Source organism: Quercus lobata, chromosome 8 (assembly GCF_001633185.2).
Source record: "Quercus lobata isolate SW786 chromosome 8, ValleyOak3.0 Primary Assembly, whole genome shotgun sequence".
NCBI classification, from domain to species: Eukaryota; Viridiplantae; Streptophyta; class Magnoliopsida; order Fagales; family Fagaceae; genus Quercus; species Quercus lobata.
Window position 1 is genome coordinate 56536764 of NC_044911.1, and position 60948 is coordinate 56597711.

General features: G+C 34.6%; 5 protein-coding genes across 9 annotated transcripts; 1 reads left to right on the forward strand and 4 right to left on the reverse strand.

Annotated features, from left to right (window-relative positions):
- The first annotated feature begins 8844 nt into the window (after positions 1-8844).
- LOC115955322 lies at positions 8845-20748 on the forward strand. Of its 4 annotated transcripts, none has more exons than XM_031073411.1 (5): positions 8845-9010; positions 9176-9548; positions 9997-10854; positions 12497-13657; positions 17423-20748. In XM_031073411.1, the coding sequence occupies exons 2-5, from the start codon at positions 9392-9394 to the stop codon at positions 20467-20469; spliced, it is 5223 nt and encodes a 1740-aa protein (XP_030929271.1). In that variant the 5' UTR covers positions 8845-9010; positions 9176-9391; the 3' UTR covers positions 20470-20748. The 4 variants fall into 4 exon arrangements, with proteins under 4 accessions (XP_030929271.1, XP_030929273.1, XP_030929270.1 ...); XM_031073413.1 differs by having other exon boundaries at positions 8845-9548; positions 17423-19861; positions 19983-20107; XM_031073410.1 differs by having other exon boundaries at positions 8845-9548.
- Positions 20749-21137: 389 nt separating this feature from the next.
- On the reverse strand, positions 21138-31090 carry LOC115955323 (RNA pseudouridine synthase 5). The gene is made up of 14 exons (XM_031073414.1): positions 30898-31090; positions 30541-30598; positions 30059-30086; positions 29916-29962; positions 29706-29796; positions 29322-29469; positions 28691-28778; positions 27102-27186; positions 26844-26919; positions 26581-26648; positions 24721-24790; positions 23160-23238; positions 22313-22406; positions 21138-21537 (listed from the first exon to the last, which is right to left on the reverse strand). The coding sequence occupies exons 1-14, from the start codon at positions 31007-31009 to the stop codon at positions 21463-21465; spliced, it is 1119 nt and encodes a 372-aa protein (XP_030929274.1). The 5' UTR covers positions 31010-31090; the 3' UTR covers positions 21138-21462.
- Positions 31091-32856: 1766 nt separating this feature from the next.
- On the reverse strand, positions 32857-36002 carry LOC115957471. Its single transcript, XM_031075717.1, has 4 exons — positions 35751-36002; positions 34554-34710; positions 33983-34276; positions 32857-33716 (listed from the first exon to the last, which is right to left on the reverse strand). The coding sequence occupies exons 2-4, from the start codon at positions 34686-34688 to the stop codon at positions 33096-33098; spliced, it is 1050 nt and encodes a 349-aa protein (XP_030931577.1). The 5' UTR covers positions 34689-34710; positions 35751-36002; the 3' UTR covers positions 32857-33095.
- Positions 36003-38909: 2907 nt separating this feature from the next.
- Positions 38910-45420, reverse strand: LOC115956619 (general transcription factor IIF subunit 2). The gene is made up of 6 exons (XM_031074940.1): positions 44949-45420; positions 43304-43412; positions 40478-40608; positions 40293-40367; positions 39968-40114; positions 38910-39380 (listed from the first exon to the last, which is right to left on the reverse strand). The coding sequence occupies exons 1-6, from the start codon at positions 45222-45224 to the stop codon at positions 39261-39263; spliced, it is 858 nt and encodes a 285-aa protein (XP_030930800.1). The 5' UTR covers positions 45225-45420; the 3' UTR covers positions 38910-39260.
- Positions 45421-47881: 2461 nt separating this feature from the next.
- LOC115955718 (alpha-taxilin) lies at positions 47882-60258 on the reverse strand. 2 transcript variants are annotated; one of them, XM_031073988.1, is made up of 12 exons: positions 60095-60258; positions 58920-59357; positions 58458-58543; positions 56522-56627; positions 52678-52745; positions 52307-52384; positions 51667-51731; positions 50430-50496; positions 50145-50327; positions 49553-49609; positions 49328-49423; positions 47882-48208 (listed from the first exon to the last, which is right to left on the reverse strand). In XM_031073988.1, exons 2-12 carry the CDS (start codon positions 59350-59352, stop codon positions 48086-48088), a joined length of 1362 nt encoding a protein of 453 aa, XP_030929848.1. In that variant the 5' UTR covers positions 59353-59357; positions 60095-60258; the 3' UTR covers positions 47882-48085. The 2 variants fall into 2 exon arrangements, with proteins under 2 accessions (XP_030929848.1, XP_030929847.1); XM_031073987.1 differs by having other exon boundaries at positions 58455-58543; positions 60095-60257.
- Positions 60259-60948: the final 690 nt, after the last annotated feature.

Sequence of the window (60948 nt, forward strand, 5' to 3'; positions counted from 1 at the left end):
AGTGGTGAGAGACTTTTTAATTTATTTAGTGTGATTTTATTTTGTTGACAAAATAAAAAATTGATACCAAAGGCCTCTTTTCTAATTATACATACAGAATATAAGAAGGTGCTTGATGAGTATGAATAGTGCACTCATCTGAATAATTTAATCAAACAAGAGACAACCAAAAAATAAGAAAAAATATGGTAGATTTAATTTACACCTACAAATTAATGAGAACGCCATGTTTTAGTCTTAAAGCATCATTAATTTGTTGGTGCGTGTTCTTCAAACACTTTTTTTTTTTTTTGAGTGTACTCTTAATCTTGAGTGTACATACACTGATACACGTACAGACATACCATTGTGGACTTTTTATAGTACATTTAGAAATAGGGCATAGTTTGTCCATGGGTCTAATCTATCTCACACGCACGTCTCACTTTGATTTGGTTTGACCAAATAAGAATAACTATTGGGCTAAGCTTGTGGGTTTTTGTAGTCATATGGTATTGTTGGGTATTTTGACATGGTGGTTATCTTAATTAACTTGCTCAAAATACACTTTCAAAGTGTCATTAGATATTTTATTCTCATTCTCTCTCACATAAATTGATCTCCCACAAGCAAAAAACAAAATCATTTGGTTATCTTTCAATCGAAGGAAAGGTAAGATTGTGTGTGGAAGTGTCACCAACACAAATTAAATATGCTATGTAGTTTAATCTTGGTGATTTTCAGTGAAACACTATATTCTAATCTTGGGGTTGCCAAGAAACAATTCTCATTGAGCTGTAGTGTTGCACTCCAACTAACATGAATCAAGTAACCGTTAAAGATAATATTTATGCTGTTATGCATGATTATGTATTTTGGTAAGAATATTCCCAAACTTGATTTTTTTTCTATAATTTTTCGAATTTAACCTCGTTTGTTGGGTAAAATATTTTGTACATTCTTATTGAATATTTGTAGCTAACACCATTTAGTTAAATAAAAACATTTGTTCATATTACGTCCAAATTAAGGTGGATTTCTTATAATATTTGAAAGAGAACGACAAATTAGAAAGTAATTCGTAAATCCTAGTGGACTAATGTGCTTTGAATTGATCATGTCCAATATTTGTCGGAAACAATAATTGCCCACCAACGCAGGTGTGGATGATGTTCTTCAATGTCATCTCAGTAAATAACAATAAGAGAGCAAAATGTAATTATCAAAAGCAAAATGTAACTCTGAGAAAGCAATATGTAATAATCAAAAGCAAAATGTATTTGTAGTACACTCTCTTTTGTCAGTTTTATGCTATATTATATATACATACATCGGCGACTCAGTAAATGAATATGAAATTCGCAATAGAAATATAGAATAGCATAAAAGAGTGTAATATATATTGATATACATTTTGTGGGGGGAGAGATGACTCAAAGTCTCAAACCTTAAACTTGCTTGTTGAAAATACCAATATATATTTAATATTTAACTTAAAATTAAAAAAATTACATATTTAGGCCAACAAAATATGTAATTTTTATATTTTTATATTTGGTTAAATGTTAAAAATTAAGGGTATCGAATTCAATCCTTGAACTAAATCCCACGATAAAGGTAGATGCTATTAAAATTTTCTCATGAAATTTAGAGTTTCTTTCCACGACACACTCAAGCAAATAATTTTATCAGATAGAAATTTAAATTTTGTCAAATCTCTTAATTTCACCTATATTTTCACCCAAATGCACTATTAGAAATTTAAAAGCTTATTGACTTGGATTTCAGATGATAAGATGGAAGAAAGTGAACATTTGAACATGTTAACAATAATGTGTCAATGGATACTCAAAATTCCCGCCAAATTGACATTTTGTGACTTGAATATAGTGTCGATCAAGTATTTTGATTAAAAAATTCATTTCTTGTGTGTATTTTTCCCCAATTTTTAAAATTTTATCCTTTATTTTTGTATTTTTAAGAGATAAGCTCAATGTTTTTATTATAATGGATTCTTCTTATGATGAGGTTAACCCTAATCTTGTTTAGCTTCTCTAAATTATCAAAATAATTATTTATTCATGAAAAATAAATTATTAATATTTATAACTTAGAAATTCCCAAATATCTTCAAGAAAAATAAATTACTAATCTTAATAATTAACCAACACTAGTCCTATTCATGCATAGCTCAAATAAAACCATTTTTCAACCAATGATTTTTTTTTTTTTTATTGGGTACAATTTAGTCATAATTCTCTCTCTCTCTCTCTCTCTATAGGATTGAATTTATCTCATTAAACGGACATTATGCCCTTGAATTCTATGATAACTTATTATGACATGTGGTAGATTTTAACACTATAGGTCAACTGTGAAATTTTAAAATTTAAGTAACATGACCATTTTACCCTTGGACTTAATTTTGCTCACAAATGAAAGTATAATTGTTACAAAATTGGGTGTCTAATTTAAGAATTATTTTATCGCCCATAATAATTTTTAGTTTTGATAAAACTCGATCACACAATGTGCTCACATTATATAAATAAATTAATGTATTTTTATTTATATTATTGTTCTATAATGATGACATTAGTGGAATTTTCTCTTTCATTTTTTATATGATTTATTATTATTATTATTATTATAACAGAAAACGGTAGAACAGCTTTATTTTAAGAAATGTTTCTTTGTACAATGGGAGTAGGGTAGGTGGACAATCGTCTGATCAAATAAACTAAGCTCCCTCTCCTTTGTGAGGCCATCTAAAGCATGGACTAGCTGCTCTATTGTAATCCTTACAAACACTTACAAAAGAAACATTTTTAAAATCTGAAGAATATGCTTTAATTTCTGCTAAAGCATATGAACTCTCTGACAGACATGCAATGGAGGAATTTAAAAAAGGACACCAGCTTATCAAGCACAAGAGCTTTCTACTTCCAGCTTATCACTCCCACAATCTCTGAATTCGCATGCATTTCGCAGCCACAACAATTCCCACAAGCTTGCCTAGCTAGCCAAAAAAATGCATGTTGCCACATAAACCAAACACATACTTCCACAGGCTTTGTCCACTTCAACTTCAAAATTTTAACATGGTTTTGATTTTGCAAGAGAGAACATGTATCCATAAATTCAAGTGTAGCTATAGTTACATGTTAGGAATCACGGATATTTTATTTTAATTTGCTAAAGTATTCTATTCTAATTGATTTTTTTTTTTTTTTTTAAGTGCCAAAACGTTTGGGATATGTCTGGGAACCTTGATATGACTTGGAAACAATTGTAACTAACCCCCGTGAGAGATAGTCCAAACTTGTAAAGATTTTTATTTGTATTTTTTATATATTGGTTTCAATGTTGAATATTTTATTTAGTTATATTTTATTTACTTTTTTTTTTTTTTATGAATCTTGATTTGTATTCTAATAAACATTATTAAATCCTAGTTAATTCATTTATTATCCATTGTTGTTCTAAAATTAATATATATTTAACAATATATGAAAAATAAATGTTTAATAATATAAAAATATATTTAATAATTAATTAACACAAATATCCTTGTAATATCGATCGTATTTTAAATTTTAAAAGTTGTCTTATCGTTGTATTGTGCCTGTAGGGTCACAATTTGGGACCCAAGCCCAAAATGTATGGAGTTTTGGTCCAATGATCCCGATACAATAAATTTGTAGAATATGGGTCAAAGAACTAGGTCCTAGTGAATTAGACAATAGCTAGTATTAGATTAAATGACAGTCAAGCACAAATAAGAGATGTTGATATCAATGGACTTTTAGTCTGAGGAGGCCACAATTATTGTATATTGATCACAGTTGGATACTAAGACAGTTTAGATTGTTATAGTGTTCTCTCTTTCTCTTTTTCCATCCTCTTTCCATGAAGAGTTTTCTACTTTATATATCTTCTTTGGTGTCATCTTTACCCTCCACTTGTTGATTATTTGAACCTCCACTTGAGTACTTGTCCCATCAGCCACCTTCCCTAGCGCTCTGTGAGTTAAGGTAGCCAATGTGGCAGTGTTCAGAGGTATTCTCCACATAAATGTGCATTTAATGCGGCCAGCAAAGTAGCTGTTATACATTTAATGAGGTGGTGTCAGCCTTCTCTTAGATATTTTTAGGTTCTCTTCCTTCTCTCGTGCCCATGAAACACGTCTCTATCATTGACCCTTCTCGGCAGGCCACTTTAATTGTTGGGTTATATATTTTGAATCATATTTACTAAGTTCGAGGAGTATGTACTCCTCAGACAGCCACTCATTTGCTCTCCACTTATAGGTCTTGGTCTAAGAATGTCTCTTCATTAATAGTTTCTCTTCGGACCTGTTTATCCTCTCGGATAAAGCCCAGGGCCCAAGATCGCAAGCCCAGGGCCCAATATGCGATCTTGGGCCCTTACCCCTACAATACCCTACTCATACCTGTCTTCTTAAGTTACATGTACATGCATAATTAATGGCAATCTAGATGCAAACTTTGTTGCATTTGTAGACTTCTTATACTTAATTACATGGAGCCGTGGAGGTCAATTTTTTTTAGCTCCCTTTTGTTTTTGCTGTTTTAGGAGTTTTCTCTGTATTGTTGCCAAATAATCATACCATAGCTCTTGGCTTTAGAATTTAATACCGATTGGTATTAATGAGTTTTGCCCCTTTTATTTTCCAACAACCTTTTTTTTGCAATGACTTTTCAACGACTTTTAAAATTTGTTTTTATGATAACTTTTGACCGGGAGGTCCAATTGATGCCTTTAACATATCTTTGTGACAGTTTATTTTTTATTATTATAAATAGAGCTTTAATTTATGGTATCCACTTCTGATAATTGTGTTTTTTATCATTAGATTAAAACACCAATTAATTTACGGTGTATGCAAAAATTAAATCCAAAATCTCTTATTCAACTGTCAAAGACTTAATATATTTTTGTAAAAGTTAAAATGTCAAGATTTGTTTTGTATTACAAATTTGAAAATCTAATGGTCAACATTAAAATTATGTCATTAGGTGTAAAATTGCCGTTTTGCCCTTAATGTTAGTTAAATGTAAGTTGTAAAATTGAATGCTTACATTAATATTATAGATTCACACATTAATTAGACACGGTACAATATTACACATCATCATGAGATTAATGTGTTTTATTAAAATATATATATATATATATATATATAATGATTATTTTTTGGGTCACGTGACTTGTTAGTTATTAAAATGGTTATATTATTTTAAGTAAAACTTTATTAAAGGTTCAAGTGGTTCATTCATTTTTTTGACTTTCACTTACTTCCAATACTTTTTAAAAATGAATATCATTTTGTTTTAATAAGAGATTGTCACATTACCTACTAACTAAACAAAATATGAGGATTAAAATCCATCATTACTTACCATTATATATTTAAAACAAAAAAAATATATCTAGTTAAAAATGTATTGAAGGTAAGCCAATCCCAATTTTTTTAAGCTATGCTTTGCACATGCATTATTAATGGTGCAGAGATGACGTTCATTAAGGCACCAACATATACAAGGTGACACCATGCCATGCCAAACAAACGGACGAGGAAGCACAATGGCATTATTGGTTCATTAAAACCTTTTTTTCCCCCTCCTATTAACGCAGGCAAGAAAGTTTTTCATGTGAATGGTGAGCAATTTTATGGGAAATTATAAGGTCTTTATAGTGGACAAGTGATGTGGTCCACTATTCCACTAAAAGACTTCCACTATTCTACTAATTACTGCCTCAGCAATTTTAAATAAGTGAGAATTTTTTAGTGGAATAGTGCACAAATGACACGGTCCACCAAAATAAGGTATAATTTCTCCAATTTTGAATCTATAATTTCTCCAATTTTGAATATGATGACAAGGGAATCTGAGTCATTGACCTTTTGTGCTCCTTTTCCAAAGTCAAGACTACAACATGAGGGGTTCTGTTGTCACTTGGCCCAAACCCTATTGGCTGTGGAACATCTTAACAGCAATATTGATGGTCATTTAATTTGGCCCCAAAATCGTTGAATAATTGGAAAGATAATCTAGTATCACTCCAAACGAGAGATCAGTTGCTTGTTAATGACTTAAAAAAAAATATTCAATTTGATTAACAATTTTTTTAAATATACTTTTGGATCATATAAACGGGTGAATTTAGGGTAATTATTAATAAATTACATTAAAAATATTTTAACACCACTTTTGTGAGAAATATAAAAAGTTGTTAAAAAAGTTAATTACTTTATCAATTTTTCATAAAATGTTTTTATAAATAATTCCTAAACCAATAACTTTAGAGCATTTATTAACATTTATCTATATTTTTTTGAGGTCCTGTTAACTAATGTTTTTAAGAAAATTGTTAATAAATTATATTACAAAAATTCAAACACCACTTTCATGAGAAATATAACAAGCTATTAAAAAAATTAATTGAACTATCATTTTCTTATATAATATTTCTAATAATAGTTCTTAAACCATCATAGGGCATCTATTAACATATATATATATATACATATATATATATATATATATATAACTAAAACAAGTTGACCTCAAAACTATTCAATTTTTTGTTTTCAAAATCGGAGATTATTCGTCTCATAAATACTCTCGAGCCAGTTGGGATTCACAGAAGTTGGGGATATCTTATTGTGATTCTTATCACGTAATTTTCTCCAAATTCAAAAAAAAAAAACTTATTTAATTTTTGTAAGTTTGAGGAAATAAAATCAATTAAATATTCGTTCGAATTCACAAACCGTGGACACGAAGGTATTGTCATTTAAAAAAAAATCAAAGGCTAAAACCGTCATAAAAAAAGGTGTGCAGCGCGTGAATAAGACCAGTAGGTCCCGTAAATATTCCCCAAAACCAGGGGCTTTTTCCGGAGTCCAAATGGGAACACAGGGGGCCAAAGTAAAAAGGAAAAGTTGATTGAGATAACAATAGAAAAAAGTAAAAGAGAGGGACAGAGAAAATAATTAAACATAAGTGGAGAGAAAATTTAAAAAAAATTACAACCAAATATGAAAACAAAAAGGAGAAAATTATATTAATGGCCTAATTTTAAACCATATTTTAAATTAGATCCCAGATATTTTATTTATTAATTAAAATTACAAATTATGAAACCCTTCATTTTTATCAAATTAAAGTATCCCCCGAACCAATTTGGAGAGTTTCTCTATACTAATATGTGGCAACTTGAAAGTGGCAATTTATATGTAGTTTTTGTCATTTAACCTTAAAATTCATATAACTTATTTAAATAATTTTAGGACAAATTTGGCTCTATACATCTTTGAAGTTTTGGGCTTCAGTCACCAGTAAGAATATGATATTTGTTATTATTATGTGCATTGCATATAACTCACGTAACTCAATCAACCAAGTGAGTTACGTGCATTATACATTACGAGACACGTAGTCTTCCTATTAATGGTTAGAGCCAAATATTTTCCACATTTTTAATGATTCATGAGATTTTAATATATGTGGATGGTTTTTTAAATTGTAATAAAATTAGGTTAGAGAATATTCCTCTAACCCGGTTTGAAACAAAACTTTGTTATTCACTATTATGGGCAATAAAGAAACAGAGAAAAGTGAAAAACTATCAACTATACTTGACGTTTCTCTTAATGATTGTTCCAAAATTAATTTGGCGGCTATTAAACAAATATCATATAGAGAGAACTCTCTCTTTAAAGATAGAAAATTTGCTGGTTACCCATATAAAACACAAAACTTTATCAATATAGGTTTCCTTATTACACTTCAGCAGTTCCCATCCGAATAACATGGACTGTAAATCTCATTCTTTCCTATACTACAAATAAGCCTACCCTTGGCCAAAACCTTTATGATGCCAATTTTTAGCACTCCTAATACACACTCTATAATGTCATCTCTTTGGACTCTTAGACAGGGCCGACTCAAGGTATTGTGGAGCCTAAGACCACAACTTTAAGTGATGTCTGTTCTTATACTTTGAATATCAATAGAATATTTATTTAACTTTTGGTTTTTTTATTCATTTAAAATCTATATTTTTAGAAAAAAATTACAAATTAAAACGAACTCATCGCATTATTCAATGACTATACAACTAAAATAAACACTATTTATTAAACGAAGTAACCAAATACTAAAAAATTATGATCGAAATTTTTAATAAAGTTATATATTTGATATTTCTAAATAGAATGTGAGTATAAATTTATTTACTAGTGTAAGATTAATGAGTTTTTTTAACATTTATGTATGAGAGATTAAATGATTGACCCATCCAATGAAAATATTTTTCTTTAACTGGTTTTTTTTTTTATAAAAAACAACAATTTTTTATTTATTGATGAATATTTATAGCTTAATTAATACTTCTATTGGTACAGGAATATCTCTATTAGTAAAAATTTAGGAGTCTTTTTTCATTGGGGGTCTTAGGCGGTTGTCTATTTGGCTCACCCATTGAGCTGTCATTGCTCTTAGAACAACCATTATTGTCTTATTTTCGTCCATGTATAGCTTTTCAATAAGGAATTTTTAAAAAAAAAAGTGATTTAAAAATAAATTTTCCTGAAAATTTTTTTTTTGTTGAAATTCATGCTTTAGGTTGTGTTGCCTAGACCCATTGGCCATTGGAGTTTTTAAAATAAAAGTTTTCTAAATTTGGGGATATTAAATTGAAAAAGCAAACAATTTGGGACCAAATAAAAAAAGAAAAGAAAAAAAAGAAAATTGTAGTAATTTATTGATAGCGGACGCGAAATTAGGTTGAAATGGAATTCAAAAGGGGCGTTGAGATCCGGGCAGCAATTTTCTCTCTCTATCCCTCTGGGCTCTCTTTGTCCCTTATCGGCTCACGTTCTAAAAAACTTTCTCGCTCTAGATGCAGATTTTCGTTTTCCACCAGCCAAGAAACGGAGAGAGAAACTTCTCAAGCACTAGGAGAAGAGAACCAGAATCAGTGGCTATCACTCTCCCACTAGGTACTTCCTTCGATCTTCTTCACAAGCCCTAGAATATATAGATTTCAAACTCTCTCTCTCTCTTTCGCCGCTTTGCTTTTTTTGCTTTGCGGCTAGGCTTTTTTTTTTTTTTTTTTCCTTCCTATTTATCTCTTTTATCTATTTGCGGTGGTTCAAACTTCAAAGCGCTGTGGAGTTTGGGGTTCGATTTCTGTTGTTGTTGCGGAGGATAAAAAAAGCCCTAGGAATTTGAAGGTGTTCTAGCTCTGGTTTTGGCGGTGTATACGATCTGGTTCTGTGTGAGAAACCCTAGGGGGTTGGGTTGGTGTTTTGTGGCGTGTGAAATTATCGGTTTGGTTTTGAGGGTTAGTTGTGGCTGCCCATGCGATTGGGTTGGTTTTCATGCCGCCGGAGCCATTGTCTAGTGATCGGAAGGAGAGGAAGCACGATAGGTCGTCGGAGTCGCTAGGGTCCGCCGCGAGATGGAGGGGGGACTCGTCCTATCACGGATCGCGTGAGTTCTATCGTGGAGGATCCGCCGAGTTTCGCAGACCAACAGGTCGGTTTTTCCCTCTTTTCTTCTTCTTAATTTTTGGCCCTTTTTTTGGTTCTCTCTTCAATTTCTCCCATTTAGAATACCTAAATTTAGGGTTTTCTTCATCTAGAATATGTATATTTTGTAACTTTTGGGGGGTTTTTTTGGGGTCATCTTCATCACATATCTGATTTGGGAGTCTGAAACTTTATTTTTGTTAGTTTTATATATATATTTTTTGGGTTTGGGTAGATCTATGATTAGCTTTTGATTATTTGGTTTATTGAAGATCCGGGCGTTATGATTCTGAAGAATTAGGATTTTTGGGGATTTTTTTTTCTGGGATAATTAGTTTTTTTTTTTTTTTTTTTTGCGCTAGAATATATATACGCTTCTTTTTGGCAAGAATATATACGTTGCTTGTGTTGATATATTTGGATTTTGTCTTTTTTTGTTAAATTACTTTATGAAGGTCATGGTAAGCAGGGTGGTTGGCACATGTATACCGAAGAATCTGGACATGGGTATGTGCCTTCTCGGTCGGGTGACAAGATGCTGGAAGATGAGGGTTGCAGGCTGTTGTTTTCGCGTGGAGATGGAAAATATGGCAGGAGCAGTAGGGAAAACAGATTTAGTCAGAGAGATTGGAAAGGCCATTCCTGGGAAAGTGGCATTGGGTCTCCAAATACGCCCGGGAGGCTGGTTGATGCGAGTAATAATGATCTGAGGTCAGTGGATGATATGATAACATGTTCGTCTCACCCTAACTCTGACTTTGTGAATACGTGGGATCGGCTTCACTTGAAAGACCAACCTGATAAGATGACTGGTGTCAATGGGTTGGGCACAGGACAGAGATATGATAGAGAGAACTCACTGGGCTCGGATTGGAAGACACTTAAGTGGAGCCGCTCTGGAAGCTTGTCTTCACGGGGTTCAGGTTTTAGCCATTCAAGTAGCTCGAAGAGCATGGGGGGTGTGGATTCCAATGAAACGAAGGCCGATGTACAGCATAAAAATGCGACTCCTATTCAGTCCCCTTCGGGAGATGCTGCGGCTTGTGTGACATCTGCTGCACCGTTTGAAGAAGCCACCTCTAAGAAGAAGCCGCGACTTGGATGGGGTGAGGGACTGGCAAAGTATGAGAAAAAGAAAGTTGAAGGCCCTGATGTTAGTGTGAACAAAGATGGGGCTCTCATTTCTACTTGTAATACGGAACCCATCCATTCTTTTGTTTCAAACATGGCTGAAAAAAGCCCCAGAGTCACAGGTTTTTCAGATTGTGCATCACCTGCAACTCCATCGTCTGTTGCGTGCAGCTCGTCACCAGGTAGGTTCATGTTTTTTTTAATGGCTTTGTAAGTTATTTCCGAGTGGCAACTCTATTTTTTTTCGTCTATACTACATATAAGGAGAAATCTCCCATGGAAGCCTCTTTGAATCACTAATATCTCTGTTGTTTATAAGTTGTTAATGGTAATACTTTGATTTGCTCTAGAGGAGCATAGGCATAGAAGTAACTGAAATAACATGGGGCAATTCTTTGTTGTAAGGAGCACATTGTGGCCTGCACAACATGGGGGATGAAATAATAATAAGATCTGTGAAGTTAAATCGAACTGTAATATTCTGTTGGTGTTATCTATTACAATAATCAGTTGAACCTACGTATAATTTTGTTTGTTTATTTTATGGTTTTATTTTGAGATGGAAGTTCAATAGAGTTGGGTCACATCCCATTCTTTCTGAGGGGCACTTTTACCCATTTTTTGCTAATCCTAAAGATGCTAGCAATGGTTCATTGTATGTTACCAAGGTTTTTTTCTTTTGAAAGATCAATGGTACTTTATGCATATTTTGCTATTTATCTTTTGGTTGCTAAGGCAGGCAAATTTTAGTCCTTGCATTTGTGTCAGAAGTTTGGATGTTATTTATTTGGAGAAAGAGTAACCGAAGAAATTAAAGTTGAGAGAGATTAAATTGGAAGTGACATTGGGTGCCATAACCACAACTAAACCAGCTGTCAAGATCCTTACTTCCTCATACCAGTTCTATAACTGTCCTGAGGCTGTTTTAATCCTCTATGAGCAATACATATTTTTATTGATATGAATTGAATTTTTAATTCACATGTAGGTTTCAGTTTTTTCAACGGGTAAATTCTCTTATTGTCTAATAAGAGATTAGGGGTTCAATCTCTGCGTATACCAAAAACTAATTGGTGTCTAATGATAAAGAGCGATCATCATGGAATAGACGCCATAGGATTGAATTACTATCATATTCATTAAATAAAAAATAAAGAATTTTTAATTCACACTCAAAAATTGTAAGAACATTTGGGGGTAGAGATTGAGATGGAGATGGGCTTTGTATATGGACGTTAGGCCATGGAGGTGTTGTCACCATGGAGAATGGAAGTTTTGGTCATGCCTTCAATAGTGCCTCCTCTTTTGTGATCCTTAAGATGGATTTTATTTTTTGGGGTTAAAGTTAAGCTTATTTGGACTCCATAATCTTGATTATTGGGATTTAGATCCAAAATAAATAATCAGGACCAAAGATTAATGAGACATTGTGGGGAGTGGATGATGATTGGCAGCTGTTGGTGGTACAAAGTATTTTCATGCATTTTGACATTTTTTTTGTATTGATTGTGAAAAAGTTGTGGGGCATGTGACACAAGACAAGATTGGGCTTTCCTTGAGAATCTGAATTGCATGTAATACGCACACTGCTTACATACTATATATTATCTATGAATTAAATGCTGAAGTGGCCTATTATATACTCTGAGGGCCATTTGAAGAAATTTTATTTTTACAAAGCCTTTTCTTATTACATGACAGAAAAGGAATATCGGGTTGTCAAAAATACTTGCCTATTATTGCTATTTTCCCTTGTGAATAAGCTTCTCATATGCCATTTTTCCACACCTCTTCTAATCTAAGTTTTGCCAATCAATGTAACAGGTGTGGAGGATAAATCTTTTGGCAAGGCAGCAAATATTGATAATGATATTAGTAACTTATGTGTTTCACCTAGTCCTGTTTCTCAAAATCATCTTGAAGGTTTTCCTTTTAATTTAGAGAAGTTAGATACAAACTCAATATCTAATTTGGGGTCTTCACTTGTTGAATTGTTGCAACCCGACGATCAAAGTTCAGTGGATTCAAGTTATGAGAGGGGCACTGCTATCAATAAGTTACTAATATATAAAGGTGAAATTTCAAAGGCGCTGGAGTTGACTGAGTCTGAAATTGATTTACTTGAAAATGAACTTAAGTCATTGAAGTCTGAATCTGAAAGTGTTGACCCTCGTCCAGCTGCATCCAGTTCTTTGCCAGTGGAGAACAATGCAAAACCCTGCAATGAGCAGGATGCTGTCTCCTGTTTGATTCCTAGACCTGCACAATTGCATGTTGTTTCTTTTGGGGATACAGTTGCGGAGAAGATGCCTCTTTGTAATGGTGCCTCAGAAGAAGTTCATGCAGCTCTTAAGGATGATGATATGGATAGTCCAGGAACTGCAACATCCAAGTTTGTGGAACCTCTTTCTTTGGTGAAAGTAGTCTCTTCACCTGATAAGGTGGAACATGGTGATTCTTCAAGTAATTTGGATGCGATTCAATTTCAGTCTGGAGATGTGGATGTGAAATGCTCTGTGGATGTGGATGTGAAATGCTCTGTGCCTAGTTCAGGTTGGGATAACACTGGTGCTCTTGTTTCCAATGAGGTGAGCCCAGATACTGATGGAGAAGAGGCCTTATGTGATTTAATATTGGCTTCCAACAGAGAATGTGCAAGTAGAGCATCTGAAGTGTTCAAAAGGCTATTGCCCAATGATCAATGTATGACCGATATTTTTCAAGCTGCCAAATTCTCTTCCTGTCAGGATTCTTCTTTAATCAAAGAAAAATTTGTTAGGAGGAAGCAGTTTTTAAGATTTAAGGAGCGGGCTATTACCCTCAAGTTTAAAGCATTTCAGCACCTTTGGAAGGAAGATATGCGATTACTTTCTGTAAGGAAACACCGTCCAAAATCTCAGAAGAAATCTGAGTTGAGCTTGCGGACAACACACAATGGGAATCAGAAGCATCGGTCTTCCATTCGCTCTCGTTTTTCTTCTCCTGGTAAGAAAATTTTAGCATCTAATTTTTGTTTTCTGAATTTGCTTTTCTGGTCATGAAATGAAGCACACAAAATTCACTTTAGTCTGTAATGTAGTATAGCTTTTAGAGCAATCAATTCTGTTCCATCCTGGTGGGATATTGGTGTTGATAGCATTTCCGTAGAATTGGTTTCAATTTCTCTTAAATTTAGTTTGTTTTGCTACATATAAAATTTCAGTTCTAATATATATATATATATATTTTTTTTTTGGAATTTGAATGCTGAACTTTGATACTAGGAAACGTTGAATATTGATCTGATCCATGAATTTTTAGTTTTATAAATTACATGTTGGTAGAATGCAAATTTTTAAATATATAATAGGAATATAATTGCATGATTTATTAATATTTCAATATATTTATTATTGATTGGTGTATTTGCTATGTCATATCCTCCTGTCACTAATTGTTGTGTTGACTGACTTATTATGTGTGGTATCTCTTGTTCATATTTATGTTTTCATGTTTTGTGGTAAATGATTGTTTTTACACCTGACAAGTGGTGGATTTATCTTGTGAAATTTTTTTACATTTGACAAATAATGGTGGATTCTGGCACTCATAATTTTGCCCCCAAGGGAGAACCTATATCCACCGTGATTAATGTCATGACTCTCATCCTTCTTGAAATTTCTGTAGTTTTAATGTCCTGAACTACTTCAAGGATGCATTATATGTGAAGGCAAAATATTTTTTTGTACTATTCTTAAATTTCTTTCTATAGGAGAGGCTTATTATTTCAAGCACATTGACTAGTTGTATAAGTGTTTACCTGCATTCATTTTTCATTTCTTATCTCATATTACTTGCCTTTATCTATATAAATAAAATAGATAAAGGCAAGTAATATAAAATTCATTAAAAAAGTCCAAAAACAACACTATCCTTGTATACAGGATGCATACAAAAGAATAGCAAAAAAAATGATATTGTTTACTTTTTCATACTTCCAGCTCTTTCAAATTAATATTCTAGACTTATAGTGCAAAATATTACCAGTACTTCTAGGTTATTACCCCCCTCTTTTGTTTTTACCTTATATGTACTATATAAAATATAATTTTTCCTCTAATTTATGAAGTTTGCCCTGGGTTTAAGATTGCTCTGCTCGGCTTCCTTCCCTTACAGTACACATTTTTGTCTTGGCACTACCTCATTATATTGGACTAATGAAAGATAATTGATTCTATTTAATTGTGGCCAGTAAACCATAGGAAGAGGTTACTGGCTGATCAGAGTATTGTGGTACAACTTATAAATCCATAGTCAGGTACTGCAATAAAATTGACACAGAAGGCCAAATATTGACAGCTTTAAGAATCAATCTTTGATTTTTTTCCTAGTTGGCGACTTAAAGTGCCAAGATGCAGATCCTGACTTGGCTCATGTGGTGAGGGGTTGGGCTAGGTCATGACCTTTGACTTCACTTTTAGAATGAAGAGTTTAAAGGAGTGCTGAGAGACCAAGAACATTGTTTATAGTGGTAGGGAGGACCTAATCTTAGCCAATTTCCTGCAAAGCATGAGTCTTGGATAGTGGGAAGAGTTGCGAGTACTCTAGGGTCTGTTTGGTTGGGTGGAAAAGAGGGGGGGATGGAAAAGGGAGGAGGGAAAAAAGGAGTTTTCCCTTTTTTTGGTGTGGTGGAAATAAGGGAGGTTGGAAAAAGGGGTGGGTGGAAATTTTCCACCTGGGCCCACCAAAGACCATTCTCCCAAATTGGGAGGAAAATTTGGAGAGAACGTTTGTACTGTGGAAATTACTATTTTGCCTTTTATTTTATTTTATTTTATTTTCATGTTTCTTTGACACCTATTACAAGAATTTTTTTTTTTAAAAAATAGTCAACAAAGAGTATGATTGGGAGATTTTTTTTCAGTGAGTTGTTTATTTTTATAATAAGTCATGTATTTAAGTCAGCAATTACATTCTTTTAATATAAAATGAACAGGTAAAGAAGTAATATAATATAATAAATGCTGTGTTCATCTATTCAATTTACAGGAAATTATTTTTTATCCTCCCATTTTTCTTTTCAACCAAAAAAAAAAAAAAACAATTTCTATCCTTTTACTTCTCCATCCTCGCAACCAAATGGACCCTAGATTCAATATGCCTAGAGCCCTAGAGTGAGACATAACGACTAACTGTACAAGGATATATATTGATAGGTAGACTGGATGAGGAAAAATATCAGAAGAAATTTTGGTGCATCAAGTGACAGCCTATTTATTTATTTTTCAATTCAAGGAGTATGATGATTATTATATTATGGTGGCCTATGGTTCAAATCTTGTATCACGTTGAAACCGTTCTGCCTTTGCAGTGATATTTGTCAGAAATTGCATTTAGAGTCCGTTTGGATAGAGCTGAAAACTGAAACTGAAAAACACTGTAGCAAAATAATTTTTAAACGTGTGAATAGTACCGTGAGACCCATTTTTAATGAAAAAGTTGCTGAAAAGTGAAATTTGTGGGTCTGTGAACAGTATATGATGTGCACTGATCGGCTAAAAAAGTGAGAAAAGTCAAACTTTGCGGCTACTATTTATTGAACAGTACATGAACAGTAGCCGTAAGTCTCACAAACGCGTGAAAAAAAAAAAAAAAAAGGAAAAACGCAGACGCAGACGCGCTGGGTTTCAGCCCAATCCAAACATAGCCTTAAAAGAAGTATCCCTGGCTTATTTTGAGTGTGTTGTTTATAATTTGACATCTTTTAATATGGAGATCCTAATTTATATATTTCCAATTTTGATGGATCTTAATGTTTTTGGAGAACGTCCTGACCATGAGCCTATTGTGGACCTGAAGTACTCTGTATTAGTTGAACTGGCTTTTTGATGACTTACCGTCAAGACATCCCTGCCAGCATGAGCAAGAGCAGAAAATAATGAATTGCTTTATTTTTCAATGCCATGAAAGTCTTCATCTGTCTTTATGGGACATGATAGGGGTATACTGTAGAACCCTTGAAAAAAATATTCAGATTGCAATTAGTGAGGTTCCTTGTTTGATATCGCATATGCATTTTGTAGTGCATGTTTGAAACTGCACCGACATAGGCAGGCTGTATAAAGCTGATTCAAACTCCACATGGGACTTTTTCTCTGAGTGAAGTGTTTTATGGTGCAAGAGGGCTTAGCTGTGATCTCTATGGATTTTAGCAAACTGGAATCTGATCAGGCAGGTGCAGTAGGATATTAAGTATGTTAGCGGTTGCAGCATCTGATGTCACTGAGGTTTGGGAGCAATCTCCTAATTTTGAATTTGTCAAAATGCATTGATGCTATCTGGTTTTGGTCAGTCATCTCTGAAGTTGGAATGGTCTTTCATTAAAGTTGATGCCATTTGATGTGGGGTGAAAAACACAATGCCTTGGATCTTCTCGCAGTTTTTATTATACCTCCGTATTTTGGGGTCAATCTAAATTGCCTCCTTTTAGACACGAAGGATGTTTGTGCTAGCTGCAATCTTTCTTGTGTGGTCATGTTATTTATATTTACAATAATGAGTTTGAATGCTAGGCTGTTTTGATCAATCTTTGAAGTCAATAAGTCCTTTGTTGAATTTCATGTTATGTTGGCCTCCACAATTTACTCCCCCTATGCCTCCCAAAACAAAATGAAAAAAAAAGAGAGAATGAAAATGGTTTGAGTTTCTGTTGCTGATTTTTTATTTATTTAAATGATAAGTTTCTGATCTTTTCTTTTTATTTCCTTGCAGCAGGAAATCTGACCCTGGTCCCGACAACAGAGATAATCAATTTTACAAGCAAGCTACTTTCAGATTCCCAAGTCAAAATTTACAGGAGCGCTTTGAAAATGCCAGCCTTAATTTTAGACAAGAAGGAAAAGATAGTCTCGAGGTTTATCTCTAGTAATGGATTAGTTGAAGATCCTTGTGCTGTTGAGAAAGAACGGGCGATGATCAATCCATGGACATCTGAAGAGAAAGCGATTTTCATGGAAAAATTAACCATTTTTGGGAAAGATTTCAGGAAGATTGCTTCTTTTCTTGACCACAAGACAACCGCAGATTGTGTGGAGTTCTACTACAAAAATCACAAATCTGATTGTTTTGAGAAAACAAAGAAGCAGGATTGTAGTAAGCAAGCGAAGTCCTCTACCAATACCTATCTGCTGACAGGGAAAAAGTGGAATCGTGAGATGAATGCTGCTTCGCTTGATATGTTGGGTGCAGCTTCAATGATGGCAGCTTGTGCTGACGATCATACGAGGAATCGACAGTCAAATGCTGGAAGAGTGTTTTTGGGTGGATACAGTGAGTCCAAAACATTATGGGGTGATGATGGCATTTTAGAAAGGTCTGGCAGTCTTGATATTCTTGCGAATGAGAGAGAAACAGTTGCTGCTGATGTTCTAGCTGGTATATGTGGGTCCCTGTCATCGGAGGCAATGAGTTCTTGCATCACAAGTTCTGTTGACCCTGGAGAAAGCTTTCGGGAATGGAAGTGTCAAAAAGTGGACTCTTTGATAAAGCGGCCTTTGACACCTGATGTTACACAGGATGTCGATGATGAGACTTGTTCCGATGAGAGCTGTGGGGAGATGGATCCTTCTGATTGGACAGATGAGGAGAAGTCTATCTTCATACAGGCGGTGTCATCTTATGGTAAGGATTTTGTGATGATTTCACGTTGTGTGAGAACAAGATCACGGGACCAATGCAAAGTTTTCTTTAGTAAGGCCCGAAAGTGCCTTGGACTAGATTTGATGCATCCTGGGCCTAGAAATGTGGGAGCACCTGTAAGTGATGATGCTAATGGAGGTGGAAGTGACACTGAAGATGCTTGTGTTGTAGAGACTGGCGAGACTGGCTCAGCCATCTGTTGTAATACGTCTGGCTGTAGACTTGAAGAGGACTTGCCCTTGTCCAATGTCAACATGAACCATGATTCTGATCCTGCTAAGGTTGTGAACTTGCAATCTGACTTAAACAGGTTACAGGAAAACAATGGGATGGAATATATGGGCCAAGAAGTTGTTGAGGCTGTAGACACTTTGGTTCCTGGTGCAGGTCAGACAGAGGATAGGCCTGAGCTAGTTGTTCATGCTGAAAATAATATTATGGATGGTGTTAAAAACCAGTCTGACTTGGTGCATTCTGAGAAGACTGCAGTCGTCTTGGCCCATAATGAGATTGGAGGAGATCAAGTGATTGAACAGGGTATTCCGATTGCGGAACCAGTTTCTGTTGAAGAAGCAGTTGACTCTGGTCCATTTTCAGATGCTTTGGTGGAGAATAGAGCTGTTGCTTCTGAGGGATTCGAAAATGAATTAAAGAGGCAAGAATTGCCAGAAAGTAGTTTGAATGGACAAGATGAGAAATGCAATGCAGATACAAGTGGCTTGCAATGCTCAATACAAGATTCAAATACAACAGGAAATGCTTCTCTCCAGGCTGCTGATGGTTCTTGTTCTGGTTTCACTCTCAAACCTGAATACCAGCAGCAGATTTCATTGGAGTCAGAATATATGGAAAAACCTCATGTCTCTTTGCCTCAACAGAATTCTCCTACTACTGCAACTTCTGTGTCCCAAGATTCTGCTGCCATCTCATGTGATACTAGGTTGTCATCAACGCTTGATTTTCATGGGAACAGGGACAAGCATTCTCTGAAATCTGTTCACCAGCATCTGCCAGGTCATGCTTTATTTGATCACGTTGAATCCTCCCAGATTTTAAGGGGCTATCCATTGCAGATTTCAAAGAAGAAAGAGATGAATGGTGATGTTAGTTGTAGAAACCTTTCTGAAATTCAAAACCTTTCAGAGTCAGAGAGGAATATCTCCACTCGATGCATGACACAGGATTGCTTTCTTCAGAAATGCAGCAGTTCAAAACCTCTCAGCTCAGTGGCTGAACTTCCACTTCTGTCCCAAAAGAGAGAGCAAACTAGTGACCATTCAAGAGCTCGTTCACGAAGTTTGTCAGATGCAGATAAACCATGCAGGAATGGTGACGTAAAACTTTTTGGCCAGATACTTAGTAAAACAGCTTCCACACAGAAGTCAAATTCTAGTACCCGTGAGAATGAGGAAAAGGGGGTGAATAATCCAAAGTCAAGCAGCAGCTTGTCTAATTTAAAAATTTCTGGCATCCCCAATGTTGATGGGAGTTCAGCTCTCCTGAAGATTGATGGTAATAATTATCTGGTTGAGCCAATGAGTTGCTTTTGGGATAGGAATAAAATACAATCTGGATTTTCATCTTTTACTGATTCTGCGTTCTTGTTGGCCAAATATCCTACTGCTTTTGCCAGTTATCCTGTGCCATCTCCCAAGATAGAGCCGCTGCCACCTTCGCAGTCAGTTGTTAAGAGTAATGAACGAAATGTGAATGGTGTATTGCCAGTTTTTCCATCGAGGGAAATAAGTAGCAGCAATGGAGTGAGGGAAATAAGTAGCAGCAATGGAGTGGCTGATTATCAGGTGTATAGGAGTCGAGAGGGTGCGAAAGTGCAGCCATTCACAGTAGATATGAAACAGAGGCAAGATATATTCTCTGAGATGCATAGACGAACTGGGTTTGAAGCAGTGTCGAGTTTACAGCCGCAGGGAAGGGGGGTGGTTGGAATGAATGTAGTGGGAAGGGGAGTTCTTGTTGGGGGACCATGCACAAGTGTTTCCGATCCGGTGAAAGCCATTAAAATGCACTTTGCTAATTCTGACCAGTATGGTGGGGGGCAGAGTGGGAGCATAATTAGGGAGGAGGAATCCTGGAGAGGTAAGGGGGACATAGGCAGGTAGTAGATGCATTTCGAGGGCCTCTTCTTGCAGGAGAAGAGGAGAGGGAGGCTCTCACTGGCAAAAATATCTTTCTTTTGCCGCACCCTGTATAATAGTTTTTGTATTGTTCAATTAAAATGATAGGGGCAATGGACGGTTCTCAAAAAGTCCGTCTTTTTGGTAAAGTATTTTAGGTGGTTGTAATATTCCCAGTAGCTTTATATTTGTTGTATTTGATGATGGAAATACAGAAAAATAATCCGTGCAAGATAGGAGGGGCAGTTTCAATTTCTGATCTGATGCAATCCTTTCTCGTCCCGCCACCCCTTTATTTTTGCAATTGTTTTTTTTTTTTTTTTTTTTTTTTTTGGGTTGCTTTCACTGACTACTTGCTGCTATTTGTTTTCTAAGGTTTTTTTTTTCTTTAATCTTTTCAAGTTAACAGTTGCAGTGAAATTGCTGGTGTTTCAAGTGCTGGAAATTGTCTCCCGTGCTTCGGAAGGCTCCATTTCTTATCCACACGACTTATTTCCCCTGCCTTTAGATCTTGCACTGCTTGGAATGCATCCACTAGCTCTTTTTGCCCCTTGCATGATGAGAGCTATCATAATGTTTGACCATTTTAATTGTCCATGATTGTTTTTTTTTTTTGGTCAGATGATGAAATATTGAATTAAGAAACATTGGCGTTTTATACCTACATCACGTGGCCTTCAAAATTGCCACCATTCCTTAAATTTCTCCATTAAAATGTGTTATCTATTGGAATTATTTTACAAAACTACGCGCTCTCATGAAATTTAATGGCCTAGCATTAATAATGCATTATGATTACACTACTACCTGAATGGTGCTAGGTGTCTACCTCAGACACGACATGAAGCACTGCTGTAAAGCAAGCTTAATTGCTCTCAAAATCTTCTGCAGCTTTGAAATGAAGCATGGCTGTAAAGCAAGCTTCATTGCTTTCAAATTTTCTGCAGCTGACAGCAGCAAGCTTAAATAGTGCTGCTGTTAATTAATTCTTATTTCCTTAGCCTCATCCTGTGTTTGGAGGATGGATGGAAGAGGTGCAGTAATTTTGATTACCTGCAATAGCAGAAGATATTACTAGGCTTCAGTAAATAAAAAATCGGGAGAGGAATTTGCACTCAAACATAACATAGCATTCTTGAAGCCCAGACCTAGTGTAAATGTAGCATTCAAGACCAGGCCTAAGTAATGTACCTCAAGAGAGCAAGTAAAATACAAATGCCTAGCTAAAATAACAAAGTAAAGTGCATCTTCTTTTAATACATGACTATTATCAACGTTTCACACTAGATTTCAGTAACACATAAAAGCGTACCAAATGGATTGTTCTTAACATTATGGTAGGAAGACATTTAATCTGTAAAGTTTCAATGTCTTTCCAGACAGTAACAGAACAATATGCAGAAGATCACCAGCATTTATAGATGGTAATATTTGATCTAGCTATTCAATCTTTTTTGGTAAGTAATAAATCATAGATCTAGCTTTTGTGATTATCAGGATCATATACATAAATAGACCTCCACAATTCTGCATTATTTATCACCCAAAAAAAAAAAAAGGAGACCTCCATATGAACCGGTTGATTAAGCAAGTTGCAGGCCATGGAATGATTTTTAACATGAATGCATCAAGTGATTTAATGAAATGAGGTTTTTTCTTGGGCATACATTTAGCTGTTTACAGGAGCAAGGAAAACCATTTTTTTGTGCTGACATGAAGAGTACTTTGATACTTAATACCATACCTGAATGACAATTATAAGTTGCATTCTGAATTCTTAAGCACTTACTGATTTTTTTTTTTTTTTGATACTTATTCCTATACTCACCTCATTGGTAGTTGGGTGAGAGAGAATCAGTTGATGCGCATGCAAGAAGTAACCACAGTCTCCTGGAACAGGTTTTGTAGGCCTCTGGTACCCTCTACAAATTGCAAAACAAAGAGTGAAGCGCATTAGCTACTTGTTTCAAACTTACTGATAACATCAACCTTTTTCTTCTTCCTCTCTCAATTTCAATGGTAGCATTTGCATCTCAAATAAAGGAAATCAACTAAAGGCATTTTATGGTGTGAATTAACAATAGGTGAAGAGATTGCTACCGAGTGAATCAACAAGACTCAATTCAAAAATTTTTATTAAGTAGCAGGCATCATAAATATTCAAGTATAAAAAAGACAACACTCAATTCCAAAACGTTTATGACATAACAGGCATCACAAGAAATTCATGGATCAAAAAGGCATTTTCTCTGATCTTCACTCTTAGACATTGATTGTCTTGTTATACTACTTCCATCACATCTAAAAAGAAAAAAAAGTCAAAACCTAGTGAGGAGCATTAATTGCACTGATTATTCAAACTATTTAAAAAACAAAGTAGAAGTATGTCTTCTTCTGGAATAGATAGAATGCCCAAGTAAGACTAATTAGATTGGGCAACCATCTTAAAAGTGATCCAGAACCAGAAGTTGTGTCTGACTTGTGTAAGATGATCTAAGACTATAAGATGCAGTTATACTTATGAGTAGAAATACATCAGTAGCAAAACAGTCGAAGGATACTTTCAAAGATTTCCTTATGAAAGGGAATCTGCCTTTATTTTACTAATAATTAGAAGAAAAATTACTCCGAAAGGGTAGAAAGAAAATGATCTTGTAAATACAGCATTTTCGTACCCATCTTGTGCAAAGCTTCCGTCAACAAATTCAGGATCGAAGCACATAGGTTGTCCACCACCAACATAAAGAGGATCACCTGATAAGCGACAAAAGATAACTCTAAACTGTCCACAAACATAACTAAGCCAAAATTTTCAGTCTACTCAGGTAAAGCACTTTATGATTATAGGATACCTATTAAATTAAAGAGAGTTACATAAGACTAACTATTGGGCTTGTAGAATCAACACATTCATACAATATGCAAAGGCAAAATGAAATGCTAGAAGCTTTGACAAGAAAGAACTATTCCAGAACTGAAGATGTTTTTTCTTCTCTATTTGCTTGGCTGCCTTCATTAGGTTTTTATTCTTTTTCTTCTCTTTTTAGATTTCATTGATCATTGTCCTCTACACCGTGATTAGGATGGTCTCTAGTATATGTCCTGTATACTTTTTTTTTTCCCAATAAATTACGTTATTTATCAAAAAAAGAAGAAGAAGATTATGCATAGCCAAAATGAGGATGTTAAAATGAATAAGTAGGAATATTAAAGATAAGAAGCAGAATGAGGTCATCTGTGGTGGCTCCTAGTGAGGAAAATATAGGGATTAGGGGGAGTGACTTAAAATGATTTGAAGGTGCAAAAAAAGGTAGAGAGATGTCTAAAATAGCAAGAAAAGTAAAAGTGACGAAGAAGAATATGTTAATTAGGGAGGCAGTAGAGTATGCTTTTAAATAGGATAAATAGCATAAAATAATACATATGACCAAACCAGATTAGTTAATGAGGATCAATAGCGGACCCAAATTTAATTAAGATTAAGGATTGGTTGAGTTGAGTTGAGACTTAATCAGGTGAAGTGCTTTAGAAGCTAGACAACAAACAAATTACATTAAAATTTCTTGTTTGAAAAAGCTCTATGATCTAGTGATTCACAGTACCTAAATAGGGTAGGGAGTTGGGATTAAAGAAAAGTGTATGAATGATATGTGTTAGGCTTCAAAGAAAGGGAGTTTTTTTTTTTTGTCACCATTAAAACTATGCATCTCATTGCCTCTTAGGCATGGTTGATTTGTTAGTTGATGTTCTTACTCATACAGTCACTTCCTTTAATTATTCACCTTTTCTCAAATATAATCTTAACAGTCTTTATAAACAAATAGGGAATTTCCTCATCACTATTAACATTTTCATCTCATTGCCTATTTCCAAGTGTTGGTCAATATATAAATATATATATATATTCTGGCCTCTGCAGCGCATCATAAGGTAATGTGTTTACTTACATGAGATTTTCACCTCATATGGCTCCTCGTTCATTTTTGTACTTGTATCTAGAATCCTCTTTTATTTAATAATCCCCTTTCCTAAAAAAATAAATACTTACCTTTCTCTTTGGATTGGATATATATCTTCGATTGTTTGTAATCTTTATTTTTCTTTCTTTACACACACAGACACAGACACACAGATACATCTTTTCTCCATGAATTTACATTATTTTCTGCAGCAGGCACTTGAATAAGTATCCAATATTCATTAAGATATCAAAGATTTTAACACATCAGACTTTACCCAACAGAGGATGCCCAATAAAAGCAAGATGAATACGAATTTGGTGCGGCCGTCCTGACTGAATTTCCACCTGTGAAATGTATCAACATATTATAGAAGTTTATAAATTTATGCTATAAAAAGAAGAAAATAAATAAAATAAATTTTTCCTCCAAAGACTCCCCATGTCTAGAGTCTCCCTATAGTGAATGTTCACCATCTAATCCCCAGATATGCGGGTCAAGTGCCTATCACTGCTTGTTAACATTCGAAAGTTAGCTTGAAATTTCCAGTATCTGGCCATTACTTACATATGTGATTAAGATTTCACATATTAATGGCATATCATTTAGCTATGTCCCAGTGCTTGCTGACATTTGAAACTCAGGTCCATCAATTTTACTTGGAAAATTTTTTCATATTATTTTTTTTTTTTTCTTTTTCTTATGAATGGTCATATAAGTCCAATAAAAAAAATAAAGACATTGCTTTCTATAAAATCTCTCTCTCTCTCTCTCTCTCTCTCTCTCTCTTGCGTGCATGCACACAATAGAATTGGGAATCAAGATTCCTGTTGCAAATGAATCCTATTTCGTAGTTGTAGGAGTTCCTTGATCCCCGTTTTCCAGAAAATAAACAAAGTAGAGAGATGTAGGATATGCAAGTCTTACACCAAAATGTGTTATTGCTAACAGAAGGTTGGATAAATGAAGCTAAAAATAAAATGATCATTCAGGATATAAGAAAGATGGTGGATATATGAGGCCTTATTGGGGAAATAGCTTTGGAGGTATGTCACTAAAAGAGAGAGGCTTTATGGAGAATGATGGTGGACCATGAATATGGCAGTATTGATTCTCTAACAACGTTCAAGGGACATACGGGGTGAACCTATGGAAGAACATAGGATAGGTCGGGATAGATTTGCTCGGTCCACTAGTTTTAGAGTAGGTGATGTTCTTGCATAAAGTTCTGGCACAACTATTGGTGTGGCAGGAAATTGCAGAAGGAGAGGTTCCTAGCACTATTTTGTATTGCATGCTATAAGGAGGCTTTGGTGGCAGATCATTTGAATTTTTTCTGGGGGTACTTATCACTGGGAAGGTAATTTTGTTAGACCAGTCCCTGATTGGTAGCTTGAATCCATTGTATCATTTATGGACATTATATACTCCAGTCATGTAATATGGAGTGGGGTGGTTACTCTTAGTTGGACTCCAAGGAATGTTTACGAAATCAAATCCTATTAAAAAACGGTACACTCCCCAGCCCATTCATCTTTTCCTTTTTCGAGTCGTCACCTATAGTCCCATCCAAGGTGGCTTCTTTCTTTGGATATCAGCTTTAGGAAAAATCCTAACTGTCATAGATTGGTGTTGCATTTGTAAGTTAGCTGGGGAAACTACAGATCACCTACTTTTTCATTGCCTTATTGCTGGAGAGCTTTGGAGTATGGTATGTTCTTTTTTTTGGAGTTCACCGTATTATGTCGAAGGGGGTTGTGGAGATTTTAGCAAGTTGACAGGACAGGCTTGGTACATGTTGCAATATAGTGACTTGGGACGTGATCCTGCATTGTCTCATGTGGTGAATTTGCAGAGAGTGCAATGCCAAAAGTTTCAAAGGATGTGAAAAATTATTCTCAATCTGAAGCTTTTATTCCTCAATTCTTTATTTAAGTGGATGAATGCTTCCAGTCTATTCTCCTTTGCCAATATGCCTAAGATGCTTGATAGTTGTACGTTTAGTGCTTAACGTTGGTACCTTTTGTGTAAATGGGTTATGCACCTTTGCAATTAATCAATGAAATATTTACTTCAAAAAAAGAAAGATGGTATAATTATGCATAATCATCCAATTCTAAATTATAAACTGGAAAACCTGAACCAATGTGTTGTTTCCTTGCATATTTCTCTCAAGAACATCAACTTTGCTCAGAGCTGGTTTTCCTGGTTAAAATAAAAAGTTAATAAGCAGGGTTAAACTAAACATGATAGGAAAGCCAAGCATCACTCTGATAGCAAACAGTGACAAATACTCTATCAATATGGTGGTAATAAAAGACAAAATAAATGCATACACCATATTTTTGACATAGCCACTGGATGTACATCCAAGAAAAACATTGCATAAATCATATAAACCTGAAGAAGAAGCAACATATAGCCCCTTGGCAACACCAGGATACTGCACCATTCCGATGGGCTGTTTTATCAGTACCTATAATGCAAAAATTACTTCCAATGTGTAAAACTGCTAATTCAGAATTATAACTGAAGACATATTCATTTTTTATCTGAAGTTAGACATGGAAGTAGTGGGTCTTGAACCCATGACCACCTTATTTATATAAAGGGAGAAGGTGCCGTTTGAGCTACAAGCAGCTCAAGCTTGGGTATTACCTTATCTTCATCAAGTAGCCCAGTGACTAGTGCCCGGTATATCTTTGTTATTTTTCTTGTTCCACACATCTCCATGTTGGTTTTTCTGTATTTATGAAATTGCAGATTGCATCAGCATCATGTATTGTGATTAAAAATAAAAGCCATTATAAGTAATGTTTTTTTTTTTTGGAATTACACATGCACCTAATGGGTCTTGAACCCACAACCTCTTACTCCATCCCATGATTATGGGAGGAGGAAGTAGTTGAACTATAGCTTAACTGTATCAGGTGTTGAAACATCAGGGAATATTTAATATTCCACTTACATAGTGGTGGGTCCTTCATCTTGTTAAAACAATTTAAGTTAGATAATTGTTCCCCTACAGTTCTGACTCAAATGAAGAAATGACGTATATGTATGTAAGTATCATTTATTTACCTTATAACCAGATTATGAGGAGTTTTCCAAATAAGAGCTTCTTAACATGAATTTAGGTCAACTGGCCATCATTTAGCTACATCAGCTTGATTCGTAATGAGAATGGCTGTCCTTTGATGGCTTCATTAGCCCTTTATTTCAAGTTAGTTATGCCTATCTTCAGGGATTCAGCATTTTGGTAGCAGATACACTAGCCTATAACAGGATCTTCAAATTAATATTTTCAAATACTTTTGTGCCATCTAAGGACACTTTTGTTTAATATATAATGATGCATGTCGTTAAGTTGTGTTCTCTTCTTTTGAGTCCCTCCTTTAGCACATTTCGGTACTTCTCTTTTCTTTTCGTTTAACCTAAGAAAATAACACATACATGCACATGTGTGCCTGCCTGCCACACATACAAAAACACACACAAACAATTTTATTTTAATTTAGTTTTTTTTGGAAGTCAATTGTTTTTTTTTTTGGTCAATTAGATTTTTTTTTAGGTCTTATTAGTTAATTAGGTTATTAAAATATAATTTTAAGTACTAGAGTCAAGGGTATTTTTGTTATTCAATAATTGAGCTTTCCTAATTCAACCAAATTTTTTAGTTAAGTCATAATAGTTTATATAAGCACGCTATTTTACTCCAATGGAGACAGCTTGTAATTTGCTTGATTAATAAAATTTCCATTGAAATTTTCCCAATGGTTTGGTGACTGGGGCTGAGTTTGGCTGACCCTAACTGTTAATTCCTAGGTTTTATGCCAATTCTAAGCCTAGGCGCTAATTCCTAAGTTATTAGTGATTTTTCTGTTCAGCAATTTTGTTGCATCCATTTTGATTTTGTCCTGCATCATGTGTGTATGCATGTAAATGGGTGGAATAATTCAACCCTATTTTTACAGCAGTCACCTTGATTCTGTTGTGAATTGCAAATCCTAAAACCTGTTTTATGATACTCAAGAACTATGAGCCATCGTAGCTTCTTTATTCTCCCACAAAAGATAATAAGAGAGACAACCTACTGAACTTATGGCCTCAGGATTGTAGAACCTAACCATAAGCACCATCGAGGAAAAAACAAATTATCAAGAGATAACAAATCATCATCTGATCCTTATCATTGGCCACTGTAATAAGCAGAGAAAGAGCAAGGTGAAAGATGTTATTTCCCAAACCTATTGCCCTCAATATAAGATGTTCCATTGGCAAAGTAGGCTGCAAGGCGAGTTTTGGCAAGCTTCGTCTTAGCACAAAGCAATATTCCTATAACCAATCCAACAGTAAACAGGAGTATAATTAGATAGTATTTCTGGCAGTACAGCCATAAAGTGAGAACACTATTGAATATAAAGAAGCAAGCAATATTGATCTGTTATCAATGAAAGACGCAAAATGATTAGTATCATTACTTTAGGCTACTCATACTCTTCTTCTATTCACAACATGAACTTATCAGTAGTACCAATCTATAATGAGTTAAGTCTTGTGTTGGATCGTGAGACTGACCACAATCAACAAAAAGTATTAAGGTTACGTTATTAATTCTCAGCACTTGAAAATCCTTCTCTCAGGTTATTCTCTTTTGATCTGCATCAGTCAATATCTAAACCTAAGTTGAGTAAATTGGCCGTGATCAGCAATCAATCAGATCAGCAAGCCGTCCCTCTTATTGCCTGATTGATTCACATAATTGACAAAGTAGCTTTTTAATTATCTCATGCACACAACTCTGCTAAACAAACTGAGCCATGCAGATGGAAAATTAAATTTTGGCCATGTTATTCAGCATCAGAATTCATTGTTAACCTGAAGTACCCCTTCCTAGTCGATGAACAGGAACGGGATGTGGTTCTTGCTTCTTGCTTGCCTGCCATTGGAGCTGTGTCAAAACTGCCCGTTGTTGGAAAAGGCCTCCCGGTAAAACTTGTAGGCCAGAAGGCTTGTTAAGAGCAATCTGAGAACATAATAATGAAAAAAATCTAAAATTATAACAATAGAAGGAAGAACCTCATCTAATATAGTGCAGAAATTCCATTAATTTGAAAAGTAAAAAGATCTTGAAACACATCCAAAAAAAAAAAAAAAAAAATCCATATACATGAACTACTTAAATCAAGGAATTCAAAAATATCAAACTTGAAGAAAAAAAAATCAATTATAGACATAGCAACCGAAAACCGAAAAAATTACCATATCACCATCCTCGTATAAAACTTCAAGCAAGCACGGTGCATCGGGCTCTCTCCAAGGAAGTCTATGATAGACAAGCTCAGAACCAACTCTAGTAATTTGAATACATAAAACAGAAATTTGAAAGAAAAAAAACAGACACATTAAGAATCTCTCAAGGATAAAAGTTTATAGATAATTCACAGTTAAATGGTTTCCATTAAAACAAACCTGAGGATTGTTTCGGGATCAGGAACAACTGTACCATCAACTCTTATCTGTGCAGACCAGCAAACATAGTATTCTAAGAATTACCATATTGTAATAATATACATCCTCAAAAAAAAAAAAATTCCGAATTTTGATCATCGTACCTGTCCGTTCTCAATTCGCTGCACCCAACTGCTCTATAATTAGTACAACATTATTAAAAAAAAAAAATTTAATAAAAAAAGTAAAATATTTAACATTTCTTATTTAATGATTAAATAAAAAAGAGTTTTTCAAAGTTTAGCTTATTATAATATTTTCCTTCCCTTCAATGCTTAAGTAACCTTGAGAGCTAAGTTACTTACAACTAGTTATTTAATGGGTGCCTAGGGCATTTATTAATGGATTATTTTAGGAAAATTTTTATACAAGAAATTAAAAAAAAAAAAACTTTTTTTTTTCTTTTCTTTTCTAAAAATATTTCATAAACCAATGACTTGGGGGCACCAGTTAACTTTTCCAAACTTCTTATTATATTACCATTAAAAAAATCTCTAACATTGGATTATACGTTCTCTTTGTTATACTAAATTTTCGTTAATCTGATCGATAAAATCATATTTTGATCGAATTGTAATAGGCTTACCCTTGCAGAGGAGCTGAATTCTTGTACTTGCTAGAGTAGAATTCGATCAGTGTCGATTCTGTAAATCAAACGCAAATTCAAGGTCAAAATTGGTAATATAAAAACGAAAAAGAGAAAAAAAAAAAAAAAAAAAAATCTTCTTCTTCTACTTCGTTTGGTTGATCGGAAATTTGAAAACGAAAGAGAATAAAAATAGCAACGAACTGTGCTGATTTTGAATAAACAAACACAATTTAGAAATTATTTTTTTGACATAATTGAATTCTAAGCGAAATTACAGTGAGTCATTGATGATGTTAACACAATAGTATTATATATATAGTCTATAGGAAATGAGAGAAGAGGAGGAGGAGAGACCGGAATCGGAGGAGCGAACGACGTCGTTGTAGGACAAGCCGTCGTTGAGATCCGGCCAGAGCAACCCGAATCTCTGAGTCTGAGGCTGACGTGTTTCTGAAGGGTTTGACATGGTCTCAGGCTCTCTGAGTCTGAGCTAACAACGACGACGGTGCGCGAAAGGCTTTGTTTTTTCAGTCTCTAAGTCGCGTCCAAATCGAAATAACTGGAAAATTGGGCCTCATATTCATATATGTCACAACCTTTCAATCCTAGAATCAGATATTTGGTTTAGCTCAGCCCAATCTAAATCACTTTGGGCCCCCAACATGCAAGCTTTAGCCCAATCAACTGTTTTTTCATAACATTGTTGCAGTAGACACTATCATTTTCATAACATTTTTTTTAAGAGTTCGAATTTGGTAGGATAAGGTGTAAAATCTATATTTTACATAATCTAATAAATGATTGTCACGTCAGCATTTCACTTAAAATTTTATACATCCTACTATACCTAATAATATCTCAATAAATTCCCAATTTGGTTGAATTTATATATGGGTATTAGAATTTTTTGGATACAATATATGGGTATTAGAATTAATTGGGTGTGGTTGTATTTTTTTTTTTAAATATGTGATAAAATGATGTGGCATATTGGGATTAGAGGGGTAAAACATGGGTTTTACACTATGCCCTTACATAATTTAATCTCTTTTTTTTAATAATTGAGTTGGGTAGGTTTTTATTGTTCTCATATGAGCCAATTATTGAATTATTTTATCAACTACTATTTACAACTGGTCACTCGATAATTATGATTTTTTTTTTTTTGATGATTTTTGTGTACTTATTGTTGAAATTTTTGTCCATGGATTGTTGATATGGTCCTTTGTAATTGGAGCAAACTCATTCTTCTAATTCGATAGATTATTGGAGGTGATTTGTTTGACATCTTTGGGATATTGACGGCAAGGGATAAAGTCATGTTTTCAATTGAGAAAAACTTTCTAGTCTAGAAGTGAATTATTGAGTGATTAGACTCCTTGGTTTGAGGACTAATTTGATTTCCACGATTAATGTCTGTGACGTCATTGACATGGTAGAGGATAAAATTGTTCACAAGTCATTGTTCTCGTTATAGAAAAAGTCAACAGTATAGTGTAACTTTCAACATGTAACAGCTTTGAAGGCAATATATAGATTAAATATTTTAAAATACTGATTAACTACAATTTGCGGATTAAACATGTTAAATTCAGATGCTTAATCACTGTAAATATTGTGGTTCCCGTTAACTTCAACCAGTAAAAATCCACTTCAACCAGTAAAGATTTAATTTGACCGATTTTATCAAAATGATAAAACTTATGTACAGTACTTTAAGTGTTATATTATATCTCTTAAAATTCAACCATATAGCTTTTTTTTCATAGATGAAAGTGTATTTTTAGTTAAGTACAATCACATAGCTGAATTTTAAGAGGAAAACTTAATGAATAACACTTAAATATTATACCTAAAAGTAAATCCTGCTTGACCAAAATGGCCAAAATAAAAACTGTTATAACCTATCAATAAAAATGTAATCACTGTGAAGTTCTCTCCTCTTTACATCATCACCTCCTAAAGCAGCATACTTTTTAGTATTCACAAGCATATGAAACCTTCCACCCTCTCTCCGCTCTGATCTGATCTGATCTGTGACTAAGAAACTAAAATCACATGGCATCTGGACGGTTCAACATAAGACCGAGTCCAATGCATTTGGATGAAAATATATTTTAGATAAAGTATTAGTTGACCTGCTCCCAATATAGATTTCAATTAAAATGCGCTGCCCAAAAATCGTAATTGAGAATATAATCATATATGCCAGCCGGCTTTGTGGAATTTTCTACGAGAGGTAGAGGTTGTAGTTATTGCACTTGCACCCACTTCATCCCCACTTCCCCTTTTCTCCATTGACCAAAGATACCATTTGCAACAAACTTCAACAATTCTATTCATGAAAATAGTACACCAACAAGTAAATTATTGTCATTGTCATATTATATATTTATTTGATTCCCTCGATTGCCGGAAACTAGTCCTCAATAAGGAAGGAACAAAGAAGTAGGAGATTAAGAAACAAACAAACAAACATAACTCATTGAACACAAAGAATTGCACCTTGTAGAAAACAAGGACACATCATACTAATGACAACTTGAAAACCATTAACAGAAAACATCTGTTGAAGAAGACCCAGACGCCTCGAGGGAAACCGGATTCCAGTTCACAATATCCCCACAATGTCCGCCTTGTGATTTAACTGCTGGAAGCTGATTTGATCCATCAATGGTTGCAGTAAGAGCTAATTTATTTGAAGCTGTTGTCTTCATTCGATGACGCTCTGCTCTAGAGCCAATGACCTGTCCTAACACGGATGCTGCAATGGTAAAAGCCATAGCTGTCTTGGGCATCAGCACAGACTTCCTAAGCATGGCTATGAATGGAACGGCCGCATGAACTGCAGCAAACCAGGCTGGTGAGAATTTTTCAGTGTGTTCTCTCCATATCCCTAAAGGGACATTTGCTGCCATTCCCAATAGCCCTATCACAAGCACTTTTGCAGGCAAGGGTTGTGGGCGAAGGTTCTTTGCAAATGCAGTTTGTGCTAGAGCTGCTCGGGCTGCAACTATTGCAGGTGGGCACTTGTATTTCATGCCTGGAGGGAGCTGAAATGCCTTAGCAACTAGGGGAAGAACATTGCTAACTGCTTGGTATGACTTTGCAATGGGACAGTTTCCACTTTGCAGCCACTCATTGCCCATTGCCTCATGCTTTGAACTTCCTCCCTGAAAGATCAGTTATGAAAATCAAGGGACAAGTAATAGAGAAATGTATAATGCAGTTCCATCAAAATCATAATTTGAACAGTTTCAACAATTTAATGCACAACATTCAGTATACTGATGAGATTCTAAGTTCAGAGAACTGAAATTTCACTGTGCTTTGGAGTTTGCATAAAATTGCTCAAAAATAAGACTTTAGACCTTGCTTTGAATTTCTATAGCAGAATTTAATATGAAAAACATAATTTGAACAATTGAGGATAAATTACCTTTGAAGAAGGCTCTTTCTTGGATGAATTGGATTTTCTTTTCTGATTCTTCCACTTCTCAGAAAATGAATCAAAACCAAATGGCCCTCCAAGTCCAAAGGATGACAGGCTGATTGTGGCCGCCTTGGCAGCTAAAGGATTAAATTGTGATGGGGCTGACTCAGGCCCTACATTCTCAGAAGGCACAAATGATCTCCCAGAAAGGGGTACTACTCCATCATGCCCATGAAAAAGCCTAAATGCCATATCAAAATTGGGACCATCTTCAAAAATGGGACCTTTGGTTCCACGTACCTGAGAAGGAAAAGTCATGAAAACATATGAGTAGTGTTTAAGTTGAACAAGAAGCCTGAGAGACACATGGCATAGGTCTGTAATTATAAGCAGGAAGAAATCTTGCAGGTTTAGATACATGATTTTGGGACCTAAATGTTTGGCTAATAAATTTGAACACAAATAGATATGATCAAAATCAAAATTCCTTTCAATCTAATACACTTAAAGTTAGACCCATCAACAGAAAGAAACTATTACGAAACACTGGTACAAGTATTGAAAGTAGGCAACTTACGGGCATTGGGAAAGCCATGGAGGATGAGAACGAGAAATTAGTTGGCTCATTAATGTTCCTCAAGAATGGACATCTAAGCATGTCCATCTGAGGTGGCGTAGACTCTTCGTTTAGGTCTCTGAAGAAATAGTCCATATCTGTTGAAGAGCAGGGTCACCTGCACATAGATGAAATTGCATAAACAATGTCAGAATCACAGTGCTAGACTAAGAATATTTAAACTGCAAATTATGAACCCAAATTTTTTACTAAGAAATAAAAAGTTTCATCTAGAAAGCTAGAAGAAGCATGCATTTGACAATCCTAAAGAATTGAAATTCTGACAAAGTGTGTCTGACATTAACTAGAGAAACTAAGGTTTAATGTAACTTCCCCATATAAGATGGTTATACAGACAAAACTCAGACTTTAGTGTGTGTGAAATTAACCAAAGAACTAACATTATATAAGAAGTCAAATAGAAAAACTAGGAAGCACGGACACGAACACGGACATGGGTACGAGTACAACACAGCGACATGAGCAATTTTTGAAAAATTATAACATAAAACAGCCAAAAATGACACAGATACGACATCCTACATGAAGTGTCTGTGCTTCCTAGTTGAAAGAAGGATTGATTGTAGTTTAGTCTCACAATTAATTAACCCCAACCCAATGAAATCCCAAACCATGAGCTGGGAAATGCTAAGCTTCACTAAAAATGCCCAAACCCATATACAAACCACAACTATTAGGCACATGAAAACCCACCTAGAATTTCTAATACTCCATAACCTTGAACCCAATTGAAAACCCACCTAGAATTTCTAATACTCCAAAACCTTGAACCCTTTTTTTCATCAATTGGTTAACATATGGTACCTAAATCTCCTAATTTATCAATCAATCTCTAACCCAAATCATAAACTGAGATCAGAGTCAATTTCCACATATTACTCCACCAAAAAAAAAACCCAACTTTTAAGGAACAAAGTCCCAAATCACAGGCGTGTAATAAAAAAAATCATTTCTTCACGAAAATTAAGGAAACCAAAATTTAGAATCAATATACATCAGACAGATTATGCAGATTAAATCTAGAATTCTGAGAGCTAACATTACAAATTCTATAAAAACAAAGACCAAGAAAAGAAAAAAAGATCTGACGTGAAATGAGTATGAAGATCGTACAGAAAATCAAACATGCATTATTACCTTGAGAGAGATTGAGAGATTGAGAATTTGGTAGAGCAAAGGTGAAAAAACCCAGGCGAAGAGAATAGAATCGAAGAGTGTATGGTAAACACACGACCCTATATGTGAGATTTGAGAGAATGAAACGGCGTCGTGGTGACCACACGACTTGTATTGAACTCGTTTTTTTGGAGCTCTCCAACTTTGATTGTCTTTTGGTAGTTGGGAACGGTCAGCGCTTACGTTTTCTTTTGCCTTTGTTTATATAGCTGTGTGTGTAGCTGGTGAGCTGAAATTAAAATGCGTGTTGATTTTTTTTTTTTCCTTGCGGACCAATGGGAGTTTGACGCGTTGGTATGTTTATACCACGCGATTCTTGTAGACAATGTTTTTGGTACTTTTCTTGTTATTGGAGTAAGTCTAAATGAAAATTGGGACCGAGTTTGGGTGCTGTATGTATATATGGACTATGGGTTGTCCTTGCCTTAAAATTTTTTAGCATATCATGTCCAAGTGGGGGTTGATATGGATCACAAATTCACATTAATGGTGTGTGTGTGATATGACCCAAATAATATCTTAATAATTCTTGTATCACGTGTTTTTAAACAAATTTCTTTTTTTTAAAAGGAGTTTCAACTTATGGTGTTCGTTCTTGACGATAACTCTTTATCATTAGACCAAGACATTAATCGGTTTTTGGTGTAAACAGGGATTGAATTTCCAGATTTCTTATTCAATTATCAGAGATTTTACCAATTAAATTAATTAGAACCTATTATTATGTGTTTCTAAACATGGATATGTATTGTTCATCTAAAAGGAAAAACATTAATAATTATTAATTTGGATAGCATAATTGGAATAAAAAGAGAAAATTTTACGTTTGTATTAGTTAAGAGTCTTTTTTATGTGATTAGCACCTACCCTTGTGACGTTGTTCCGAGGCCAGATTGATGTAGCTTGAGACTTAAGACGATAAATTTAAGTGGAACATTTTACATTTAGATTTTAATTAAATAGATTTTATTTAATATTGACCAAACCAAGGTTAATTTGAAGAATTAATACTAATCAAAGTTAAGTAAATTTACACATTCAAGAAAATTTTAAGTCAATTTTATATGGAGAATCGAATATCATGGTAAAAGCATCAAATTTAACCAAAAGAAATGAAAATTTATTATTTTTTTAGAAACAATGTTTACTTCATATCGATTAAGACAATATATCATTATAAAATTATATTTTGGTGTTAGGAAATATATAAAGATTATTTGGTGTGTAGCCATGTGGAGACTAGAGAATACAAGTCCCCTAGCCCACTTTTTGTGTCACATTTTATGCTCCAACAATCATGGTATGCCATGTGTTGGGTTTTATTTATTTATTTTTCCATTTTAAACTTAGGTTATTTAATAAGGAAAGTCAAACAAATTTATGGCATATTGTAATTGGCGGAGTATAAAATAAGACACAAAAATGAGATAATATATTTTTATTCGAGATAAGGTAGCTAATGTTCATGATCTACTGAACATGATATTGGTTTACAAAATTAAAGTCTCAAAACATTAAAAAAAACCAATTTATGCTTTTTAGTTGGATTGATTTTCTATTGGTCCAATATTTTTTTCAGATCTTTTTAGAGGCGAGAAAATTTCTACAAATTTTACTATATAAAGTATACAAATTGACGTGGTAATGAATGCGGTTGGTAAACTTAAATAACCTAGTAAATAAATATTTGAATAATATTTTTAGGATTGGTGACATCAATTTGTAAGTTCTATATAGAAAATTTTGTAATATCCCTGTCATCATTCTATAATTTTGACATTTTTATTAATGGTTGAGTGTTGAGGCCTTTTCATAAAAGGAGTAGAACTTCTTCTTTTTTAGTGGGGACCCTAGGCATAGGCCTCAAGCCACCACTACCTTGTCCCTAGCCCTTGTGTTGTAGGTTGGATCAACCTCTTTCCTCTCATTCCAAACAGACAAAAAATAAAAGATTAGAGTTTATTATAGTAGGATTTTAAACGAAATATAGATAGTAGTAATTCAAATTTCTAACTTCATAAAAATAAAATTTCGGTTAAATATTTTTTAATTATTATTTTTACTTTAAAAATTTTAAGATTGATAATTTATGTCATCTGAAGGGGAAAAGGTGGGGGTATAAGATTCTATTTTTATAATATTAAGATATGATTTTTTTTGTTAGGTAAAGATGTTGCTTCACTAAGGGTCTAGGGGAAAGTACCAATTGGTGATTATCTATATGATGTTAGAAGTCCACTAATCTAATAATAGACTGGGCTTAATGAGGGCCATGCTTTTATTACAAGAGTAACTTAAGTTTGTTGCCAACCCATGCCAATTAGGCAGGAGCTCTGATCAACTAAGCCCCCCTTTCCCCAAAAAAGAGAGCATTGATCGTGATGTTCATAGTAGTGATTCCTTGAGTAGTACTCAGCGTGCTTTTATTTAACAATTTTATTTAACAGTGGACTAATACTAATCCCCTTTGGAATTGAAAAATATAGATTTGAAGCTATAGTTTTAAAAATATAAAAATACATGCCGCCCATGCCATTTTGGTTACAACCTATCTCCACATAGAAATCAACTATGCTACTATACCTATAAACTCACTTATGGGAGTGGGATTTCTAAAAGAAGTTTCTCATTTAAATTAAAAGAAATGAGGATTGAGTGAACCTAATTTTTAAAGTTACTGAAATATATAATTGACCAAAAAATAAAAAATAAAAAATAAAAAATATACATTCTATAATAGTGAATGGAGTTAGCTGAAATTTTTGTTGTTGACAAGATATGATTTAAATATATGGCATCCACTTTAGAATAATTGCTCTGTCATCAAACTAAGGTATTGAATTTTGCCAAAAACGTTAAAAAGTTATTATACTATTATTTTGCCCATGAGCTGAATAGCATAACGTTTTCCAAAGAAAAAGTAGGGATGGGATAAAGAGTATTGAAAAACGACAAGGTCAATGGGGCTCGTTCTTTTAAGAGCGAGGTCTCGGCCGTTGACCAAGCCCTAAAAAAAAGAGAAGAAGAAGAGGCCTCAATCCACATTGCGCCCAACAAATAAAAAGAAAGAAAAATAATAAAAATCACCAAAAAAAGAAAAGTTCCTAAAGAAGATATGAATACTGCACAGATACAAGTAGCTTTGATAATATTATTTACAGATATCTGAAACTAAATGGTGCTGAAGAATTCCATTACTTACATGCTGCAAGGACAGTAAAAATAAAAAAGAGAAAGAGACAAAAAAGGGTATCAGCTGCTGCAAAAAATTAAAGAAGTTCTAATATCTACATATTAGACTTGAGAGAGTGGCGTTGCCCATCTTTCTCGCTTGCATTTTCATAGGAAAATTTAAATTCTGTACAGAAACAAGGGATCGCAATCTGAAATTTAAAAAAGAAGAAGCAGGAAGTTATGAACTAATCATCAGTACCAAAAGTCTCCATCTGGATCAAATCTATTTCATGTGACCTATTGTGGGGTTGGTTCCTCATTTGTTCTCCTGTATTCCGGCTTCAGCTCATAAGATCCTTGATTAGCTCCCTTGTTATTGTAGACACACAGGTCTTTAAGTATGTCTTTCATAAATTGCTGCAGAGAGACAAAATCACTATTAAATTTAAATCCTAAGGGAAAGTCCTTACGACACAGATAAGAGTACTACAATGAACAAAAATAAAAATCAGTTCTCATTGTTTGGCCTGTAAATGTTTTTGTTAGTTGAAGATTGGGATGGATTATTAAGAACGCTAATTTTTTATCCTTGTAAAAGCAAGTCCATATCAGCCATCAAACATGCTTCAAATATGCAACAGTCATACAGCACAAGAGGGCATGACACAACAGAAAATTTCGTTGGTTCATATGACAAAGTAGTTTTATGGCATTTTACTTTGTAATAGAGAACTTAATAATCTCTATCTATTATCTAACAATCCCGTGTCACAACAGAGGCAGAGAAGGAATTGAAGCAGTCAGGTGCCATGTATAAAGTAAATATAATTATATAAGTGGTGAAAAGGCACTTAGAAATATCAGCCATGAGCAAACCAAATCTAATGTGAAATGCTTACTTCCCAAAGATAGCAAGCTAGAACAGAAAAAGATAGGCATATAGTAGTTTAATATTGAGTATACAGTAATTAAGTGATAATAATAAATAAAAATAATAAACTTACTTCGGGTTGGTCTGTCTCCTGGATTAGCTGTCTTAAAGTCCAGTTTGGTTGCCTTTCAAAGAGCTTAAACATAATTTCCTCCATTTCGTTACGATCCCTTCTTGTGCGTTTTGCTTCTGATCCCTTCGCTGGTATTTTCTTCTTATCCTATTCCAAACAAAGCAGCTCTCCTTATATACTACACGATGGAAAATCAATACAAGACATATATTTTGACATGCATATACAGTTGCAGAATAAAGTAAGTTTCCCCTAAAAATCAAGCAGTGAAATACACAATTTTATATAACAACGTCAGACATAAAATGAAGGTGGCAATAAGTACACTAGGTCCAGAAGACGAAAAACTCATCATCCCTGGCAAAGGCCTCATATGAGCCCCATTGTCGTTGCCGATCACCTGAAACGGGAGTTTGGAGAAAGTCAAGGAAACAAAAAATGTGATCAATAATCTTTGTAAGGGAGCGCGCGCGCAAACACACACATATATATAGAAGTAATAAGGAGAACCTGTATCTGTCTAGTCTTAGTCATATATTTACTTGTCCTTTCACGGCAGAGTTTCCCATAATTCTCAATATCCTGGTTATGGGGCTTCATGTCAAATTTGTTCAGTATTTTTCCCTCCACAAAAATTTTCCCTACAATATTAAGGAATTGATTAGATTACTTAAGCCTGCTAAAACGATAGTCCTAAGAGAATAATTATATATTTTAAAAGAACAATCCAAAATACAGCTACAATCAGTCAAATTAAGGAAATAAATGGCCAACGGTTCTCTCCACATTATATTTATCAACTCATTTAATCCTAAGGAATCACTCTCTTTAACTATTCAATCCTCTCAGGTATACACTCAAAATATAAGCAGCACATATAAAAATAACTAAAAGAAAATTATTTGAATGAACATGTGTTGTTAAACTTTTACCTGAGGGCAGAGTAAATTCTGATCTAGACACACATCAAATCAATAAGCCTAACCCAGGTATGTACCATACCACTTCTATTAAACTACAATCTCAAATTTAGACAATCAAAGAATTACAAAAAAGAACACGACGGAATTCTGCCTAGAGTAGCTAACTAGTCATACAAACATCTCAGCATGGATAATTTAAGACATGGTTTGGGTGTTCAGGAGGTTAGGCCTTAAGGTGACGTAAGTGCCTAATGCAATAGGTCACGGATTCTAGTTTGAGAATCGGCTTCTCTAAAAAAAGGAGGGGAAGACTGCCTATCAATCACCTCTCCCAAACCCTGCAAAAATGGGAGCTTTGTGCAATAACCTATTTCTTCTTTTACTTTTTATTATTATTATTATTATTATTTATGGTTTGCACATTTAACACCATCAAATGTTATGCTACCCCTCTCATGCCAAATTGTCCACAAAACACACAAGGGAGCAGCATGTAGATTTTAGAACATCTATGCCAACAAAATGAATCTCACTTGCAAATACCCTAGCAACTGAATCACTGTCTTCAGCACCATAATATCTTAAATAACTTCAACATAAATGACCAATTATCTATAGCCACCGAACAATGAAGAAAGTCTAACCCATAACCTTATATAGATTTATTCACTTCCTCAAAATATTTGACCTCATTTCCAAATTCAACTTTGCAGACCAACCCTATAATTCTTCTTACTTTTTCTGCAACTATATGTCAGTTGTAATTACCTAACAAATAAAACTGAAAACCATCTATTTTTGACAAATGCAGGCATAAATTTAATCTTGAGAGCAACCACTTATTTTGTTCAAATTTCCTTTTTTTTTTTCCACCTCAGAACAGTTGGTTAATGCATTACTGATTCTGATACTCATACTGTTTCTACATTAAATACCAGATGGTCCAGATCTCAGTAAAGTTATGCATGTTGTTAAAACCACCAGAAGGGCTTATAAAACATTAGCTTAGTTTGGAGTCATACCCCCCAAGCATCTAAAAGTTGGATTCATATCTTCTATTGAAAAAAAAAAAATCAAAATAATGATTCGTACAAACAGTCAAATCATTATGAGTTCTTAGGCTTTGACATTTACACGTAATAAAACCTGCTAATAGTACAAAAAGGCATTATTGTGTTAGATTGTTGTTATGTGTGTAAATGGAGTGAAAAATCTGTGTATCATTTACTTCTTCATAGCCTTGTAGCTAATGAATTGTGGAACATAGTGTTTGATTTGTTTGGGGTTCAATGGGTCATGCTGCAAAAGGTTCTGGATTTGCTAGCTTCTTGGGAGGGGAGATTTGGCCGTCATTGAAATGTGGCTATTTGGAAGGTCGAGCCACAGTCTTATGTGGAGTCCTTGGCAGGAGACAAATTCCAGGAGCTTTGAGGGAAGTGAACAATCTATTCTCGAACTTATGTCGTTTTTCTTTTATTCTTTGTTTGATTGGACATTAGCTCTGCAATCATTTTCCTGTTTTTCTCTTTTATTTATGCTCATTGTAACTTGAGAGGTTAAGGGCATGTTTGCTAATGTTGTTCTAGTAACGTTGTTTAAGTGTTGTGTAAATACGTGTAGGTAAAAAAGTGTTGTGGAAATACGTGTTGTGTTGTTTAAACAACGAAAATTGTTGTTCAAACAATGTTACCAAACAGACCCTAATTATTGTGTACCCCTAATATACCTACCCCCTGTGCACTTGGGTTTCTTTCATAAATTCATGTCAATAAAGTTAGTTACTTACCAGGAAAAAAAAAGTATTAGCAAAGATATGACGTATTGTTGTGTAAAGCTGGTGGCTTGTGAGACAATTGCTTCAACTCATCACATAAAAATGTGTTTATATAATGTACCTACATGCATTCTTTTATTAGGATTGACTATAAAAATGGAGTTCATCGCAATTTTTGAGCACTCTGTTCACATGGAACCAGGCTTTCTCTCATTTCTTGACTGTGGTACTGATCTGCTGTCTTTTTTAGATAGCATTTTTCTTGTTTAATGTCTACCTTTTTTCTTGTTTTATTTTCCCTTTTCTCTCTAGTATACTTCCTGTATACTGTCACTTTTTTTGTTTAATGAAATTTTAGCATTTTTACTGATAAAAAAAAAATTTAATAGCGTCATACAATTCCAGGCCTGTTTTAGAATAAAAAACTTCATACAAGTCCAGTCATAAAATTGAACTTGCACCTTGAGGGCAACGAAAGTACCAAAACAATCTCAAGTTCCACATAAAATAAGTGTTCAAAACTAGAGCAGAAATTTTGGGAATAGATCTCAAGGTGAAAATTTAACAATCATTAAGAGATCTATTAATGCCCATTAAATTTCAGGATAAAAAGGCCATCTCGAGAATATTTATACTTACCTTGTGATGACTCAGAAAAGACAGACATTGGAATGAAGTCTTGAGACATATCCATAGAGTAACACTTGGGTATATGTCCAGATTCAGTGCCAGCCAATTCCATGGTGAACTGAGCAACATTTAAGGAATGTATGTAAAGAAAAGGGAACATTAGGATGCATATACAAAGAAAATAATCTGATGCTTCTCAAAGAAATATTATTAGACATACTCACTGAGAAACATGAATTTCTACCTTCTATGAAGTGAAAGTAAATAATTATACAAAGGCACTAGGAAAGGAAAGGATACCCATAGCACTCAAAAGGCATAATGGCAAATAGAAACATAATTGAATACAAGAGTAAACACAATTTCCATCAAGTGCAGAAAATTCAAGAAAGATAGTCCTCTAACATCATCCCATATGGAAACCTAGAGTCACAAAGATTACAAGAATAAATCTTTCAACTGGAGGGGGCCATTATCCAAATTAAGCAAATCTGCACTAAATACATAGTGCCTCCTTCAGCACTCTGACAGCTCTGAAATATAGAAAACTTTCATGTTAATAGACGAAGCTTGTATGAATCTAAAAGTGTATAATTGGCTCATTGCCCAAAACTCACTTACTTCACTAACTCAGGAACTGAACTGGCTTGGGAAGAATGTTTAAACCAGTTGACCACAAAAGTAGTCTAAAACTTAAGACTTAGTAATCGGGCCTAGCCTCCGAAGCAGATTCACTTAAACATACAGTAGTTAATACAAAATGGTCTAGAAGTGTACTTTTGTTATCGACAAGTACCCTGTTAACATACTGGTGGATGTAATATGTGCAAAGTTTTTAATGAAATCGAGAAGTCTACTTTCTTTTTTGCTAGGTAAATAGTAGGGGATGGGGGGAGGAGGAATTTGAACCATAGACATCGACATTTCTCTTTTGGCAGGTAAATATTGGGGGAGGGAAGAGGTGGGGTTCGAACCACACCAGGCACTACAAAGGGTGTTAGTACCACTAGGCTATCACTTGGTGCTGGTTGAGTTACAAACTCTGGCACTTGAACCCTAAATAATTTCAAAACATCTTTCTGTTATTCTTGCAGTATCCATATTTTGGGCAAGGTTTACGCCTACACGGCCATTTTATAAGACTACCCATGTGTATTATTTAAAAAAGTCAGATGAGTCATTGAAAAAAGTCATGTAACTAAAACTAGACATGGATGGTCTCTTCAACCACCATTTAAGCTAAACTTTTGCCCCATATTTATAGAACTTAATATGCTAATATACTCTTCTTCTTCTTCGTACTTTGTACTTTGGTGATATTACAATTGAATATAAAATACAAGCAAAAAATAGAAAGCTGGAAAAATAGAGACCACTCATAAAATCCAAACAGTGAAGGACATATGTAGAACACATAATGTTCCTATCCACATTATCCAAACCAAACAATTAAAATGTAATATAAAAATAAAAAAATGCAAGCTCAGTCTGAGAGACAAACACAAAACCCTAAAACTCACAAAAAAGGAAAAAAAGAAAGCACACATTTCGAATCGAAAACCTAATGCAGGCACGGAGGTAAAGCACAAAACCCTAGAAAACCAGAGAATGTAAGAGAGACACGCAGAGATATAGAAAAAAAAAAAGTAAACACCTGAGTGGAAGAGTTGTCGTCGTTGGAGCGGAGAGGGTCGATGGAGAGAACGACTTTGGCGACGGGGCGAGGAGGTTCAGAGGACGAAGAATCAGGTGGTGAAGAAGACGGAGGAGACTGGAGAGCGCGAGAGACGAGTGGTGGACATTTCATCAGCCACATTGCTCGCTCAGCTTTGCTCGTTTCCAAGAACGCATTGTTGTTCGTATTCACGTTGTTGTTGTTTCCATTGCTATTGCCGCTGCTGCTGCTGCTGTTGCTTGCTAGCTCGTCCATGGCGCCACAGAGAGAGAGAGAGAGAGAGAGAGAGAGAGAGAGAGAGAGAATTGAAAGAAACAGCAAGAGGGCTGGGTTGTGTTTGTGTGTCTGAGAGATAGAGAGAGAGTGTGTGAAGAAAGCGAAATTTGAAACGGTTTTTGCAAGATTTTATTGTTTTTGTTTCCTCTGTTTCTTTCTTTCTTTCTATTCTAATAGCAATAACAAACTAAACTAAACTGAAAAGGCACACCCCGGATTTTTATACATGATGGGGCCACTAGATTGTTATCCACTTATCCTCTCTCTCTCTCTCTCTCTCTCTCTCTCTCATTTTTTTCAAATTGCTAAATCAAAATTCACGAGAGATGCTACGTTTACAATATTTTTACAACAAATCACAGATGGTTAGTTGTTTTTTGTTCAAATTTGAAATTAACACTAAGATTACTTTTTTGCTCCAATAATAACAACCAATAATAATATGCCACTTAGGATTTATGATAAAAATGTTGTGAAAATATTGTGGACATATCATTTTTTACCTGCTATGTGACTATTACAATGACCATATATGTGTACTTTTAGTCATGATTTTTTTCAATAAATTATGCGAATGGCTTTGTAAATCATCACGCAATGGGATAGGGAAGATGTCTCTAGACTAGTTTGAATGAAAATGTAAGTAGTTAGACATTAGTATGTCTTAATAAGTTAAATAAATATTAAAAAAAGTTAGTTTAATATTTGTTTAGATGTTGATGGTGTGACAAATTCAAATGAACTCATTTCATCATTGACAAATAGGATTTTAACAATATCTTACCAATGACTATCTTGGTCAACGTATACTTTTTAGTATTCTTACTTTTCATGCAGTGAGGATTGAACAGGATTTTAACAATATCTTACCAATGACTATCTTGGTCAACATATACTTTTTAGTATTCTTACTTTTCATGCAGTGAGGATTGGTCACGTTCAACTCATATATGTAAAAGAAGTCTCATCAAAGACATGCATTTTTGACCAAAATGACATTAATCCATTAAAAGAAAAAGGATTTGAGACCAAACTTAGGTTAATATTTAGAGTAAGAAGAGATGTTTCAGTTCTCCTTTCCTATTCTCCCACTTTCTTTATTTCTTCCCATCCAAGCATAAGATAATAGTAGGGATGAAAGTGCCTACCAATTCACCAATTCAGTAGTATGAGTTTGTTTATTTAATCATAACATAGCAACCCATGGTAAACTTGCTTAGCGTAGTTACTTTTTAGAGCCTAAACACCATTGATTCTGATATGTTGTTAGTTGCTACTTTATTTATTCATACCACTCATGAAAAACTTGTTTGGTGTAATTATTATAGAGACTAAATAAGTATGTATATATATTTGAAGAATATCTTGACGGAGATTTTGAACTCAGGATTTCATGAGACTTTAGGAATCACGAGAGCAATCCTTTTGGGTTCATAATATGTTGTTTGATTACAACACTTTTAACCCCAAGTAGAACATTATCTTGATTTATAATATTGCCTAATCGTTCACACAAAGCAAATATCATGCACGCTCACGCACAGCCCCATTAAGAGATAAGACTAGGGTCGGTTGGTAGTGCAATAACATGGTTGGAAAATGATTATAAGGTCACGGTGACGCTTCACCAACCAAAGCTTTTAATTCCTATGAAAACTATTGTAGCGGTTACCTACGCAGGAACTGCACGTATTTTCTTCTTGTTTTTTTAATTTTGAGAAACACACACTACACTAGGGACAATAATTGCAATATTGACAATCTAGATCTGTACAATCTCCACAGTAGAATACAGGTGACTTGATAATCACGGATAAAGAGTCAACTTAAGTTTAACTTTTCTATGTTGTGCCACATTGAATTATTGTAACTTGCACACCAGTCCAAACCAAACATCACAGAAAGTAAATAGGAGATAAAGTTAACATTAAATCTGGTTAATAAGAGGGACCTAGACATTTTTGTCCTTCTATTTATTTTATTTTTATCTCATTCTATATCTCGAAGTATGTGGACTGTGATGCATAAGGAAATTATTGATAGGAAAATTATTGGTTTGTTGTTCCAGTACAATTGACATGCATGCAAGACTATGAAGCTGATCAAGTCATCAAGACATTGAATTTCAATGGCTAAAAGCTAAAACTGGCAGGGGTAGCTCAAAGACCTTAAAGTTTGGTAGCTCAAGGACTAGACTGGTTTTCAATGGTCCCTGGCAAATCACAGGGGAGGTACTGACATCCCTAGCTAAAACTCAAGAAATTAAAGCCTCAAACATTGATTAGAGAAAGCACTGTGGAAATTGAATCATGAAAGGAAAAAAACATAGAGATAGTACATTCATCTACACACAGATGTTTCATCATATAAATATAACCTATGGACATTACTTTCAGAAACATGGCACTAAATACCCTGCCAGTGAAGAAAGTTACAATCTCAAAAGGGTGATTATGTAAGGAAAATGAGCTTATTTAAAAAGCAATCATCATGCTTTTCTTCTCCCTTGCTTAAATGGAGCTCACAAAAAGGTTTACCTTTATGAAAGTGACTGTTCCACCGAACAAGAAAAGCTGACAATGAAAATGACGTTCTAACTAAACTTGAAGTTCATAATGGATAAGATTTAGATAATAAACAGAAAGCAAAATAATATCTCAATAATAAAATAATTATTATTTAAAAAATAAATTGCATACAGTTACACTCAGAAGAGATTATGCTGTTTTATGACAAAAAAGCCGGGCCAAAAAAAAAATGGTCTACAATTTGAAGTGGTCATTCCCAAAATCATTTTTGAGCTTCTTACTTAGTTGATCCTTTCGCATTCACACTGGGACTCATTCTGAACTTTTGATATCTATGGAACTCTGTTTCCTTTCTGCCTGAAGTGATCGGCACAATGATTCCAGCTTTTCTTTCTGATTCTTTGTTTTCTCCAACTGTTTTTTTAAGCGCTCACGCTGCTCACACAAAGATAAATCTTAGTTTCACACGAAAATAAGTTAAAAAATAAATAAATAGATAGTCCTTCCCTAGGAATATCACTCAATCGCCAAGGCATTCACAAAATAAGGTGAGCTCACACTAGAAAAGAAATATTTTCATAATTTGATTTTTTTTTTTTTTTGGAAAGGGGTGGGGGGGGGGGGGGGGATTTGAACCTGGATGTACTATTCGTTTGTTCAAATTACTAATCCAAATTCAAGAACCTTTTAACACACAGAAGTATGAGCTATTGTAATGATTCTGTTACAACAGTGAACATTTAGTTTTCCACAACCTAAAAACCACATAACTAATTTGAAGCTCTTTTAAAGGCCAAGGCCAATGCCAACACTGCACAATATGGCTGCAAATTGGATACCATCTTTAGGCTTTGCACAAGCATGTGACAAAGAAAGGATAGAACTAAGACAGTGCTAAATATCAACCTATGATTATTATAGCCCATTCCGAGCATTTTGTATATAAAGTGATACACGAAGCATGAAGACATTGTTATTTTAATTTAGTTTTATTTAATTTTAGTCCATTTTATTTTTACTATTGGTCCGTTGGATTTTATTGAGTTTGGTTCTAGTACTCCAAATAAGTGCACTATTATACTCCAATAAGGACAGTTTATGATTGATCAATCCAATTTCTATTGGAATTTTTCTCAGAAAATGATTTGGTGCTGATTCTAGGCAACCCCAAGTGTTGATTCCTAGGATTTTTTTTTTAGATAAGTAACCTTGATTCCTAGATTTTCTATAACAGCTTCATGCTAGTTCCAAACAACCATAGGTAGTGATTCATATGTTTATTTTCTGCAAAAATCCTTTGAGGGATTAGTGCTGCATCAATAAGGCTTTCTTGAGTAGTATTTGCAACCTAAAACTGTCAATGACTATGGAAGATGTACAATGGATAGTGTACTTGAAAAGCTTACGTGGCTAAATAGATTCTTTACGGGATATAAAAGTATAATAATTAAGCCAATACCATCCCAATGTGAGCGGAGAACACATCCCCAAGGGGAAGGGTTGGGGGATGTTGACTTCTATATAGAACTAAACAGAAAAATAACACAAATATACCTCATCAACAAGTTCTATGAGAGTAACATCAGTTTTCTCGCATTTGCTCTTCAAGAAAGAATTTTCCTTCTTGAGTTCCTTGATTGATTTCGCCATCTAGTTTTTACAAGCAAAAGAAGAAGAAAGGTGAATTAATTGAACATATCATATGAGTTGAATGTAACATAAAGCAACTAGGAATGGTGCATCTTAATTAATTGTAATATTGAAGAAAGTGTAATGTACCTTCTCAATCTCTTGTTTAAATGTTTCAAAAACCTCATTGCTCTTCAACAAAGCATCCTGCCAAATTAATTTAGCAGTTTAGATATAGAAAAGTTGTTTTCGATCTGGAAAATGAAAGGGAATTTTTTAAATCTACAAGTGGATGCCTGTAACTAATTCCCATGCAATGACAGCTCAAATCTCACCAACAAAGATTTCACGTCTATAACTGAACTCTCCATCCCATTAAAAGTGTGATTATTCCTCTCCCTCCAAAGCATCCACATTAAACATAAGGGGGCCATATTCCACACCAAGTAGCTGACATGTTTTCCCAACTGGTTTCAACATCCAAAGAACAAGTCTGCTACCAGAGTCTTTGGCATCACCCAATGGACCCCATACTGCCAACCCTTATAGTTCTACAAATGCACACAAAGCTCAATGCCTACTAACCAATGGACCCCACATCCAAAATTTCAAGGCAAATAAACTTAGTAACATTTAAGCCTGCCTTGCTGAACCTCCATCTATGCAATTAATTATCAGATTGTGATGAATGAAGTTCCACAATGGTTTTGTGAGGCAATAAATAATATGGAATGAAGTAGACCTGAAATTGTTGGAATTTTTCTCCATCAGCTGTCAACTGTAAGCGCAAATTCTTTTCAGTTGCCAACAATTGTGACACCTGTTCTGCATATAATTTCATCTGGGATTGTTCATGGACCAATTTCTCCTCATGTTGCTTAATTTTCAGATCAGCAAGCTGAAGTTCCAGCGATTTCTGCTTTAACTGTGGATTTATACCCAACCAATTAAGTTCAATTTAATGCCTTTGAAAATTAAATATGTTAGTGTAGTAAACCCTGCTTTACAAGAAAATGAGACACTTTACCTTCTGTGCAAATTGCTGTTCAGAAAGAGTATACTGTTCAGCTAGCTGCTTTAGCTTAGTTCTTAACCTGAGTATGAAGAATTTTGTAAATAATTTTTAATACTTCAAAAGAAACATTATACTAACCCATTATATATAGCATCAATGGAGGAATACCATATTCTTTTGTTGATAGACAATTCAATGGTAAAACACAAGTCAGCAGAAAAGATTCTCATATAAGGTCATGTGACAAAAATAGAACAGTCCAAGATATATACAAGACAGTATGAAAAAGCAAAAATGAACCAGAAAGTGAAGAAACAGTAGTAATCTTACAGAGATGCGAAAGTATTAGGGCAGCAGATAAATTAGGCTTTTAATCTTTTCTTTTTTAACCATAGAATATGCATAAAATATTTCTACGATGTTAACTCTTTGACACTATGCTGTCTATACCTAGTGGGGAAATCTCACCATCAAGCCTTAATTACTCATGAGTTTTTCTTTGCTAAGTAAAAATAATTTTATTCAAAAGAGGAAATGGTTCACATACACAGGATGTGAATCAAGCTACTCCGTTAATACTTGTAAATTTATTTTCTTACAACCCACCACCACTACATTACATTTTACACTCGGCCATGACCATTAAAACATTAACCACCTTCACAGCAATCTTCAGTCTTAATGTTTATTTATTGTTATTTGTTATATTAAGCACCCACTGGTAAGTCTTCAGAATAAAAAACAGTACCAGTTCCTACAAATTAAAAGAACCGAGGTGGCAATTTATAAGATCCTTCACTTATGACATGACACGAAATAAAAATGCTATTCAACTACATTTTCAAAATTCACATCTTTGAGTACAAGAATGAACATGTTATTGATGGTAAACTATCTGTGTACAGAAATGATTACTTCTATGCTTAATTGATAGATAAGTTCTAGACTAATGAATGCAAACAAAAAGGCAACTGAGACCACATTTTGTGTCAGCCAGGCCAACTGTTTTACGAGAATATGTGCTATATTTAGGAAATATCACAAAACAAAGCTCATTTAATTAAAGGGCAATATTCACATACAGCCCAAAGGGGTTGCCAAGGTATGAAATTCCATTATCTTCAGTTCCCACACATGTAATGTAGATATAAATCTTGGCATCACATGTTGATGGTATCATACTTTTTTTTTCCTATGAAAAATATATATAATAATGACATAATTTCTCACAAATTTGCTTTCATCTTACATCTCATTCTCCTTTAGCTGAGAGAGACATTCATCCTTTTGCTCTTCTAGCTTATTGCTCACATCCTATAACCGAGACAAATTAATATAAATAAACAGGAAGCCCAAAAAATTGAAATGAACCCTGAAGAATCACAACACAAGAAAATAAATTGAAAATTTTAAGTTGAGAAAGAAAGAAACCAATGCAAGGATTCTCCTATTGAAGCATTATTATTGTGATGTCAAACACAGAGCTGAAAATTGATCAGGGGTTTTGATTCTTTCAAACCCATGTTGCAGCATATTTTGTTTACAGCACAGTATACAATGTAACTCTAGGCACTGACACTCATATCAGCATTCTTTCTCAGTAGAAATTGAAGCAAGCCCAAGTCCCATGCATACAGCATACTTGTCTCAACCAGAACATTAAAGATTTGCAAAGTAATTCAATCACAATAAACATCTTTTGCATATTCCAAGTTTGAAAAAGACTGGGTTCAGCACATAAATTTTCACCTAATAGTTGCCTCAACCACATCTTATGATTTCTCCCTAAAAATTAGGAAAAAGCAAGCATATCCTACATAACCTATCGACCAAACTTTATTTCAAGATAAGTCAGAGATTCCCAATCAAATACAAAATATAAATTGAACCTTGATTGCATCTTGGAACCTGGATGATAAATCTAATCTCAGTGATTGCCCTTCTGTGGATACCCGTTTGCATTCATCCTGTAATATAATCAGCAAGTAATCAGTCTTTCCAAGAAGATAAGTGCTATTTATAGCTTGTACTAGAGAAAGGATCAACTCTACAACTCCATAAATCAATCTATAAGAGGATCAATGGAAGTAAACAAGTACACATCAGAATGTCTGAGCATTTTACAAATCAAAACATTTAATAGAGTTTGGTAAACATCAGAGATAATGATCTACTAAAGGACCAACCTGCAAACCCTGCATTTGGAACCATACTAAATACAATCAGTTGAAGCAGATAAAGTGCGTGAAAGAAAGTATACCATTAGTATTTTGTTCTGACGTTGTAACTCCCTACACAGTGATTCAAGCTTGTCTCGAACAGCAATGGCTACAAAAACAAGGCAAAGTTAATGGACGAAGGATCAGTATACATTGAACATTGTTGGAAGTCACATACAGAGATAACCAAGGATATCACAGTATCATATGCCACAAGAAATGCTATATTGTCAAGGAAAAAAAAAGGCAAAATATAAATTACACCCGTTAATTTTGGTTAATTTCCATTTCCATTCCTCAAGGCTCATTTTTTAATACTGAACACTTGGTTCTCCAATTAAATTCAAACACATAACTGCATTAAATTTAATTGTCCTTAGTAAGGATAATACTATTTGTGTTCTATTGGTCAATGCAACCATATGTTTGTAAATGATTGGGAAACCTAATGCACTACACCTAAGCTTTACCCATTTAAAAAAAATTAAAAACACCCAACAATAGAAATTATTCCAACTTCCAATCCCAATCTAAGCAACAAATACCCAACAAATTAAAAAATTCAAACACTTGGTAGATTTACCCAACAATAAAATTGAACCATATAGCACACCATGCCAAAAACTACACATGGAAAAGAATTTCCGAATCCTTTAGTCTCATTCACTGGAGACTAAAAGAGAATTTTAAAAGCTGAAAGCAAAAATTTTAAAAGATATTATTAGAATGTTTATATTAAATCTGAAATAGATATTATTAGGATTTGAAAATGAGTTATTGGCATTCATCCAAATCCCTCACTCTCCAAAAAGCCTACCAACCTCACACAAAAAACAAAAAATCCTAACTCTCTTTTTTTCCTATAGAAATAAAGCTACGATAGAAAATGGTCAGAAAGATCTGATTTTGACGGCTGAATAGCTTTTTGTTATAGCAAAAGAGAGAGGAGAGAATGCTATTAGAAAGAAAGGTATCAAAATAAATGAAGAGATTCCAGCAATGGCTCAATTAAAAGGCCTTTTTCTTCATCTGGGACTTTTTGAGAGTTTTGGAGTCAATGTTGCGTTTATGAGCATTTGAGCCATTTCCTGATTGGTAATGACAGATGGAGTTAAAATGAGGTTGTATGTAAGAGGTGTGAAGGGGACTGGGGCCCCTGGGTCGGAGAAAAAGTAACTAGTTAGCATGTCCATACATCTTAGGCCGCACTTCAGCCTATCAGTCATTCACACTGGCCTCTGCCTTTGTATCCCTCCTCCTCACAATGAATGACGATCTGTGAGAGAGAGAGAGAGAGAGAGAGAGAGAGGAGGAGGAGGAGGAGGAGGAGGAGATAAGAGAGAGATGAGATGAGAGAGAAATTATGAAGCACGGGTGCGTTTCGGGACTTGGGTGCGGGTGCAGGACTCGGCAATTTTTGAAAAAGTAGGGTGCGGGTGCGGGTGTGGCAGGACTCGGCGATTAAAAAATTATTAAAAATATTTTTATTTATATTTTCTATATATTTTTACTATTAAAATATCCTTAAAAAACACATTAATATACTTGATTCACAAAACAAAGAAAAAAGAAGGCAAGAAACACATCTGAGGTCAGAATTTCAGCTGCTCCGGCGAGTTTCAAGGCCGATTTCGGCCCGTTTCAGCCATTTCTGGCCTGTTTCGGCCATATCGGTCGCTGGTGATATGACCTGATATGGCCAATACAGTCCGATTCTGGCCAAATCAGCCAGGTTCGGAGCGAATTGAAGCTGATTCAGTGCGAATCGAGCCGATTCGGCGCGAATCGAGCCACTTTGGCGTGAATCGAGCCGAGTCGGCGTGAATCTGAGGAAAAAAAAAAAAAAAGACTCAGACGCGGCACCGACGCACAGTCAACCACGTCGGACGCCGCGTCCTGCGTCACGCCGTGTCGGACTCAGGTGTGGCACCCTCCCAGCCGCGTCCATGCTTTCTAGGAGAGAAGAAGCTAGATTTTAAGAAAAAATTGTATTTTACTTTTATTTAAAAAATGTAAATAATTTTTAATATTAAAAATGAAAATAAGGCTAAAACTGTGTCATTTTTAAGGTATTTAACAGAAACTTTTTAATGGAATATGACGGAGAGACCAACATTAACAACAAATGTGAACTTTCAAGGACTAAAATGAGAAAAATAAAACTTGAGGGATGTAAATGACAAATGACCAAACTTACAGAAAGTAATATGGATTTTTGCCAAAAGAGAAATATTGCAGGTGACTACTATCATAATCTGACCGGTGTATATCATTGTCTATATGAACCACTCATAAAGTTTTAATTAATTTCACTGGTGTATATCATTGTCTATATCATTCTCTCAAAATGAAACGACTGTTGTATATCATTGTCTAACTTCCGATTAATTTCACATTCTTCCCAGAAACTTCTCTCAATTGTTGTAGGGATCACACTGCATAGGAAATGCTAGTAACCAAAAGAAGTAATTTTTAAAGAAACCAGGGTTAATTGCACAATGCCCCTCAAACTATGAGGTCAATCTCAATCCCCCTTAAACTTTAAAATCGAGCAATGTCCCCCATGATTGTATTTAAGCAAATTGCCTCCCACTGTTACTAGTTTCCATCAAATTTAAATGCTGTAACAATTAATTCTTTTTCGAACTTGGTGCCCAATCTACACAAATATGTAAAATGCCATCTATACCCTTAATTAAAAATTTCACATAAAAATAAAAGAAAATGGGAAAAAAAAACCTAATCTTGTCTCCCCCCCCCCCCCCTTCTTCTTGTCTCACTCCCAATAATCTGTTATTGGCAATGGAAAACCCTTGCATCCCATCCTTCAACGATTCCTCACCCCAACACCATACCCAGCCCATACTTCCATCTTAAACTCCCCCCTAAAGCCAATAGAACTCACGAAAACCCATCCAACCCAACACACAATTCCCACAATTCAAAGTAGAGTCAACAACCTTATGGACGAGCCGAATCATCATTTCCTACAGTTTGTTTCCCCAATAAACCCAACCCAGCTGTTGGCAATCCTAAGGCATGAAATTGCCTGCAAAAGCGAGAAAAGTGAGAGTATTTGTGGTTTCAATGGATTTGGATTTACTTTTGCGGCAGAGTAATGGTGAAAGGGGTTTGGAGTGGGAGTGGGAGTGTGTTTGTGTAGTGGTATTGGGTGGCAATTTAGACTGTGTTTGTGTTATGGGGAGTGTTAGCGTTGCTTCAAGGCAACCAGTGATGCTGGCTAGTGTGGCTTATATGATAGTTGGGGCTTTGATGGTGGTTCATGGTGGAGAAGGGTAATTTCAGTCCTAGATTGAGCTCTGTGTTGTGGTAGTGTTGGGGTTTCAGATAGAGAGGATTAATTGTTTGTGTTTTCCCGAGTTTAAAGAGGTGAGAATGTGTGTTCCTTTTTGACAGTTGTGACTACCTAATTGCAAAATTGGGCTTTGTTTTTGGATGAAAATCAGGTCCATTATTGAGAATATGAGGTGTTGCCAATGCCAGAAGGGAGATTATTTTAATTATGGGTTTTCTGGTCACCTATTTGACCTAATCAGTATTTTAAGTTAATTTGTGTGTAGAGAACAGTGGGCATGGGCACAAAAAGGGGAGAATTGACCTATTAACAATCAATCGGGGGGTACATTGCTTGATTTTAAAGTTCAAAGGGGAGATTGAGATTGACCCATAGTTCAGGGGGCAAACTGCAATCAATCCCAGAAACTAATTTCTATCAAAAGTTAGGATTTATAATTCATGTATCCCATCCTTAACTAGCAATCACGTGTAGCCTAACCAAACAACCACATAGAACCATAGACTTTTAGAATCATTCAAATACTTCTATAAGCAGGTCTAAACATTAGTGAAATCAATTCAACTTACCAGCATCTCTTTCTGCAAGAACTTGCTGGTACTTCAAAGTGAACTCCAAAAACTCCTTTTCTGATTTGAAGGCACGCTTCACCTTACGTTTGGCTTCAGTGGTTTCCTGGAGCAAAAATAGTAAAAATTACTAAACTTGTTGAACTAACTTTCAAAATTTGCATAGAGTCCACAAACAAAGAATGCGTAAGATAAGGACCGTAATTCAAAATCAGATTAATCCATTTCTTTCATTTTTTATTATTATTTATAATTAAGTAAAATCAGATTTACCCCTTTCTGCCAAAAATATTTGTTTTCTCAACCCTAATCGTGATGGATCTCCATCCGCCCATAAAAATTATAAACTTAATAAATTCAACAGCTTCTCTGGCATGTGTTGTGAATGCCAACCAGGGAAAGACAACAGAAAAGAACACCACAAACAAGTTTGATGCTTTAATAAACCACCAAAGTTGAACAATAGCAACATAAATATAATCAGATTGTTAGCAGATAGAATTAATTAATCTTTTCCTTTTAACTTTTAACTATTCTAAAAGATTAATTGAACCCTACAACATGAGATAGTGTAAATAAGCAAGCTGAACCAACCTTCTCAAAGAACCTATATAATCCACCCATTGAAAGTATTTGAACATCCACAGGTATGACTACCATCCTAAACTACAATTCAATATAATCGTATCCCACTGACTTCAGGTAGATAGTAAACAGTCACAACCAAAGGTCTTTTGTTTTCTGAACAGTTTCAACTATTTTTTTGTTTTATAATTTCATTGTTACAACAAGTGAGGGAGGGGGATTCAGACCTTGGTTCTCCTCTTAAAGGAGACCAAGCAATGCCATTGAGCTACAAGACTCTTGGCCAGATAGTTTAAACCAAAAATAAATAAATAAGAAATAATAATAGAGTCATGTTAACGGATGCCCTTAGGGCATTTTTTAATAGATCATTTTAAGAAAGTTTTAATACATTTTTCATGGGAAATATATAAAGTTGTCAAAAAAATCCGTTACTTTTTTTCTTTTCCCATAAAAAGTTTCTAAAAACACTTCCTAAACCAATGCCCTTTAGAGCATCCGTTAACATTTCCCATAATAATAATAAAAATCCTTTGTCAATGCAATGCAAAATATTTGCTAATTGCATATATAATTAGCAATTATAACCAATTAAAGTAGCAACTAATTTGCAACATTGAATCTCTTAAACTGCTTATTCTATTTAACAATATAACACAAATGTTTTCTTTCCCCTAAAAAGGAAGGGGGGGGGGGGTACCATTCTGTTTAACCCTGCTTGGACTTGACCATAGCAGCACCTTCCCATTGAGAACCAATGCCTGAGGGGCCTAGATGGGGGATGGGGATAAAGCAGATGGTTTGATTATTGTAACAAACAATTTCGGAATGCTCAACCAAAAATCTCATTTTATCCCTCCTTAATTGATTTCAAGTCTTTAAGCAAATTCACCATAGACATACAAAATTATACAGCATAAAATAAAATAAGCAACAGCAAAAACAACGCCATAGTCACAAAACTTTTGGGGGGGAAAATTGAAAGCTCATATTATTAAACAAAACTAACTAGCAACACCTCATATAAAAAATGAAACCTCATCATTTGAAGTAAGTTTGAGGAGAAAATTGACAAGAAAAATCTTGTTTATCACTTTATCAGATGTACATATCACCTACATTACAAGCAGCTTATCTCCAGTTGAGTGGAAGCTAAATTTAAGTTACTTCAAACAACCATTCAGTGTATAAATAACAAGAAAGTAATTATATTCATGTGCTCACAGCTTCAAATTGGAGTTGAGTACAAAGAGAGCAGAAAAGTAACGAAAGAAAACATAAAAAAAAAAAATCCAATTCACTATCACATGTATTAAAGATACTAATCAGATAAGATGATATTCTTAACTACTTTTCTGTTCTTCGAAGTATCAAGACCGTCTGATGAAGATGTATCCTTCATATTGTTTACTGATGCTTCTGAGCCTCCTTCAGTGGCTGCAACAAGGAAAGAGAGATGAGGGCAACAAAATAATAATAAAAAATATTAAACCCAAAAGAACCAGCAGATAACTCAATACACATGTAACAACATCACACACATATGCATTCAATTGACTTTTATTCTCTCTCGTTTTTATCAAAACAACTCACAGAAAATAACAGTTGAAATGCAACTGTATAATTCCTTGTCTTATTTAATTTCAGGGTGATCATCTTTCCAAATTCTCATAGGAGTTGCGTTTTGAGCAAAAAATATGATAGTAAAATTTTCACAAAACTTTATAATTAGGGAGGGGGGAAAAAAAAATGCATGAAAATGCAAGTTATTACCAAGAAGAAAAAAGGGAAATGGAAAGGTACAGATAATTACATCTCTCTGAACTTTGACAATTCGCTTGAACTTGTTCCTTTACCTCGCTGCATCCAGATACTCCTACTGAAGCCTCGGAGAGATTAGCTGAATCCAGCGAGACCGGTGTTCCTTCTGTCTGCTCTGTACAGCCCTCACTGGACGCTTCCCCCAAGCCCTCCGAAGCTTCAAAAATATCTGTTTCAGATAATGGAACAGGAAAAGTCCTCAGTTTCTGGGTCTTCTCTTCCCCACCTTGGCTTGTTTGAAACTCATTTGCAGACAACTTATCAGAATGATCAAGATCCGAGAAACTATCCTCCTTGTAATCACCAAGCGGTTTCTCTTGTTCAACTGTTGGAGTTGGAGGAGCCACTGGTTCTGTGGAGCTCTCAACAAACCCATCTGGCAGTGCATCTGCTTCAGGGAGCTGGTTTGCATCTGGGTTCTCCATATTACCTACAGTTTCAACACGGGACGCTCTGAATCATCACAATATAGTACCACTACTCACAAATTGATCACCAAAAAAAAAAAAATTAAAAAACTAAAGGATGTGTCTGGTTTAGCTTAGTGTTTCAATTTGAAATGTCTTGATGATCCCAATTTTCTGGTTTTGATGTTGCACTTATTCAAGTAAAGTACAGCAATGGCTTCAAATTTGTCACACCAAATTAATACTCAAAATTAAAATAAATAATTAAATAAAAAAGCATTTCCAAATGAACCCCAAAACAACCTAAGAAGCCAAAGCAATCCCCATGAACCATGAACCATTTTCCCCAATATTTACATTTTGAAAATGATCACACCCAAAATTTGCAAAAGATCACAAATCAAAACCCTAGTTTGCAGCTGGGTTCTTCTCCGTTTCAGCTACACTTCCAATCTAAAATTGCTATAATTACAACGAAATTTTAAATTACAAAAACCCAAAAAAAAATTCAATTCTATGGTTTTTTCCATGAACAAAACACCAAAGCCTAAACCAAACCAAAGCAATTACAACATTAGTTGTTGTTTCATAAGAACTACATTTGTTTCAGCAATTAATGAAACACACACAAACTCTTTGTTTTGATATCAAATACATATCGTATATAAAGAGAAGAATCGAAAGCATGAGATCTAAGTAAATAGAAATTTAATGAATAAATAACGTGAGAAGAGAAGAGAAGAGAAGAGAACATAGATACCAGGAAGATGTGATGTGACGATGAAATTGTTGGGGAGAGACACAGAGAGAGAGAGACGGAGTTGTTGATGTTGTTGTTTTTGTTGTGTTGTGTTGTAACACTTGGGAAGTGAAGTGGGCTAGTGACCTCTCACTGTCTGATGGGTTCCATTTTCTCTGCTCTGCTACTTTTTTCTTTTCTTTTTTTTTTAAACTAGGCACGTTGGGCCGTTTGTTACATGTGTAAGTTGAAAATTATTGTTTAAAAATATTTGTGAAAATACATAAAAATACGTGTAATATTATTTAAAAATTAAAAGTTGTAATTTGAAAATACAAACCAAACACTCCTTAGTCACTTTTTTTTTTTTTTGCTTGATTAAAAGTATGAAATTTTGAGAAAGAATATTTGTATATGATACAAATTCAATATTTGGAATTTAGTATAGAAGAAGTTATTAAATGTCCCAACTTCTTATTTTATATATCACTATAAATATAAATATAAATAGATATAAATTTAGATCAGTTATACCAAAAATTTTATAGCTCAACTGATTGGTATCTTTTGGTGTTTTCAAAATACATGAAGTTCAAATTTAATTGTTAAAATTAAAAGAGTTGTAAACTTGTAATCAAGTTTTAATAAAGGTAATTTAAAATTGTGAAAAGCGCTTATAAAGTGGCTCTTTCTTCGTCTTCGGCCTCTAGCACTGGGACTTCGGATGGACATAATATTAAATGTTTTCAAGAACTTGTGGACTTACTTTGGCATCTCAAGTTTGTTCAACATGTGGGGGATGATGTTTTTGAGCTCACCATCACCATTGCTTCGAGTATCTGGTTTAATCGTAATGCTACACGGCTTGGAAAGTC

Bases quoted from the DNA above. Each gene is read 5' to 3' on its own strand.
- LOC115955322 (XM_031073410.1), top strand. From the start codon at position 9,392: ATGCCGCCGGAGCCATTGTCTAGTGATCGGAAGGAGAGGAAGCACGAT. The intron at 10,855-12,496 runs GTAGGTTCATGT...TCAATGTAACAG, and splicing joins TGCGTGCAGCTCGTCACCAG to GTGTGGAGGATAAATCTTTT. The intron at 13,658-17,422 runs GTAAGAAAATTT...ATTTCCTTGCAG, and splicing joins CTCTCGTTTTTCTTCTCCTG to CAGGAAATCTGACCCTGGTC.
- LOC115955323 (XM_031073414.1), bottom strand. From the start codon at position 31,009: ATGTCAAACCCTTCAGAAACACGTCAGCCTCAGACTCAGAGATTCGGG. The intron at 29,797-29,915 runs GTTTGTTTTAAT...TCAAATTACTAG, and splicing joins GATCCCGAAACAATCCTCAG to AGTTGGTTCTGAGCTTGTCT. The intron at 26,920-27,101 runs GTAATACCCAAG...TTTGCATTATAG, and splicing joins GGCTACTTGATGAAGATAAG to GTACTGATAAAACAGCCCAT.
- LOC115957471 (XM_031075717.1), bottom strand. From the start codon at position 34,688: ATGGACTATTTCTTCAGAGACCTAAACGAAGAGTCTACGCCACCTCAG. The intron at 34,277-34,553 runs GTAAGTTGCCTA...TTTCCTTCTCAG, and splicing joins CCATGGCTTTCCCAATGCCC to GTACGTGGAACCAAAGGTCC. The intron at 33,717-33,982 runs GTAATTTATCCT...CTGATCTTTCAG, and splicing joins AGAAAGAGCCTTCTTCAAAG to GGAGGAAGTTCAAAGCATGA.
- LOC115956619 (XM_031074940.1), bottom strand. From the start codon at position 45,224: ATGGACGAGCTAGCAAGCAACAGCAGCAGCAGCAGCGGCAATAGCAAT. The intron at 43,413-44,948 runs GTGTTTACTTTT...AATGTTGCTCAG, and splicing joins ACGACAACTCTTCCACTCAG to TTCACCATGGAATTGGCTGG. The intron at 39,381-39,967 runs GTAAGTTTATTA...GTCTCTCTGCAG, and splicing joins AGGAGACAGACCAACCCGAA to CAATTTATGAAAGACATACT.
- LOC115955718 (XM_031073987.1), bottom strand. From the start codon at position 59,352: ATGGAGAACCCAGATGCAAACCAGCTCCCTGAAGCAGATGCACTGCCA. The intron at 52,385-52,677 runs GTATACTTTCTT...ATTATATTACAG, and splicing joins GTCAGAACAAAATACTAATG to GATGAATGCAAACGGGTATC. The intron at 51,732-52,306 runs GTTCAATTTATA...TCTCGGTTATAG, and splicing joins GGTTCCAAGATGCAATCAAG to GATGTGAGCAATAAGCTAGA.